This window comes from Meles meles, chromosome 10, assembly GCF_922984935.1.
Source record: "Meles meles chromosome 10, mMelMel3.1 paternal haplotype, whole genome shotgun sequence".
Lineage (NCBI taxonomy): Eukaryota > Metazoa > Chordata > Mammalia > Carnivora > Mustelidae > Meles > Meles meles.
The window spans coordinates 51,407,488-51,479,576 of NC_060075.1; the positions used below are offsets into that span (position 1 = coordinate 51,407,488).

Here is a 72,089-nt window from a genome sequence, read left to right on the forward strand (position 1 = left end):
ATGCTGGATCATATAGTAGTTCTATTTTTAATTTTCTGAGGAACTTCCTTACAGTTTTCCACAGTGGCTGCATCAGTTTACATTCCCATCAAAGTGCATGAGGGCTCCCTTTTCTCCATTTTCACCAACACATGTTATCTCTTGTCTCTTTGATAATAGCCATTCTAACGGGTATGACATCATTTCTCACTGTGGTTTTGATTTGCATTCCCCTGATGATTAATGACCTTAACCACTTTTTCAGGAACCTGTTGTCCATTTGAATGTGTCCTTTGGAAAAAATGTCTATTCAAGCCCTTTGCCCATTTTAATCAGATTGTTTGGGGGTTTTTTGTTTTTTTTGTTTTTTTTTCTATTGAGCAGTATGAGTTCCTTATATATGTAGAATATTAACCCCTTATCAGATATGTGGCTTGCAAATGTTTCCTGCCATTCCACTGGTTGCCTTTTCGTTTTCTTGATCATTCCTTTTGCTGTGCAGAAGCTTTTTTGTTTAATGCAGTTCCACTTACTTATTTTTGCTTTTGTTGCTTGTGCTTTTGATGTCATATCTACAAAACTGTTGCCAGAATCAATGTCAGGAAGTTTCTTCCATGTTTTCTTTAGGAGTTTTATGGTTTTAGGTCTTAAGTCATTAATCTATTTCAAGTTCATTTTTGTGAGTAGTAAAAGGGTCCAGTTTCATTCTTTGTGAATTTTCCCAGCACCATTTATTGAAGAGACTGTCTTTTCCCATTTGATTATTTTTGGCTCTTTTGTCAAATATTAGCTGACATATATGCATGGATTTAATTCTGAGCTTTCCATTCTGTTCTGTTGGTCAATGTGTCTGTTTTTATGCCTATACCATACTGTTTTGATCATATAGCTTTGTAATATAGTTAGAAATCAGAACATGTGAAGTCTCTAGCTTTCTTTTTCTCAGAATCACTGTGGCTACTCAGGTTCTTCTGAGCTTCCATAAAAATTTTAGGAATGCTTATTCTATTTCTTTTAAAAATGCCACTGGAATTTTGATAGAAACTGCATTGACTAAATAGATGGTTTTGGTATGGACATTTTAACAATATTAGTTCTTCTAATCCATGAATATGGGATATCTTTCCATTTATCTGTTTGTGTCTTCTTCAATTTTTCATCATTGTCTCATAATTTTCATTACAGATCTTTCACCTGGTTGGTTAAATTTATTCCTATGTATTTTATTGATTTTGATGCTATGGTAAATGTGATGGTTTTATTTCTTTTTAGATAATTTGTTAGTGTATAGAAATTCAAATAATTTTATATTTTGATTTTGCTTCCTGTAACTTTACTAAAGTCATTTATTCGTTCTAACAACTCTTCAGTGGAGTCTTTAACATTTTCTCCATATAATATCATGTCACCTACAAACAGAGATCATTTTACTTCTTCCTTTCTGGTTTGGATTCCTCTTACTTCTTTTTTGTGCCTGGTTGTTCTGACTAGGACTTCCAGTACTATGTTGAGTAGAAGTGGTGAGAGTAGGAATCTTGTCTTTTTCCTGATCTCAGAAAAAATGTTTTCAACCTTCCACTACTAAGTACGTTAGCTCTGGGATTGTCTTATGTGGCCTTTATTATATTGGGGTATACTTCTTCTAGTTCAATTTTTATTATGGATTAAATGTTGAATATAATCAAATGTTTTTTCTGCACCTATTGAGATTATCATAAGATTTTTATCTTTTATTCTGTTAATGTGACATATCACATTTGTTGATTAGTATCTGCTGAACCATTCTTGCATCCCAAGGATGAATCTCACTTGATAAGATAATTTTAATATGCTCCATACTTTTTTGTAGTATTTTGTTGAGAATTTTCGCAACTATATCTACCAGGGATATTGGCCTATAATTTTCTTTTCTTTTCATGTCCTTATCAAGCTTTGGTAGCAAGGTAATGCTGGCCTTGTAAAATAAGTTTGAGAGTGTTACCCCTCTTCTATTTTTCTTTTCAAAGAGTTTGAGAAGGACTGGTGTTATTCTTCTGTAAATTAGCTTCATAGATTTCACCAATGAAACTATCTGGTCCTGGGCTTTTCTGTGTTATGAGGTTTTTGATTACTGACTCAATCTCCTTACTATAGATCTGTTCAGATGTTCCATTTCTTTCTGACTCAGTCTTGGTAGTTGCATGTTTCTAGGAATTTATCCATTTCTTCTAGGTTATCCACCTTGCTGGTGTACAATTATTCATTGTATTTTCTTATGTTCCTTTGTATTTCTGTGGTATCAATTATAATGCCTCCTTTTTCATTTATAATTTTATTAACTTGGGTCCTCTTTTTTATTGGCTAGTCTAGCTAAAGATTTGTCAATTTTGTTCATCTTTTCAAAGGACCAACTCTTAGTTTTGTTAGTCTTTTGTATTGTTCTTCTATTCTCTATTTAGTTTATTTCCACTCTAATGTTTATTATTGCCATCCTCCTGATTACTTTGGGTCTAGTTTGCTCTTTTTCTAATTCTTGAGGAATTAGGTTGTTCATTTAAGGTTTTTCTTTTTTCTTGATGTATGCATCTATCATTATAAACTCTTAGAACTGTTTTTGCTGCATATCCTACATTTTGGTATGCTGTGTTTTCATTTTTATTTACCTCAAGATATTTTTTATTTCTTTTTTGTTTCTTTGACCCGTTCATTGCTCAGAAGTGTTCTGTTTAATTTTCAGTTGTGAATTTTCCAATTTTCTTTCTATTATTTATTTCTAGTTTCATACTATGGTGTTCAAAAAAAAGATAATGATTCAAATCTTTTTAAACACTTCTTTTGTGACCAAACATATGATCCATTCTAGAAAATGTTCCATGTGCATTTAAGAAAAATGTGTATTCTGCTGCTGTTGGATGAATGTTGTTCAAATCACTGTTTCTTTTTTGAGTCTCTGTCTAGATGATCTATTCATTGTTGAAAGAGAGGTATTAAAGTCCCCTGCTGTTATTGCATTGTTGTTTATTTCTCCTTTTAGTCCTGTTTGTACTTGTTCTGTGTATTTAGGGTCTCCAATGTTGGTTGCATAAATATTTACAATTGTTGTATCTTCTTGATGAATCGAAACCTTTATCATTTTTATAATGATCTTGTCTCTTTTGACCATTTTTAGCTTAAAGTCCTTTTGTCTAAGTAAAGCTATGCCTGCTGTCTTTTGATTATCATTTGCTTGAAGTATCACTTTCCAGCCCTTCACTCTCTGTCCACATGTGCCTTACATTTAAGTGAATCTCTACTGAGCAGCATATCATTGGATCTTTTTTTATCCATTCATTCTGTCTTTAGATTGAAGAATCCAATCCATTTACTTTAAAAGCAATTATTGATAAAAGGACTTACTATTGCCATTTTGTTCACTTTTTTCTGACTGCTTTGTAGATACTCTTTCCTGCTTCCTCTCTTGCTGTCTTCCTTTGTTATTTGATGACTTTTTGTGGTAGTATATTTGACTCTTTTATCATAATCTTTGTGTATCTAATCCAGATTTTCTTTCATGGTGCCATGAGATGTACACAAAATACCTTAAAATATCTTCTTTTAAGCTAATAGCAACTTTGGTAGCATTACAGAAAACTTACACTTTTATTTCTCCCCCAATCTTACATTTTAGGTTATTGATGATATAATGTACGTCTTTTCATGTCATGTATCCAGTAACATATTATTGTAGATATGGCTATTTTTAATACAGGTTATTGAACTTTTAAACAAGAGTTGTAAGTAAATTATGCACCACCATTACAATATTAGAAAATCTGACTTTGACTATCTGTTTACCATTACCAGTGACTTTTATAAATCACTTGTTTTTATTATGTTAATTAGCATCCTTTTAATTCAGTGGGAAGAATGCCCTTTGGCATTTCTTATAAGTCATATCTAGTGGTGATAAACTCCCTCAGCTTTTGTTTCTCAGGGGAAGTCTTTCTCTTCCCTTTATAAAGCACAGCTTTGCCAGTTATAGTATTCTTGGTTGACAGTCTTTTTTCTTTCAATATTTTAAATCTATCATACCTCTCTCTTCTAGACTGCAAAGTTTCTGTTCAGAAATCTGCTTATAGTCTTATGGCGGTTCCTATGTATGTGACAAGTCATTTTTCCTGCTTTCAACATTCTTTGTTCCAAATTTTGACAATTTAATTATAATATCTTAATGTAGCCCTTTATGGGTTCAACCTATTTGGGGTTGTTTAAACCTCATGAATCTGGATGCCAATTTCTCTCCCCAAATTTGGGAAGTTTTTGGCCATTATTGCTTTAAAAGGACTTTCTGGGGGTGCCTGGGTGGCTCAGTCAGTTAACCATGTGACTCTTAATTTCAGCTCAGGTCATGATCTCAGGGTTGTCACATCAAGCCCTGCACTGGGCTCCACACTCAGCAGAGTCTGCTTGTCCCTCTCTCTCTTCTCCTCCTCCAACTCACTCTCTTAAATACAATCTTAAAAAAAAGAGAGAGAGAGAGATTTTCTGTCCCTTTCTCTGTCCATTCTTCCTTCTGGGCTTTCCATTTTACTGTTTCTCTTGATGGTATCTCATAAGTCCCATGGGCTTTCTTCACTCTTTTTCATTCTTTTTTCTTTTTGCTCCTCTGACTGGATAATTTCAAATACCCACCTTTAGTTCACGGATTCTTTCTTCTGCTTAGTCTGCATAGTCAAGTGTGTTGTTGAAGCTTTTTATTAAGTTCTTCAGTTCAGTCATTGCATTCTAGTTCTAGGACTTCTGTTTGGGGTTTCTATGGTTTCTGTTTCTTTATTGAACTTCTTATTTTGTTCATGCATTATTCTCCTAATTTTGTTTGATCTTTAGTCTGTGTGTTCTTATAGTTCCCTGAATTTCTTCAAAGGATTATTCTGAATTCTTTACCAGATAGTTCATAGATCTCCATTTTTTAAGGGTCAGTTATGGAACCTTTATTAGTTTCCCTTGGTCATGTTTCCCTGATTCTTCATGATCCTTGATTCCCTGCATTAGTATCTATGCATTTGAATAGCAGTCTCTTCTTCAATACTTTACAGGTTCACTTCAGCAGAGAAAGACCTTTGCTAGTCAGCTCAGGTAGACTGGATGGGTCAGTTGGCACAATCTTTGAGCAAGTGGGTTTGCTATCAGAGTCTCTAGTTGAACGAGGCCACTGCTTATGCTCTGAGGTTAGCAGGGGGTAGGGTGCCACTGGCTGAGCTCCAGGGTAGACCTCCTGGCTGAGCTACATGTCAAGCAGGGTTGTTGGGTGGGCTCTCTCATGGAGTGGGGCTGTTGGCTGTGCTTCATAGTCAGATGTGGCCACTAGCTGGGCTCTGCAATTATCTCTGGTCAGGCAAGGTCACAGACAATGTTCCATGGTGGGTAATGCCACTGGTTGAACTCCATAGTTGGACAGGGCTATGGGCTGAGCTCTGCAATTGTTCCTGGTTAGATTGGATCTCAGAATGTGCTTTCCAACTGGATGCTTTGCTGACTGGCCTCTCAGTTCAGGTGGGACTGAGGCAGAGCTTCAGGGTTGGACAGACCTCAGGTTGGTTCCTATGAATAGGCAAGGCCAAAGGCCCTGAAATTGGGCAAGACTACAAGCTATGCTTCATGATTAGGTAGGCTGCTGGCAATGCTCTATGGTTAGAAGGGGCCTCCAGCTCTATTCTGCACTTTGGTGGGCGTAGATAGTGTACACTAAGGTCTGACAGGGTCACCAGCTGGGCTCCCTGTTAGGCAATGCCATGGACTGGGTCCAGCAATTGAGTTGGGCTGTAGGCTGGGCTCCATGCTGGGCAATAATGTAGGCTTGACTCCCTAAAGTCACTTTTCACACTCCCTGTTTATATGGGTTGGGGCTAGAGCTATACGTAATAGTTGGGCAAAACTGCTGACTTAGTTCCCTGCCTGTGCATGGCTGTAGGATGAACTCTGTGGTTGCCTGGACTTCCTGATCAGGTGGGATTGGAAGCTATATTCAAGAATTGGGTGGGGATGGAAATTTGCTTCCCCACCTGGGGTGAGGAGGCATAGAACAGACTCAACAGCTGGTAAAGCCTGTTAGCTAGGGACCCAAATCAAGCAAAATTGCCAACCAAGTTCCCTTCCAGAAAGGGCCACTGGCTAGGATCTCTGCTCAAGCACCACTGCAAGCAGGGATGTGGTTTGCCAAGTTCGGAGCTTTGGTTCCTATAAGCCTTACCCTCTTCATCTCTATCCTATCCCCAGTGGTTGAGCCCCACAGATTCTCCCAGCCATCTCTGTGAGGCAAGACCCAAGTGAAGCAGGGGAAGCATCCCACAATGCTCAGAGAATCCCACATCCCCTGGGAAGCATCCCACAATGCTCAGAGGCTGGACGTTCACCTGGGACTCTGTATTTTTCCCCACTGGTAAAACCACAGGCCCTGGTGGGACCTCAGTGCCTCCAGGAATGGAGGGGTAAGACAATCAGAGTGCAGTCACTCCTCCTACTCTCCTAATGATGTTCTTCTCAATCTCTTTGTGACATGGATGTGCTTCAGCCTCATGCCAGGATTCTGTGATTTTTCACAATGTCTTCGCTATGGATAGTTGCTAGTTGGTCTTCTTAAATATAGGGGGACTGAAGTGAAGAGTGGCCTATGTCACTGTATTGATTATGTCACTTTTTCAGTTGTGTTTAATTTAAATAAATGTTATGGTGCTTTAGATCTCATCATTTATTTTTTATTCAACAGTTTTTCTTTCCTATGTGTGATACAATATGTATAGTTAGAAAAACAGAAATCAAACTAGGCATTTCAGCAGAGGGAATTTAATATAGAAAAGTGATGACAGAGATGTACTGAAAGAACAAAACAAGAATAGAAAAAATCCAAAACAAATAATAATGACAATAGGCTAGGGAAGCAGAGGATAAATTAGGGGTTATCTGGCCCTAGAAGCTCATGAATCTTAGACTCTGACCTGTGAGGGAGGCTCTCAAACACACAGCAAAATCCAGGCCTAGAATAGCTTCTGGAAGCACAAAAGCTGAACAAAGATTCTGGACACTGAAGAGTGCTAGGGACACAATGGAATTCAGGCCTACGGAGACTGAAGGGACTTTGGTGAACATTCTGGCCATTCAGCTAAGGCCCTTTTATAAAGGGACAAACAGGGGCAAAGTTGAAATAGACCCCTTAATAAGCCCTAAAACCAAGTCTCATACACGCTGGTAATTTAACTGCCTGCCAGAACAAAACTCAATACTCATTCAATACCAATAACATAATCCAAAGGATGATTCCAAAGTACCTCACTTGAAAAAGTGACAGGTAAAACCTGGACCTAAAGGAAATTTAATGGAATGACCAATATCAAACCTACCAATGAATGTGAACTAAAACTGTACCATTTTACATGAGCCAAGTGTTTTCTAGGAATCAAAGATTTCCTAGGCACAAAAATATATCAAAGAGATTTTTTTTTAAGATTTTATTTTTATTTATTTATTTGACACAGAGAGAGAGAGAGAGAACACAAGCAGGGGGAATGGGAGAGGGAGAAGCAGGCTTCCCACCGAGCAGGGAGCCCAATGCCGGGCTCTATCCCAGGACCCTGGGATCATGACCTGAGCTGAAGGCAGACACTTAATGACTAAGCCACCCAGGCACCCCTCAAAGAGATTTTAAATAGTTTCCCACCACAGTGTAGTATTAATAAATAAACCAAGCTATAAAATATAATAATAAAAAAGGCTTTTCCTATTTTCAAGACTCAACAAGACACAACTAGCTTAATCCAATGGCAAATATTCAACCCAATTCAACAGATTTACTCAAAACTTACCTAGGTGTTTCCAGAATTATTTAGCCCACTGGCATTTGTTCCAAGGAAGGAACACCCAAACAATTATTCTTTTCATGAGCATTTAAGTGCCTATTAGGTACTAAGTACTAAAGGTATGCACTGGGAACCAAAATGAATCAAAACACACTATTCCTGCTTTTCAGGAACTCCTATATTATGGAGAGACGTAGACATATAAACCAATAGGTACTGCAATATAAGTGTTGTAATACAAGAGGCAAGCACTAAAGGGGAAGACATGAGGGTGCATTTAATTTTCCACAGAGAAGGAAGGAAATATCAGGATAGCAAAGAAGAGCATAGCTTTGATGTCCAAACATGGATCATTTTTTGTATATGTCAAATGAGAATAGTATCTACTTCAGAGGGCTGCTGTGGGATTTAAAATTACATACACCTACACACACACACACACACACACACACACACACACACACAATTCTATCATAGCACCTGGCACATAGAATATGTTAAATAAATTACCATTGCTACAATGTGCAAATTATCAATTTATTGGTTCTCCATTCTATATTCACTCTTCTTTACCCTGTGTTTTGTGGTAATGGACTTGGATCCTGCAAAAGCTTCTCCTTTGTTAGGTGGCAGAATTTTAAGCTTCATCAATAGATGGCACTGGAATGACCCTGCAAGGCAAAGATAACAGTATAAGACACTTCTGTTTCAGGTAAGGATCCCCTATTATTATTATTCATCACCAGAGCCTGTAAGCCACATAGAAGAGTCCCAGCTGTGCCATTAGACCACTCCCTCTCTATCAGCAGCTATCTCCAGCCCATACCCTCCAGGCCACCTCTAAAGGCCAGTTCTGGCCAATTCATGTCCTCCAACAAGACTGGACCTCTCCTAGAGAGAACAGTGCCAATCTATACCTTGGCAAGTTTTTTCTCCATCTGAAGGCTGTGTATAGCTATGACATACACATTGTCTTCCAAGAAGTTTAAATCTCCCCTTTCAGTAGTGACCCAGCTTCCACTAGTTAATAACCCTTTATATTAAATTTGTCCTGCTCAAATAATGGGTATGGCTTCTGTCCCTCATGGAACCCTGACTCACAGATACGGTTTACCAAAAACAATGAAACTTGGTATGAGGAAATGGCAGGGGGAAAGGTATGGAGACCAGAAAAAGGGCTAAGTCAAGAAACTGCAAAAAGCTCAATAAAAGGGTAGGCTGACTATGATTAAGAGTTGAGAATGAAAAGATTATGAAAAAATTTCTCAGTTAGCCTTCATTCTGTGAGTAACAGGGATGTGTCATAGATTTCAAGCAAGAAACATGTCAGATTTGCATTTTACAAAAATCTCCCAGGTGGTAGTGTAGAGAATGATAGGATGAAGCTAAAACTTGGAAGGAGGCAAAGTACAGAACACTGTGACTGATGTCTCTAGAACTCACTAACATTTCCAGTTCCCCCTTTGTCTAGGTACATGGGAACAGGAAGTATCTCAGGCCACACACTATAATTTCCTGGGGCCACTGAAATGTTTAGAAACTGATGCAAATCACTTATGAGTTAGAAACAGTTAAGAGCTGGTGCTTAATTATCTACACTCCCTTCTTTTTTCTGTTTTCTAAGAATTTATTTACTTGACAGACAGAGATCACAATTAGGCAGAGAGGCAGGTAGAGGGGGTTGGGGGAAGCAGGCTCAGTCACCGGTCTACCTATCTGAATAATGTTCATTTCTTCTCCTAGTTTAGTTACAATGCCATCAAAATATTCTGCATCTTAAATACTACATTGTAAAGTGAACCACTAACAAACAACCTAATTAACATTAAAATATTAAAACACTCTAACATTTTAAAAGATAAGAGAAAAAAATCATGTAATATATACAAACATTCCATAACAAGTGCTTGGTTATCTATTACTGGACCTGGTGGTTTTAAAGAACAACTATTTTATTACCTTGTGCTTCTGTTGGTTGACTGAGATCATATGGGCAATTCTTCTGCTGGTCTCACCTAGGGCCTCTCATGTGGTTACAGTCAGATGACAGGTGGGATTGGAGTCATCTCTTCAGATAACAGGAACATCATAACAACAGAGTCTCTCCCACTTCAAGCAATCTTTCCACAGCGTCTCTCCAGTAAGGTAGTCAGACTTATTTCATGGTCGTTCAGAGCTCCCAAAAGCAAATGTTCCAAGAAGGAGAAAGTGAAAGTGGCCAGATCTCTTAAAGACCAGGTCTAGAATTGGTACAACACCACTTCTAGTGCATTTAAGTGGTTAACACGAGTCACAGACCAGCCCGTACAAATGAAGGTAGGAAGTACACATGAGCATTAATAGCAGGAGCTGTGGTTCACTGGGAGCCATCTTTGGAGCCTAGCCCACCTAGACTAGGAAGAAAATATACAGCATGACTACAGTGCTCATTTCCATAATTCTTGAGGCTAGAAGTGCAAGAGTGTTTGCCTCTCAATGCTGCACCTACACATTGGATTATAGCTGGTCCCTGGCTCCATATCCCCAGAGACCGCAGGTACTGGGACAATCCCTGACACATTCTAGGCAATTAGGGATTATTTACTAAATAAGGATATTTTATAAATATTTGCATCTATGTCATTTCAATGACTATGTAGTTCCTTAGCTACTCACGGCAAAAAACTCAATTTATTATTAATTAAAGTGTCATTAAACTCATTTGTAATCAGTTTAATTTTAAAGCCAGCAGAATATGTACTTTTAAATTGTCATCCTAGTAAAAAGGATATATATATTGGAATCAATGAGATTTTAGGTTTTGCAATTTTTTAAAATGCATATTTTAAAGTCACTGAAAGAGACTTCCCAACTCATCTTCTAGGCAAGGAATAAGGCTTAAACTTTTTCCATTTAAAAAAATACTCATGAGGGTGCCTGGGTGGCTCAGCCACTTAAGCATCTGCCTTCAGCTCAGGTCAAGATCCCAGAGTTCTGGGATCTAGCCCACTTCAGGCTCCCAGGGAGCCTGCTTCTCCCTCTCCCTCTGCCACTCCCCTTGCTTGTGCTCTCTTCCTCCCCCTGTCTTAAACAAGCAAAAAACAAACAAACAAATAAAAAAATAAATAAATCTTTATAAAATACTCATGAAATCACGATATCAAAAAGATAACTGTATACCCTATGTCCACTACAGCATTATTTATAATAGCCAAGACATGGAAACAACCTAAGCAACCATCAACAGGTGAATGGATAAAGAAAATGTGGCACACACACACACACACACACACGAGCTATTCAGCCATTAAAAGAAAGAAATCCTGCATTCATAGACGCATATGGATCTTGAGCATTATGCTAAGTAAAATAAGACAGAGAAAGATAAATACTATATGTATTTATATATATACTATATATATATATATATATATATATATATATATACTATACTCACTTATATGTGGAATCAAAAAACAAACAAACAGGGGCGCCTGGGTGGCTCAGTTGGTTAAAGCCTCTGCCTTTCACTCGGGTCATGATCCCAGGGTCCTGGGATCGAGCCCCGCATCGGGCTCTCTGCTTGGCAGGGAGCCTGCTTCCTCCTCTCTCTCTCTGCCTGCCTCGCTCCCGACTTGTGATCTCTATCTGCCAAATATATAAATAAAAAAATCTTTAAAAAAAAAAAAAAAACAAAAAAACAAACAAACAAACAAACTCATAGAAAAGGAGATCAGATTTGTAGTTGCCAGAGGCAGGGGCTGAGAGGCTGAGAGGTGAAGGAATTAAGTGAAGGTGGTCAAAAAGTACAAATTTCCAGGTATGAGATAGATAAGTACTGGGATGTAATGCACAACAGATGACTAGAGTTAATGCTATATGGTATATTTGAAGTTGCTAAGAGAGCAAATCCTAAAAGATTTCATCACAAGAAAAAAAGTCCTTTTTATAACTAAACATGGCGATAGATGCTAATAACTAAAATTATTGTGATCATTATTTCATAATATAAACATATAGAAGTCATTATGCTGTACACCTTAAATTTATACAACATTATATGTCAATTATATCAAAACTGGGGGGTGGGGGGGGCGCCTGAGTGGCTCAGTTGGTTAAGTGTCTGCCTTTGGCTCACGTCATGATCCCAGCATCCTGGGAGCCATATCTGTCTCCCTAATCAGCAGGAAGCCTGCTTCTCCCTCTCCAGCTCCCTTGTGCTTGTGTTCCTTCTCTCTCTCTCACTGTCTCTCATAAATAAAATCTATGGGGGAAAAAAAAAACCGAGGGATGGGAATTTTTTTAAATACTCCTGTCAAGAAGTACCAGATATCTCAAAACCTTATTTGGTTCATTATCAAATACCACTCATTTAAAAGTCTCTATAACAGATTTAAAATAAAGGTTATAGAGTATAACTAATAATTTACTTTATTTACACTTCCTATATATTATTTCCTTGAAGGTTAAAGGTCTAACTTTAGTGGTTTGGAATTTTTGTCAACCCAGCCACAGTATTCTATGCATATATTTTTTCAATCCCAAATTTTATTTTCCCACTGGAAGGATTACTGGTGACTCAAAGAATATATTAAGGTAAATGAGGTGATGAAGGAGATCAACCTGTCAGGAGAAGCAGAAAAGTGACCTGAGGCTCTTGACTCCACTGGAGGTGGTGATACAGCGAAGAAGTCAGTTATTTTGAGCACCCCTCCATTAAGTGGCTACTTTGTGTTGTTGGGGTCACATATACAACACCTGATGGCTGCGGCTGTATGAGTGCAGTCAAAAAAAGCCTAGAACAAGGAGCACGGTCAAGTAGACCCAGTCTTAAAATCTTCAAGAACCTTTCAGATAGGGAAGGATTTCCAAAGAGAATACTTGTTTTATAAAGATCTGACAATGAATTTTTTTCTTGCCTATAAATTTTATTTGGAAATAGCAAAGTTAAAAATAAGTAAATATATTTTCTTGCCCTTTACTCCCATTTGACAGAAAATAAAATTTCAAACCCAGTAGAACCTATAGACTATCACCACATATCCTGGTCAATCAACCCACTGTTGCCCTAACTTCCTTGGTATCACAACCATTCACATACATGCGAACATGTGGCTAATGATGCAGCTTCAGGAGATATGCCTGATTAAATCTATTATGCTCAATTATTACCTCCCAGGAAGAATCAAGCCATAAGGAAACAGGACAAAGGTCAAGCACAACAGAAAGGTGGAATATGGAATTTACTGGAAGGCTGGGCACAGGAAAGAAGCTGTGCTGACAGTGAATTTAATGGGAAGGAATTTAAAGGGAAACCCTGAAAACCCCAGAGCAGCAAAAAAGACAATATAAATTTTTAAAAATAGTTAAGATGGACTTCCACAAGAAGGCTTTTTTGGGGGAAGGGGCTGTATAAAGGGGGTAAAGATATAAGCAAACCATCTAATTCACAATCTCCAGCAGTATTTACTCTTGCAAGCTTAGTGGAGTTGTGGGAGAGGTGTGGGAACTAAGTAGTTGACCAAGAATACAAAATGACTACCTTGCCTATTCCAATGTACCTTTCTTTCCCTCACATCAGCTAATGTTTACCTAGAAGGCACAGCATAAAAATGAATACCACTGGTCGGCTGATCTGATCAAAACATTTTAAAAGGGGGGGGGGGGGGTCGACAACGAGGACACTGTCTCACCTCTCCTCTCAGAGGTGGTGATCACTCTTAGCCCCCACATCCTTCTGTGTTCCTGCAGGCTCAGTTCTAGCCTCTCTCAAAACCTAAGCTTTCCACACCCCCATCCTTCTGGGGAGTCCAGTTCTCAGTCATCAGAGAAACTCGTGCCTCTTTAAGTACAGAAACGAGGTGCACATTTGTTGGGGGGCAAGGGGCAAGGGCCGGGTCGCTGTTGACTGAGGTCATTGAGGTGGGACTAGATCCTTGGGAACCGCATAGGGCATCCGTGCTGGTTCACCACGTCCGCACCCACCCAGGGGAGGAAGAGCTGAGGTTCTCAGAGGGCGCAATCCCGTGAGCAGTCCTGCGAAGCCACCTTGGATGTGGTGGCGTCACTCTTCCCCCTTTTCCAGCAAGGGGAGTGGAAGGGGAACAAGGGTTGGACGCTCTCCCCTCATCAGGGAGTCCCTCTGGCCCTCTCTCCTGGCCCTGTGCTTGTCTCTGCCCGGTCCACACAAGCGAACACCTCGGCCAGGAGAAAAGCCTAGAACACGTAGCCCACGAAGTAGAACATGAAGCCGCCACCCGAGGACGCCTGGGGACACAGCCGGGCGAGGCGTGGGGACGGAGCGGGGGCGGGGGTGGCTGGGGCTCCGGAAGAGTTCCTTTCACCTCTACCCTGGGCCTCTAGCCCTTCCTCCACGCTTCCAGTCCCACGTCGGATTCCTACAAGTTGCGATTCCTACAAGTTGAGAGTCGCGGAGCTCCTGGGCTCGCTTCCCGCGAAACCTCTAAGAGCCGCCCCCTGCCCCGCAAGAACGCATTACCTAGTGCCACGGTCACGGCTGCCGTCACAGGCACCCTCAACCCCACCCCTGGCCTGTCCGCGGTCCCTCTCTCTCTCTCTCTCCCACCCGCACCTGCCCCCAGCCTGCAAGCTCCCCGGGCCCCCGCAGGTGCGGACAACAGCGGGATTCCACCCCGCAGAGGCCCACCAGCTTTGGGGAGGAGAAGGGGAGACACAGTCCAGGGCCGCTCCCAGGCCGATGTCCCAGGTGTGTCAGAACCCTCGACTCACACTGCTTGGCGGGACACTGATGGCCCGGGAGACACGTGGCCCCAGCCAGGGTGCCTCCTTGGCTTCCCCATCTAAGTCTGGGGGAGAGGGTGGGATTCTAAACCCTTTGGGATCCTGCCTGCGCTATGCCCCTGCTTCTCCACCTCTCTGCAAAGGGCTTCTTCTCATTCCGGATCCCTGAAACCTTTAGAAGCACAGCTGCTGATTCTGTTGGATGATTCTGCCTGCTTTTTGGAAATATTATATGGTGGGAAGGGAGTGGGGGGGTCAGCTGAGCTTTCTTGAATAGTTATGGTAAATTTTGAGGCAAAAAAATATAATTTCGAAAAAAAAAATATATATATATATATAATTTCGGTCAATGTCCCTACAGTAGGATATGGACCTACATGTCATCGACAAAGTGTTTAGACTGTACTTAGGAACATCTTCCACTTGTGGATTTGTTTCCATTGAAATTCATTTCCATAGAATTTAAGCTGCTATTAATTACTGATGTGACAATCTGAGGGTCCACAGACAAACTCTTGGTGAAGAAGGAAGTGATTTTTATGCAGTGTTGAACACCAGCAGTATAAAGTATGTTCCCTGCCTTCCCTGAGGGAGAGTCACTGTGATAGTGACCAAGTCAAGCTGACTGCTGAAGTGTGCCCTCCTTTTCTCTTCCAGTCTGTGCCATCTTAGTCAAGAAACATGGAGGTAATTCACGGCAGGCCCTATTGTTGCAGAGAGCTTGAAGGAGCTGACATACTGTCCAATACCTTCTACTCTAATGAAGTTCACACTCCACTACAAACAACTGTTCGTCCAACTGCCTCAGAGGACAGGTAAAACAAAAACTAGAGAACATAAATAAGTAAAAAGGGCTTTAACACATTAGTTTACTTTTGTATGTGATATATGTGAGAAAAAAACATTCAGTTAGGGGGCTTTCTGTTTTCACATCATAGGAATGGCATAACATGACAATTAACTATGAAGTATCGACATCTGTTAGGAAACTGATCAAAAGTAAATTGGTATATTTTTGCAAGACAGACATCAATTTCATACACTATATTCTAGAACTCCAGAATGATCAGATCCAGAATGATCCTTCATTTGAAAATTAATCTGTTTTTTAAAAGATTTTATTTATTTGACAGACAGAGATCACAAGTAGGCAGAGAGGCAGGCAGAGAGAGAGGGGAAGCAGGCTCCCTGCTGAGCAGAGAGCCCAGTGCAGGGCTCAAACCCAGGACCCTGGGATCATGACCTGAGCTAAAGGCAGAGGCTTAACCCACTGAGCCACCCAGGTGACCCAAAATTAATCTGTTTTAATCAAACTTTTTATTTTATAAGGAGTAATGTAGTGGTTCCCTAACATCCCCTAACACCATTTGTTCAAAAACCGTCCCAGAATCTGTTATTCATAGTTGCTACCTAAATTTTTGCTTTATTGAATTTCCTGTAACACATGAACAACAAATTATTATTAAAATTGCCCCTAATGTATATTGAGTAATTACTGTGAGTGGGCACTGAACCAAAAGCTTTGAATGTAGCAGTCCTTTTAATCCTCACAGCAACCCTGTAAGTACTGTCTATTATCCTCATTTTACATATGAAGGTACAAACAAGTAATTTTCCAAGATCTTAGGGCCAGCTTTCTGTATTTACTTGAATCATTTTGAGGCTCTGCCTCCCCCCCAAAAAAATCTCAAAACACTTGGACAGTGATAAAAATAGCCTGCGTGGTTGTTTTGTTTATAATTTCAGTTGGTCAAATCTCTCATTTAAGAATTCCTTCTTTAAGAAATCACACAGAAAGCCACCCAGCCTCAGTTTACACTTCCAACATGGAATGTCACTACCACACAGGCAATCCATCTCAATTCTGAATGCTACTGATTGTTAGGTAATTTTCTTTCTACTGAGAACATTTTTTCCTCCCCCTAATTTCTATCTGCTGATCCTAGTTCTTCTTTCCAAAGCCACCAAAATAAGAATAATCTATCATCTCCATGACAGCAGCCCTTCAAGAGTTCGAAGATCCTTTGGCTCTGTAAGAATTCGTTTTGCCAGACTAAACACTGGTTCTCTATAGACTTTACTCTTTCTTCCATTGAGGCGTTTACTATCTTGATCAGATTTTCATGGATCTAGTCCAGTTTGTAAATATGCTCTTTATATGAAAAAAGAAGAAAGCTTTTCTTTTCTAATGATAAAACTAACACATGTTCCTTATAAATAATTTAGAAATCATGTATATCCATAAAGAAAACAAACCTCCCGTTTTCTAACAGAAGGAAAGCTATGAAATTAAAGCACGAGAGAAAACCTCCATATTTCCTTTATCCAGAATAACCACCATTAACATCTCAGTATGTGTCTTCTCCATTTCTTAAATTTAAAGATCGTATTTAACATATTTTTTGTAAACTGAATTTTTCACTTAATGAAAAGGAATATTTTCATATTTGTGAGAAAGAGGACCCAGCTCATGTCTACTGAGTCAGTCCTTGCTGCACGTGCTCTTCTGTTACCTGATTCCTGAAAGTGGCTGTCAAATTAGGATCAGATTAGGCAAGGTTTCCCTTGAGTCAAAGGGATCTCTTAGCAGATTGTGCATGATCTGGGAACAGGCAACTGTCCCTGGCTCAAAAGTACTGTAAAACTTTATATTTAGCCAAAAGGGATCAGAGCAGGAATTTAAGGCTATCCCATCTGAATAAACTCACTATCCCCTCAAAAGCACTTATGTAAGGCTTTTCACTGAAATGTTTGTCTCTTCTACCTACCAACCTATGATTGGTTAGTAATTAGTTCCAAACCTTTTAACTGGCAGGAAATTTAAGAGAAGCATCTTTGAGAAAATGCTGCTTTTTGTTAACTGATTATACAATTAAATATAACATATGTTCAGTTACCTATAAACTGCAATAAGGTATTACTTGAAGCAAAAGGTAGGTACAAAGCCATGTTCCTGATTCCTAATAACTAAAACTTCCTTTCCCTATAATCCATGTGAAATTTTTCCTATCATAGTCCCCAAATGGGAAAGCCAGGATGATCATACATTCTCACAAACCCTCCTATTAACTCCCTCTTAAAAAGCAGCTGGGCAGCTTACAGAAACAGAAGTTCTCTTTTTTTCTGAACTGCTCTGAAAAGTGGTCATTGGGGTAACACTGGTACCTCTACTCTCAATGCTGAGGCTTACTTCTTCAGAGCACAGTCTGGGTCTGTGGCTCCCAACTCAAGCCTCAAGGTATCTCAAGAACAAAGCAAGACAAGAAGCTCCTAGCCATCAGGGATTACCCTTCATAATGGTAAGGGTGAACATGAATCCCTGCAGATGTTAGCTCTCAACAGTTCACCTTTCCAAACTTGGATGTACTTAAGGCGATACTTTTTTTAAATATCATGTGTTCTGAACTCAGCCGTTTTAACAACAATGCAGAATGACTCCTCACATCAGCATACTTTTTTCTTTTCTGAATAGGCAGTCTAGCTGCACTGGTTGCCCAGCACCAGTGTGCAGACAGGACACATCAGAACCACATGAGCAGCTTTCTTTTTTTTTTTTTTTTTTTTTTTGCAGAGAGAGAGGAGGAAGCAGGCTCCCTGCAGAGCAGAGAGCCCGATGTGGGACTCGATCCCAGAACCCTGAGATCATGACCTGAGCCGAAGGCAGCGGCTTAATCCACTGAGCCACCCAGGCGCCCCTTTTTTTTTTTTTTTAAGATTTTATTTATTTATTTGACAGAGAGAGATCACAAGTAGGCAGAGAGGCAGGCAGAGAGAGAATGAGAGGGAAGCAGGCTCCCCATGGAGCAGAGAGCCTGATGCAGGATTCGATCACAGGACCCTGAGATCATGACCTGAGCTGAAGGCAGCGGCTTAAACCACTGAGCCACCCAGGCACCCCCACATGAGCAGCTTTCTAAAATAGAGATTCCCAGGCTCAGTCTGGAGATATTCTGGCTCACAAGGTCTGTGGTGGGTCGAGGAAATCTTCATTTTTAGAAGTTTCTCAGCTTATTTTGAGAAGCAGTGGGCTAGCAGAAAGCACTGAAAATGCTTTCTTACCCACAAAGTTCTGAAAATGCTTTCTTACCCACAAAGCGTAAGAAAACCAGGACTATGGTTCTGGCTTACTCTCTGGCTAAAGGGGAGTTACTCTTTATCCTTCAGTTACTTTCTTCACTGATGTTATTTTAGAGCAATTATAGTAGTCATTATTATATATACTCTGACTTGATCTCCTTTAAAGATATCAATAAGCAAGTGGTATTCTTTTGTATTCCTTCCAGTGAAAATTAAAGAATGGCTGGATCAGGGAGATTCAAATTAAAACCACATTGAGATACCACCTCACACCAGTTAGAATGGCCAAAATTAGCAAGACAGGAAACAACATGTGTTGGAGAGGATGTGGAGAAAGGGGAACCCTCTTACACTGTTGGTGGGAATGCAAGTTGGTGCAGCCACTTTGGAGAACAGTGTGGAGATTCCTCAAGAAATTAAAAATAGAGCTTCCCTAGGACCCTGCAATTGCACTACTGGGTATTTACCCCCAAAGATACAGATGTAGTGAGAAGAAGGGCCATCTGTACCCCAATGTTTATAGCAGCAATGGCCACGGTCACCAAACTGTGGAAAGAACCAAGATGCCCTTCAACAGATGAATGGATAAGGAAGATGTGGTCCATATACACTATGGAGTATTATGCCTCTATCAGAAAGGATGAATACCCAACTTTTGTAGCAAGATGGATGGGACTGGAAGACATTACGCTGAGTGAAATAAGTCAAGCAGAGAGAGTCAATTATCTTTTGGTTTCACTTATTTGTGGAGCATAACAAAGAACATGGAGGACATGGGGAGATGGAGAGGAGAAGGGAGTTGAGGGAAATTGGAAGGGGAGGTGAACCATGAGAGACTATGGACTCTGAAAAACAACCTGAGGGTCTAGAAGGGGTGGGGGTGGGAGGTTGGGGGAACAAGGTGGTGGGTATTAGTGAGGGCACGTATTGCATGGAACACTGGGTGTGGTGCAAAAACAATGAACACTGTTATGCTGAAAAGAAATAAAAAAAATAAAGAATGGCTGGTATAGCTATTCAGAATCATGACAGATGTCTATCTCTGTTTTCCATTCAGTTGACATCTCCTTACCTCTAGCAAGTTCTCTAGTTCAGTAAGCAAACAAACATCAATTAAGGAAGTGCCTTGAGAATCATTTAAGATTTCATCAAACATTCCCATTTGGTTTCTGGATTCATTCCATTGCTTTAGGATTCCTGAATTTTTATTTATTTATTTATTTATGTTTTGTTTGTTTGTTTGTTTTACCACAAATCCTCTGCCAACTAAAAATGAGAATATGTTTGTTCTGAGCTTTCCTTTAATCATTCCTTCCAATAATTACTGGCTAGATTCAGCCCCTATGTAGAATGTAATGCTCTGAACTCCCTAGTGATTCCAAAGCAAGATGCTGGTTCATCCACAGGAAACCTGTCCATCTCAAAAGCAAGTAAACAATTTTATGTGGCCAAAAATTGCAATGCTAACAATTTAATGTTATCTTCCTTGCTGTGGAGACATGTATTATTTAAGCTTTCAAATTATTTAATCTTAAAACTTCAATATTTATTTTAATTAGTTCCTTCTATAAGATGCTGTTAGTATTCAAGCTAAGCAGGGAGATATGTAAGACACTAAAATAAAGGAGAACTAGGACTTATTTTTGCTTTTGCCTTTTATTTTATTTTAATTTTTTTAGATTTTATTTATTTATTTATTTGACAGACAGAGATCACAAGTAGGCAGAGAGGCAGGCAGAGAGAGACGGGGGGTAGGGGAGCAGATTCCCCACCAAGCAGAGAGCCCAATGTGGGGCTCGATCCCAGGACCCTGAGATCATGACCTGAGATGAAGGCAGAGGCTTCAACCCACTGAGTCACCCAGGCGCCCCTTGCCTTTTATTTTAAATGGCTTTCTGCAACTTACTGTCTTTAGATGGATGCCCACCCAAATGACTAACATTTTCTCCTGGTTCGTCTTCCTAGGACAATATAATATATGGAGGTCAGATGTTGGGAAATTGACTCACCTAATTTAAATATAACTTTTTAATACAAATGTAGTAATCTGAAGGGTGACATGCACCTGAATGTTTATAGCAGCAATGTCCACAATAGCCAAACGATGGAAAGAACCTAGATGTCCACCAACAGATGAATGGATAAAGAAGATGTAATACACTAACACACACACACACACACACACACACACACACACACACACACACAGGAATACTATGCAGCCATCAAAAAAGCAAAATCTTGCCATTTGCAATTACGTGGATGGAGCTAGAGGGTATTAGCGAAGTGAAATAAGGCAGTCAGAGAAAGACAGTTATATATGATCTCTCTGATATGAGGAATTTGAGAGGCCAGGCAAGGGGTCATGGGGGATAGGGAGGGAAAAAGTGAAACAAGATGGGACCAGGGAGGGAGAAAAACCATAAGAGACTTTTAATCTCAGGAAACAAACTAAGGGTTGCTGTTGGGGGGGGGGGTAGGGGATAGGATATCTGGGTTAAGGACATTGGGGAGGGCATGTGCTATGGTGAGTGCTGTGAATTGTGTAAGACTGATGATTCACAGACCTGTACCCCTAGGGCCAATAACACATTATATGTTAATAAAAATAAATAAAATAAAATAAATAAATATAACTTTTTAAAGACTTAGATATTAAAGCTTTGGTTGCCATTAATCAAATGTGTTTAAATATTTTTCACTTGTCATGCCCTTCATACCATGTCTACTTATCACAGCCATAAAGCTGGTGAAGGCCTGAGAAGTCTGTGAGCTGAATACTGCCATGCCGTCTACAGTACCCTAAATCAGTGGTTCTCCTTGACTAGCAAGTACAGAGGCTGGCAAACTTCTGTAAAGGGTCAGACAGTAAATGCAATTGACCACTGAACAACATGGGTTTGAACTGCCTGGGTTCATGTATATGCAGATTTGTTCCCATAAATACAATATAGTGATATAAATGTATTTTCTTTTCCATATGATTTTCTTAACATTTTCTTTTCTCTAGCTCACTTTATTGTAAGAATACAGTATGTAAGACATATACAAAATATGTGTGCTCACATATGTGTATAATATTACAAAATAGTGTAATCAACTATTTATGTTATCTGTAAGTCTTCTGGTCAATAGTAGGCTATTAATAGTGAAGTTCTTGGGGAGTCAAAAGTTACCTGCTGATTTTCAACGGCATGAGGGGTCGGCACCCTTAACTCCCACATTGTTCAAGGGTCAACTGTATTTTAGGCTTTATGGTCTCTGTCAAACTACTCAACTCTGCTATTGCAGGGCAAAAAGCAGCCACAGATAATAGACAATACATAATGAATAGCTGTGGCTGCATTCCAATAGAATTTTACTAACAAAAACAGGTAGCAGGTTGGAGTTGGCCTGTAAGCCATAGTTTGCCAACCCCTATCTAGTAACTTCACGAGATAAAGTATTCCATTTATAAGACAGTGCTAATTCTTCATTCCATTCAGCAGACATTTACAGAGGGGTTACATTAAGCCAAGTGGTATACTGGTACAAAGAAGTTCCACATAGCCCTCTCTCTGAACTCCTCTCCTGTGTTTCTGATTGTCTCCCCACTACACAATTACAGTCCAAAGGGTCTATAAGGCCCACTGGCCATTGTTCTTGTTGTCCTCTCTTGCTTCACCTCTTACCATACCTCTTCTCTAATGTGCTCTAAATACCTGAATTCTGTATCATCTCTACTGATTTGGCCCAAAATTCAACTCCACTTCTCAGCCCTTAAAATCAAGATAAATTCCACACAGATCTTTATTCCATGTGTTCTGGAAGTCCAAAGCATTCCTCAAAACTTTCCACATTCCCAGGACAGGGGTGGGGGTGGTCACCAATGGACTTTCTGACTTTGTTTTCCTTTGATTCTACTTCTGCTGCTTTTGTTCAGTAACACTTTGACCCAGATGTGAAACACAGTCATTCTCCAGTTTCCTCCAAAGACCTCATCCACACAGAGCATTTGTGAGCCTGGTAAACTTCCCTGATCAGTTAGGGATCAAAAGGAAGAATCACATCTGATTCCTATGAAAGGTAACTGTTGAATGGGGCAACACTTTTAAAACTTTTGCATGTGTAACAATCATCTAGAGGGCTTTATTAAAACAGATAATGCCCCCCCCCACCAGATATTCTGATTCCTAGCCCTGAGGGAAATCCTGAGAATTTATATTTCTAGTAACCTTTTAAGAGATGCTGATGTTGGGTCTGGGTAGCTCAGTTGGTTAAGCAGCAAATACTTGGTTTTGGATCAGGTCCTGATCTCAGGGTTTTAGGATCAAGCCACGTGTCAGGCTCCATGCTCAAGTCTGCTTGAGGATTCTCTCTCTCTCTCTCTCTCTCTCTCCCCCTCCATCTCTGCCCCTCACTCCACCTGTGAGCTCAAATTCTCTCAAATAAATAAATAAATAAATCTTTTTTAAAAAGAGAAATGCTGTTGCTGCTGTTGGTCCACGGTCCACACTTTGAGAACCACTATTAAAGGAGCTCTAGATAAAACTTAGGAGCAAGGGCTTCTGCTCCTTTACATGACTTTCCATTTTTAAAAAAATATTTTATTTATTTATTTGACAGATCACAACTAGGCAGAGAGGCAGGCATAGACAGAGAGAGACGGGGAAGCAGGCTCCCTGCTGAGCAGAGAGCCTGATACGGAGCTTGATCCCAGGGCCCTGAGATCATGACCTGAGCTGAAGGCAGAGGCTTTAACCCACTGAGCCATCAGGCGCCCCATGACTTTCCATTTTTAAAAATCAAAAGACAATCTGCATGTCCGTCGACAGGTAAATGTGTAAAGAAGATGTGGACTGTGTGTGGGTGTGTGTGTGCGCGCATGCACGTGCATAATGGAGTATTACTCAACCATCAAAAAATGAAATCTTGCCATCTGCAACAATGTGGGTGGAACTAGAGAGTTATTATGACAAGCAAAATAAGTCAGAGAAAGAGAAATATCATATGATTTCACTTAAATGTGGAATTAAGGAAACAAAACAGAGGGTATATGGGTGGCTCGGTTGGTTAAGTGACTGCGTTCAGCTCAAGTCATGATCCTGGAGTACCCAGCTCCCTGCTCAGCAGAGAATCTCCTTCTCCCTCTGACCCTTCCCCCTCTTGCTTTCTCTCAAATAAATAAATAAAACCTTAAAAAAAGAAGGAAACAAAACAAATGAACATAGGGGAAGGGAAGGAAAAATAAGATGAAAGCAGAGAGGGAGACAAATTATATAAGACTCTTAACTATAGGAAACAAACTGAGGGTTGCTGGAGGGGAGGATGATGGAAGGATGGGGTAACTGGGTGATGGGTTTTAAGGAGGGCACCTGATGAAAGGAGCACTGGGTGTTACATGCAACTGATGAATCACTAAATTCTACCTCTGAAACTAGTAATATGCTCAAATGTTAATTAAACTGAATTTAAATTAAAAACAAAAACAAAAACAATCTCTAGCCAAGACCATTCAATGGAGAAAGACTATTCTTTTCTTTTTTTTTATTTAATTTTATTTTTTTTATTTGTTTATTTTCAGCATAACAGGGTTCATTGTTTTTGCACCACACCCAGTGCTCCATGCAGTACTATTCTTTTCAACAAAACGTACTGGGACAACTGGATATCCACATGCAAAAGAATGAAGCTATATCCTTATCTCACACCATGAATAGAAATTAACAACATATCAACATGGATCAAAGACCTAAATGTATAAGAGCTAAAACAATAAAAACTATTAAAAGAAAACATACGGGTAGATCTTCATGATCTTGGATTCAGCATTATATTCTTGACACTAAAAGCACAAGAAACAAGAGAAAACAGATAAACTGGACTTCATCAAAGTTAAAATAAAAAACTTTGTGCTTCAAAGGATACTACCAAGAAAATGAAAAGACAACACAGAGACAAAGTAGGAGAAAATATTTGCAAATCATGTATCTGAGAAGGGACTCCTCCTATCTAGTAATTTTACACCTCGGTAATAAAAAGAGAGCCCAATTTAAAAATGACAAAGGATCTGAATAAATCATTTCTCCAAAGAACATATACAAATGGCCAATAAGCATGTGAAAAGATGCTCAACATCATTAGTCATTAGGAAAATGCAAATCAGAACCACAAAGAGCTACTATTTCAAGGCACTAGGAGGGCTATATAAAAAGAGACACAGGAAGGAGATTAGTGGTTTCTTTGGCCCTGGGGAAATGATGGCTGAAGGGTACAAGGTTCATTTTGATGTGATAAAATGTTCTAAAATTATTGTGATGGTTATACATATTTGTGAACATACTAAAAACCATTTAATTGTACACTTTAAATGGATGACTTATATGGACTATAAACTATCTCAATAAAGATGTTTAAAAGAAATTAGCACACACAAAAAAAGAAATTAGCACATGAATGTTAGGTCCCCCAATAATGGGTCCGTGATTAAAGGAGCAAGACTGATACAAAGCAAAGGTCAAGCAAAGCTTTATTTCACGCCAAGCATCAAGAATCAGACCGAACGTTCCGGGCCGCACCTCTTACAAGAGAGGGCGACCTTTCTCTGCTTTACAGACTAGCTTTTAAGGGCAAAGGCCATGCATTGGGCCTAGCCACGCACAGGTGGCCAATGAAATTATAACACAGAGAGAAAGCTGCACAGTGACCAATTGAATTACAATTTACCCAAGTAGATATTTGAATCAGCCTATCACCTTGGTCAGAATTGGCACCCAAAAGATGCCCAGAGGGAGGGACCCATACTCCTTGGTAACTAGGGAGACAGTATGCATCCCCCAACTGATCGGGATGTCTCCATCTGGCCTGACCCACCCTTGTATCTGAGCTTTGTTACCTGGGGCTGGTTTCCGGGACTTGTGTTTAAGTCCCCTGGGGGAAGGGGAGCAGGGACAGTTTAAGGGTTAAACAACAAGGTTATTGTTTAACCTGATGGAAGCCTCAGGCTAAATAGGTCCTTACAATGAATAACTGTAAAAAAAATAATAATAGTAATAATCTGTAGGCCCTCAAGAATTTAACCTTGTTCCTTCAGCAATCTGATGATGTCTTTCATAGCTGTGTAATGTTGACTCCCCCTGTGTCCTACTGCCCCATTATTTAGGCATATCATTATTACTTTCATGTCACAGAGCTCTTGAGAGCAAAATACTATATATTAGGTGCATGATATAGTGCTTGGCATTTAAGTGATCTCCATCTTGCTTTCCCTTTCCTGTGTTACCATCAGCCAGTTTTGAACACAGGGACATGCTGGGGTCTTCTGGGTAGTTTGATTCCAATGGGACAGAGTTTCGGGCAGTGAATGGGGGCTGGGGGCAGGCCATGTCTCTGAAAAGGTGGGTGAGAAGGCATGGAAGATCTCCTAGAGCAACAGTGTATCTCATAATTTACCCAGCACGGAGAAGTCCATGTTTTAAAAATGCAATCCAAAAGTAATTTTGAAGCTACAGGAACTTTGTCTTAGTCTGTTCAGGCTGCTATAACAAAATAGCATAGACTGGGTTGCTTCTTACAAACAGCATTTCCTTCTCACAGTTCTGGAGGCTTCAAGTCCAGGATCATAATGCCAGCATGGTCACATTCTGGTGAAAGCCTTCCTCCTGGTTGAGACCTGCCATCTTTTTTCTTTTTTTTTTTTTAATTTTTAATTTTCTATTAACATATAATGTATTATTAGCCCCAGGGGTACAGGTCTGTGAATCATCAGTCTTATATAATTCACAGCACTCACCATAGCACATACCCTCCCCAATGTCCATAACCCAACCACCCTCTCCCTACCCCCCCTACCCCCAGCAACCCTCAGTTTGTTTTGTGAGATTAAGAGTTTCTTATGGTTTGTTTCCCTCCCAATCCCGTATTGTTTCATTTTTTCCTTCACTATCCCCCAAACTCCCCACACTTCCTCTCGCATTCTTCATATCAGGGAGATTGTATGATCATTAGCTTTCTCTGACTGACTTACTTCGCTCAGCATAATACCCTCTAGGTCCATCCACATCATTGCAAATGGCAAGATTTCATTTCTTTTGATGGTTGCATAGTATTCCATTGTGTATATATACCACATCTTCTTTATCTATTCATCTGTTGATGGACATCTAGGTTCTTTCCATAGTTTGGCGATTGTGGATATTGCTGCTGTAAACATTCAGGTGCACATGCCCCTTCCGATCACTATATTTGTATCTTTAGGGTAAATACCCAGTAGTGTGATTGCTGGGTCATAGGGTAACTCTATTCTCAACTTTTTGAGGAACCTCCATACTGTCTTCCAGAGTGGTTGCACCAGCTTGCATTCCCACCAACAGTGTAGGAGGGTTCCCCTTTCTCTGCATCCTCGCCAGCATCTGTCATTTCCTGACTTGTTAATTTTAGCCATTCTGACTGGTGTGAGGTGGTATCTCATTGTGGTTTTGATTTGTATTTCCGTGATGCCGAGTGATGTGGAGCACTTTTTCATGTGTCTGTTGGCCATCTGGATGTCTTCTTTGCAGAAATGTCTGTTCATGTCCTCTGCCCATTTCTTGATTGGATTATTTGTTCTTTGGGTGTTGAGTTTGATAAGTTCTTTATAGATTTTGGTTACTAGCCCTTTATCTGATATGTCATTTGCAAATATCTTCTCTCATTCTGTAAGTTGTCTTTTGGTTTTGTTGACTGTTTTCCTTTGCTGTGCAAAAGCTTTTGATCTTAATGATGTCCCAATAGTTCATTTTAGCCCTTGTTTCCCTTGTCATTAGTGATGTTTCTAGGAAGAAGTTACTGCAGCTGAGGTTGAAGAGGTTGCTGCCTGTGTTCTCCTCAAGGATTTTAATGGATTCCTTTCTCACACTGAGGTCCTTCATCCATTTGGAGTTTATTCTTGTGTGCGGTATAAGGAAATGGTCCAGTTTCATTTTTCTGCATATGGCTGTCCAATTTTCCCAACACCATTTGTTGAAGAGACTGTCTTTTTTCCATTGGGCATTCTTTCCTGCTTTGTCAAAGATTAGTTGACCATAGAGTTGGGAGTCTATTTCTGGGCTCTCTATCCATTGATCTATGTGTCTGTTTTTGGAGACCTGGCACCTTCTTGCTGTGTCCTCACATGGTGGAAGGGGCTAGTAAGCTCTCAGGGGTCTCTTTTACAAGAGCATTAGTCCCATTCATGATGACTCTCTTCCGACCTAGTCACTGAATAAAGGCCCCACTTTCTTCTACCATCACATTGGGCATTAGGATTTCAACATATGGACTTTGGGGACAAAAACATTCTGACCACCGCATTCCATGTTGAAATGATTTCAGAAGTCTCTCTTTTCTCATAGGTATCAGGAATTAAGGGAGTCACTCCAACAATGTAGACATCGATGGGGTGCTGATAGGGAATATGGTGGGATAATGCCCATTTCACTCCCTGAGGAACACAGGCGAAAATGTGAATCTCATGTCATGGGCAAAGGACATCAGCATTATGGATTTGGTGGAGAAACCTGGCCGAGGTAAGTAAACTTTCTGCCCTTCACACAGAGGTCTTTATTTTTCATTTTTCTTTATTTCTACTATGAATTAAATCTACCTCCAAACTTACTTCTTTTACTGTTTATGAAAAGACACAGATGGAAAAACTAATTATATAATTTCTAATTCTGAAATCAGTTTAAAAAAATCTGTGTTTATGGATGTTTCTACAATCCTTAAAGATGTTTAAGTATTGTGATCAGAAATTTTGATTAATTCCCTTGCTAATCACATTTTATCTAAAACTAGATGGGAGACATTAAATTAAATGTCCTGAGAGACATTAAATTAAAAATGTTTTTGCTTGAGCAAATAGCTGGCCTAATTTGTACAGATGTTGTTGATTTGGAGAACTTTTGATTTCTAATTTGTTCATCAGTCTGTACTCATCAGAATCTACTGGGCACCATTTTCAAGTATTAAAATACTGCAATAATCATTTATAACTTTTACAGTCACTTTCAACAATTTTATTCAAAACACATTAAAACTGAAGAGAATGCAAAAAAACTGAGCAAATTAAATGTCACATTAACTATTTACGAAAAATATGAAACTTTAAAAAAAACTATGAAATTTACTCAAAGCACAATCAAACTTTAACATGGTACCTACCTACTTGTTTTTATCTAACAATCCTGCTTATCTAGTTTACAACAAACTAGCTAAAGCCATTTAAAAAAAATAAATTAAGGAAGACAAGCTGCAAGTAGAGAAACAGCCACATTAATGACATGTGGCAGCCAACAACCTTAATGAAGCCTCAGTGAAGCAATAAAAAGCAGGCAAATGAAAAGGCCTGTCAGTCCTATTAGAAAGATGCAAATATCGACACATTATTAGATAGCAAGGACCTCAAGATCATTCATTCATCCAACACATTTTTTTAAGTCCCCACTCTCATGGAACTTACTTATAATATAATACAGATCTATAATATCTTTTCAAAGAGACTATTGTTCTCCTGGTTTTACAATACACAGCAGGACCTTTCCCTGGATCACACAACTATGAAGTTGTGGAAAGGGACTGGAGTCCATGTTTCTTTGAGTCCAAAGCCCAAGCAAATTCTTTCACGCGTTCATTCCACTCATGACTTACTCCAGCTATTCATTTATGCAGTAATTTGAGTACAGTAAGCATTGTGCTAGATACTAGAGGTACAGCTCCTTAAGGAGTTGACATGGGTTACCCTCAAAATTTATGTATTAAAAAAATGCACAGCCTTCTAAAAGGATCAGAATTGTACTCACAGAATCCTAGAGCAAAGAGAGACCCAAAGATGAGTTTCTTAAGGGAAATCTAGTTTGAAATGAGAGGTTTGTGTTTGCTGCCTCACTGAAGGCAGCCTTGGGTAGGCCACGGGGAGATGAAGTACTTGTTCCAATTAGAACGCCCACCATCCCCGACTCAGAAATGCAGGTTCCTGTGTTCTGTTCTCTTCACATCCTGTTAGGTCAAATGTAACCACTTTGCCATATTTATCTCTTAAAAATATATCTGGGACACAGTCCTGTTTTCAGATATAATGCACATCCCTTGACAAACAACTACAGCATAGTTTTTACTTGTTTCTTAAGAGGGAATAACTTGTGTCACAGTATTTTTCTTTCTCCCAAAAAAAGGGCCTTTTATACAAAATAACAGAGTATTCTCCAGCTCTCTGAGGTGTGAAGCCTCACATGGTCCACATAAGAGCTTGTGCTACCAATCATACTCTACCACCCTCCCTGCAGGGAATTTGCAGGGGGGTGCTGTGGTGACACACAGGTGTCACTTATCGGGAACAGGTCACTCCTTTGCCTCACCAGCCCTCCTGCCATCTGACTTGGTAAACTGAAAGTACCTACTGCTTAGAAAAGTATCTAGTGAAATGTCCTACGGTATGTCATCTGAGGTTAGGAAAGTAAAAGAACATGGCTTACTAATGGAATTACGATCACATGCATTTACATATGCATTTTCCAGTGCAGCATCCCCCTTCCCAATGTCACTCTTCCTCCCAGCGCTTCGTGACATAACTATATCTAAGTAAAACTCTTGTAAAGGAACTTTCAGAGTATCTACTTAACCAGAGGGGCAAGTTTCAGAAACTCCAAGCAAAGCTGTCATCACCTAATTCGGCACACATTCACTTATAAGAAGACGTTACAAAGTAATAAAAATTTGTAACCTCATTTTCACTTCCATAAACACTTCTCTTTTTTTAAGATTTTATGTATTTATTGAGAATGTGCACGTGTGTGTGTGTGTGTGAAAGCAGAGACAGGGCAGAAAGGGAGAGGCCAACACTGCACTGAGCCTGGAGCCCATGTGGGGCTCGACCTCACCCCCCCGCCGAGATCATGACCTGAGCTGAAATCAAGAGTCGGATGCTTAACCAACTGAGCCACTCAGGCACCCCCATAAGCACTTCTTTTTATAAGTTAGTAAAGTAGCGATTTTTTTACTTTATTTCAGAAAAAGGAAGTGGATCTTCCTCTAAGGTTAACATTTGCCAGTGCAAATGTTAAGAAGCTGTTAAATAGACATCCAGAGCTCTGTGAACTAAAGACTACTCTGAAATTCCTGCTAACTATATATATATATAGAGAGAGAGTTTTATTATATATATATAATAAAACTCTATAATAATGATAAGTTGTAGGGGCAGTGGCAGTGGTGGTCGTGGTAATGATGCTTGAAGGTTAATGTTTATGAAGCAAAATCATAGAATATCCCTCTCCTGTTAGCTAAATAAGTGAAATAAATAGGAAATTTACCAGCAGCCCCCTAAATAATACAAAGAGAACACCTTATGCCATTAATTTCAATGTGCTAAGGAAAGAAAATTCTATGTAGTTTATTCCAGTTCTAACTAAATGTTTCTCAAGAGGGCATTTGGAGAGGGACAATTCTTTGTCCCATATACCGTTAGATATTTAAGATCTCTGGCCCTTAACCTAATACCAGTTTCATTCATTGTGACAACCAAAATAATACCAGCAGCCTGCATTTCCAGACTCTCCCGGGAAGTGCTCGAGGTGCAGTGGGAAGCCACATTATTGGCTGAGAGGCATTATACCCATTCCCATCCCTGCATTCCAAATGCATATGGAGACTAGGTGAGTCAACAAAATCCTGATAATTCTCCAATTTGAAGAGAAGATTGAAAGACTGAGCAGGTAATCCTATTAGAATAGAAAAAATGCCTCAAGAATAGAAGCCTCTATCTTAAAACTGCAAAATCTCAAGAGAGATGAAGTCGTACAGAATGTGTACTCTTTCAGAATACTGTGATGACTTGAGGGAATAAACAGAAGCCCAAAGGTATGGCTACTTCCCTAACTGAAAGGAATGAGCCTTATAGAGGACATTTAACAGGATCTTAGACTGTCGTACCCCAGATGCTTGTATTCTATCTGACACAACCTCAGCACTTACTCTCTGCCACCTTCATCCCATCAGGGTAAAGAAATACGGAGACAATAATATTCCGTCGTCAAGCCTGTAGCACAGACAGAAAGGCAAACTGATTTCAGATGACAGAATCAAGAATTGACTCACACTGTATCACAACAAATAGCTGGGTTTAGACAGAGCTGTTCAATTAAATACATGCAACATGAGAACATATGGTAAGGCAATTTTGTAAAACAGGAAAAGAAAAGATATGATATATATGTTAATATATATATTACATATTTTTTAAATATATAAAACACATGAAGAAACTAGTCTGAGAAAAAACAGCCCAGGAAACAAAAGTAGATTCTCTAAAGGACAAAATAAGTATGTGAATCTAATTAAAAAAAAAAAAACAAGATGATTAAATGATAGAACATTATAAAAGGGGAGATCACAGGGCTAAGGGGAAAAAATAAGAAAAACAACTACACAAAAGCACGCACAAATTTAGTACAAAAAGCAGCAGCAAGAAACAGAATAGATGTGACTGAAAATCAATAAGGCAGAGGGGAAAGATAAGGATATTAAAGCAATAAAAATAAAAAGATATGCTAAATTAAAAAGATAAGCATAATTACTTATCATAAGGAACTCTAAAGTCCCAAATGTAGATCATCTAACAAGTAAAACAACAAATAATAAGTACATCTAACAGAAATAAGTACTCAGAGATACACAAGAAAGTTCCCTTGAAATTAAGAACTGAATCTGAAAATCAAAAAGACTTACCGTACGATGGAAAAAAACTGAAGTGGAACTACTGACACTGAGATACAACCTGGTTATATTACTCTATTCACAAAGAAGCCTGTGTTCTCAGGCCACTCACATTCAAATCAAAGTCTAGGGCAGATATGGATGACTGGCAGAACAGAAGGTACACATTTGCACCCTGGTTGCTCAAGAGGCTGGAAATGGATTTTCTGGATTCTTCCTGGGCAAATGGGATATTCAAAATGTGGAAAACTAACAAAATGTAGAGAGGGTGTTATAAAGAGGTTAGCCATCTGTGCCAGCCAGCCGACTGCCACGCTAAATAATAGCAGCAACGACAATAATATACTTTTCTATTCATCGTGGGGTCCATGGACCGGCAGCATCAAGGAAACGGTGAAAGCAAAATCTTGAACCCCACCCCAGATTGACTGAGACAGAATCCGCATTTTAAGGAAACCCCTCAGGTAATTCTATCATGTAACAAAGTTGGAGAACTGCTGCCAGAGTAAGAGAACGCAAGACTTTTTCATACAAATGAAAATGCACTCACCACCCCAAAAGGGGAAATTCGGAGTCTTATCAGTTCCTGCGTGCAGCTCCAAGTCCAAGAGCTCTGGGTGATGTTCTCCTCTCCAGTTCAGTCATAACCTTGTCCTGATATCCACAGCTATGCACTTACTGAAGTAAACCATCATCAACACCCTATAAAGAGTAATAAAGAAATAAGGGGAAAAGGTGAATGAAAAAAATAAAACTAGTTAATATTTAGAAATATAATAAATGTTATACTATTTCCACGTTATAATTATATATTACTGTCTATAAAAACATACTATGTATAATATCATTATCTATATATTAATATAATTACATACCTACCTCCAAGTTCCCTTTCCCTCAGCCAGCACATGAGCTGGTAGGAATTCATGACCTGGTGCAGTGCCTGCAGTTTTCTTCCTGAGAGATCTAGCAATTAGTGGTTCTGCCTGTGTGAAGCTATTCCAGTATTCCATTAAACTTATGCCACTAGAAGCAATACCAGGAGGTATCCAAAAGATTCTTTAGATTCTAGAGACACTCCTTTCCCCCATCATGGCATAACAGCAGTCCTCTTACTCTTGACATTCAGGATCAATCATCCCAATCTACTTGGTATAATCCCTTCTTGCCTGCTTCCCCCAATCATAAGGAACCCCAATTACCGCATCATCAGTTCAGCTTCCAATTCAATGGGACCATTGTGTTTCCTGATGAAGCATTTCTCCCTTGACCTCAAAACCAGCAAAACTCAAGGTGGCGGGGAAGGAAGTAAAATTTTTCTCTAGTGTAATAGTAAGTGTAACAGTGAGAGGTACCAGTCCCACGTCCACCCTTCATTTTTTTACACCATCCATTCTGGCTAGAGAAACCATTTATTGGTCACTGGTTCAGAGCATGTGCCACACTCCTGAGGACGAGCTTCAGCCACAAATGAATCTTCATTAGGCTCGTCTACGTTCTGTAAATAAGATAAGACCAGTGTGTCCTCTAAATTCAATCAGTGCTTTCTTTCTTTGGTGGTAAATTGGGTTCTTAGTCAAAAGTAGTATTTTGTAAGATGGCATGCAGCGAAGAAGGTATTCAGTAAGGCCACTGGTGATGTAACTGGCAGACGTATAGTAAGAAGGAAAGGCAAATCTATCTTTGTAAGTATATACTCATGCGGGGATAAATCATCTCTTTCCTGATGGAAGGAGTCCAATGTAATCAACCTGCCCCCAGAGGGCTGACTAGCACACCTAAGTAGTTTTTTCTCTATGAGATACTTAGAGTTAGTAACTTCTGCTGGCAAACTCAGATGTGGCCAGGTCAGTATGAAGAGAAGTTCATGTTGCTGAATCTACCCATGACTTCTGTCCTGCCTCCATGGTAACTCAGTGTATGAAGCCACGGAGCAAGCCCTGGGGTGACTGGAGAAGGCCTGACTGATACTCACGGTGTTGGTCACTTTATCTACCTAATTATGAAGCACCTCAACTGTAGTGCTCTCTTGGTTAGCATTCTTGTGTGGTAAAAATAACCCTCACACTCTAGGACCATTCTCAGAGGCTGAGAACACAAGTTTTTTAGAACCTATCTTGGGTAGATGAGATAAAAGATGAGTATTTAAAAGATACTGGGAGCCACAAGTGACAGTTGAGCACCACAATATATCCTAAAACATTACAGGCACCAAGAGTGAAGGCTAATGGAAGTTATGAACTTTAGGTGGTAACGATGTAGGTTCATCAGCTGTAACAAATGTACCACTCCGGTGGAACGTGTTAATCATGAGGGAGGCTTAGTATGTGTGAGGACGAAGGGTGTACAGGAAATCTATCTTCTCTCAACTTTGCTATGAACCTAAAACTGCTCTAAAAAAATAAGTCTTTCTAAAAAAAAATCAAAGACAAGGTCCAGTTTCCTTTGACCACTGCCTCACTAAACCCAGTTTCCTTCCTAGAGGGAACCACTGTTACCACTTTGGTATGTCTCCTTCACACTTTTTGTTCACAATTACATAATCATACATGTACCCACTGAAAATATATGCATTATATTGTTTATGCGTGGAATCACTGGATATATAGTAGTAAGCAACTTGGTTCTTTTTTTCTCTTTACAATCTAGAGACTGTAAACACAGATCTATTAAATTATTTTTAATTTCTCTTTGTGTTCCACAATATAGATGCATCATGGACTATTTAGCCATCTTCATATTGTTTTCCTCTTTTTTTGGCATTAACTATATGTAATGAATATTCTTCTTGTACAGGCCTTCTTGAGCTCAGGCACAAATGTTCCTCTAGGGAAAATCCTTAGTGAAAGTTATGGCTCACAATATATGAATATTTTCCATTTTAGTAATATAGCCCAAATGCTTTATATTCTTATGGTAGTATATAAAAATATCTACATCCCCATACCCTTGGACAACTGTGTTATATTATCAAACTATAATTTTTGCCCATCTATTAAGTATAAAGGTTATCTTGGTTACCAGAGTACATTTCTCTGATCGAGAACTTATGTTTATATTTTCTTATATATGGTCATTTACATTCCCTTTTCAGATCTTATTCTTTGCCCATTTTTATGGTCTTTTAGTTACAGATTCTTATGTTCTAGATATTAATCCTTTACATATCTTTTTGCAAAAATTTCTTCCAAACTTTTAGTTTTTTTATTCCAATCTGTCTTCAAAAATTTTTCTGCTGATGTTACCAAATTTCCTTTTAGATTTCCAGTTTAAAAGAAAAATATAATTTAAAATATTTTCCCCACCTGGGACACCTGGGTGGCTCAGTAACTTAAGCACTGGACTCTTGATTTCAGCTCAGGACATGATCTCAGGGTTCTGAGATTGAGCCTGCACTGGGCTCTGCCTGGGGCACAAGCCTGGCTTAACTTTCTCTCTCTCCCTCTCCCCCTCACCTCCCCCTCTCTCCCTTTAAAAAAAAAAAAAGTTTTCCCCACCACAAAGAAAAAACCATATTCTTATATATCTTAATATTTGTATTTTTTCCCAATTCTTTAGATTTTTAATCCATCTGAAATTATCTTTACGCACAGTATGAAATACAAATCTATTCTTTTTCAAATGGCTAGTGAACTTTTCCTGCATTGTTTACTGAAAAGTAAATCCTTTTCCACTGACTTAAAATGCCACTTTTCATATACTGAATTTCCATATAAATATGGTTATATTAGTCTATTTGTCTTTTATATCTGACATCACAACTTAATCATTTCTTTTCAGAAAACTTCCTATTGAACAATTCTATTATTTGACGCAGAATAAAAAAAGTGACATCTATGGAAATGATTCTTTGTAAGTTTGGGGTTTCTTTTCCTTATATCGGACCAAATAACTTTTTTAAGTAAAAATGAGTTATATGAGAAATAAAAAAGCCCCAAAATGGGAACTTTTAGAAAAAGTTTTCCTTTTTTTTCTTAAACAGATATCATTAATAATAGAAACCAAGACCAAAGAAACAGAAATAAAACAAATAATCCAAAACCCACTAAGAGTTTGTGGCATTTAACAAGAAAAAAAACACAAAATATGGAATAGTAATGTTTGAAAGAATTCACACAAGTCATCTGGGTCCCTTTCCCTGCGTTTGACCTAGTTAATCTAGTAAGAATCAGTTAAATTTCTTAAAAGGTTCACAGAAAATGCCCCAGTGCCCTCAACAATAGTTTTCATCAGGATCTTATGAGGCTAGAGGTTAATTATGACAACTAACAAATAATTTCTAATAAAATTACTCCTTTAGTCTCCTTTTTGGATAAGGAATATTTTTAATTTATCCTTTGCTTAGAGGAATGATTTTCCAGTATATTATGTTTTCCTCTTTGAAGTAGTTTGGTGTACATTATTACAAAAGCATACTTTTTAATTTTCAGATAAAAATAAAACACTGACAACACTGAACTAACAATGAAAATACCATTTCTTTAACTATTAGAACTGTTGGGACTATTTACAGGAAGAAAGTTAATACAGAGTTCAGCCACAAGAGGGAGCCAAAAAGACATGAATTTTGTGGTTGCTAGGCTCTGGTTATCCCTTTGGGATCAGTAAACTTTGAAAAGCAAACGTAGTAAAATAATGGACTGGTTCAAGTCAAGGAACTGCTGTCTCTGAGCATTTTTAATTTTTATTCAAACTTTCAAACTTGTAATTTTTTGAAAAGCTTTCCTTTATTTTTTCCATTTTAAAGTAAATGCATTTTAGGTATATACTTGTCAATAGCATAGCTAAATTTGTCACTTGAGAAAAATTTTAGATGCTGATTTAATGTTTCATAGCCACCCTAGTAACTCAATACCCCTGGGAGTCTTCATATTCACTGCCCCCTCAATCCCAACTCAACCACAAATATAACTGGAAGATATATTTCAGGTTTTTTTTTTTAACTAGTTCCAAGCCTATAAACCTGAAGTCCAAATAAAGAAAGATATAAATCTCTTAAAATTAATGTGAACTATGTGTTTATAATGCACTGTGGACTCAAAAAATTATATAGCTTATGTACCACTTTCTAAATAAACTTACAAAAATGGAATAGTATACTCCATTTTATGGATCTTTGCTATCAACAGATAACATTATATTCATTTTTCATGCCTGAAATATTTCAGAAATATCTGCATAGGCTGAAACTAAGTGTTGAGTCCAATAAAAGCGGGTAACAGTCCGTCTCTAGTGTGGACTTTGCTCCTGAGCTTCAGTATTATTTCTTGGCACGCAGGGCTCAGAGTAATTAGTAAATACACAACTGTGGCTCTTTTTTTGTAATTTAACATGATTTTGTCCTCAAATGAATTGATTCAGAAAAGACATGCCTCCAGGAACTTATTCAGTTTTGTTCTAGCCCTTCTGTCAACTGGGCAATATTTACTATCAAGAGAGATCAGCAATCCTGGGCAAAGGGACAAAGCACACACAGTACTTACACATCTTGTCCCACCAGGCCCGACTCAGGTCACTTTAGGTCATGTAATTGCACCACATGCATGGTGTCAGGCTGCCTCTGAGCACTTTGGCTATTGCCTGATTATGAGGGTGAATGTCAATAAGAACCAAAACCATATTATCATTAGAAGCAGTAAGTCCTGCACCTGCACTACAAATAGGAAATGCAAAATGGGTGGTGAGTGGGACTAAAGTTGGATGGATCGACAGAACTGAGATATGAGGACATCGTATCTGTCTGGCCAATATCCAGTGTTCCAGAAAGCCAATCAAGAATATTATCGTAAAGACACTGTAGTTTGAAAGTGGGATACATCATTATTCTTAAGCAAATTTCTAAAAGGAGTGCATGCTTTTAAAAAGTCCTTAATATTAAAAAATGGGATTTATTTCCTGTTTTTATTCCAGGATACCCAAACCACCTAATTCAACAGTACGGTAAGTATATACTTATATTTTCCTTCCCTGTTACAATAAAGAAAGAAATATTGGCAATCCTCAGACAGTGTGAGGATAAATACACCTTTTCATGAAAGATTTTTTTTTTTTTTTAGATTTTATTTATTTGACAGAGAGAGACACAGTGAGAGAGGGATCACTAGCAGGGGAAGTAGGAGAGGGAGAAGCAGGCTCCCCGCTGAGCACGGAGCCCAATGTGGGGCTCAATCCCAGGACTCTGGGATCATGATCTGAGCTGAAGGCAAAGGCTTAACGACTGAGCCACCCAGGCACCCCTCATGAAAGATTTTTTTAATAAATGGGAGAAGAGGCTGGTATTATATACTGCTAAAATTTTTTAAATAAACTTTTTAATTTAGTACAGTTTGAATTTACAGAATTACTTGAAAAATAGTACAGAACTCCTATATACCTCATACCCAATTTCCCTATTAACAACATCCTATATTAGTATGGTATATTTGTCTTAATTCATGAGCCATTATTGATGCATTGCTATTACTAAAATCCATACTTTACTCAGATTTTTTAACAAACAAAAATAACCTTTATAGTATATACAAGATACTGAATAAAATATTGTATTATACATAGCCTCAAGACACACAGAGTCCATAGCTTGCAGGTCTTAGAGTAAAATATGTTTTGCTAAATCATTACCAGAAATAACTCAATACTATTAACTAGGAAACAGTTTCTAGAATCTGAGGGGAAAAAATTTCTGCCTTCATCCCAAATGATCATAATTAATCAGGATCTCTCCATGCCTTCCTAACTTCCTAACCTTTTATCCCTTCCTCACAAAGCCAAAATCCTAGCCACAGACAAAACCAAAAGGACCCAATAACTATGTATACACATTTTGCAAGCTTTCTATCAAGGGAACCAATCCCCAGGGGACAAAAATGGCTTACGAAATTTTTGTGGTTCTTTTTTTGTAATTTAACATGATCTTGGCCTCAATCTCTACTTTCCGTTCATGTCTTTGTGATGAGAACAAGATACAATGAAAACCAATGTAATGGCCTTTGTCAGGAAGTCCTAACCAACATCAGATTAGTTGAAAATGGGGCCACCCTGCCCTGACCTCTGGGAACATGCTAGCATTTATTTAGTTTGTTGAATGATCCTCTGATAAAGGTTAGAATAAAGCAGTTAGCACAAGGTCCAGCATATAAATGCTTTACTGTTGTTGCTGTTGTTGTAGTTATTGTTGGGATTAATATGTCAAGGCAATGTCCTCTGAGTATAATTCCTATTCATACAGTAGATACAATGTCTCAGGACCTTCCACATTACCCACTGAGATATTTTTGTACAAATGTGACCATTTTATGAAACAGTCATACCACATTTCCTTAAATTTCATCAAGTCTGTGGGAAATAGCATTGGAAGTTTAAGAACTTAATCCCTCATTGATTCCCCATTCCCACTAATTCATCCATCTTTGCTCAAACTGACACATACTAGGAAAAAATCCAAGAGAATCAGGACAAATCTTTTTCCCAGATATGTAAGTTAATTAGCACATATTGAGACAATCATTACACTCTATTAACTCAGCCATTCTTTCCAATATGTTTTGTGACTAAATGTCTTTGACTGTTGGACAGTATTTGAACCCCAGCCTTTCTCATTTCATTCTCCACTGTCCCCAGGGTCTCTATCTTTCTTGCCCAGGTCCCCTGCTTCCTGACCACTTCACCTGCAGTCCACCCAAGGCTCTAAATGTCCAAGAACTTCCCCTAGAACATGGGCTTTTTACTAGACCTCAATAAACTCCAACCTTTTCCTAACTTAGACTGGACATCCTCTCCATGAGCAAAAATGTGTTCATTCCTGTTTTATTCACACAAATAGTTCGCTCAAACTATAAATGATCACTTATTTTCAAGCCAATTTGTAAGGGGAAGTGAATTCAAGAGGGATAGTTAACTACAGAAGCCACCAAATTAGACAATGGAAATATTTATTTTGAATAAATGGAAATTATTGTGTCTTCTATAAAATGAAGTACAGCCAGTATTGCTTCACTCAAAGCAGTTACTAGGCTAGTGGTTTTATGATTACGAGGGACATCAGTCAGTTAGAATTGAGGAATGAAAGTCTTGATTCTGTGTTCTCATGTCATCACAGAGTTGATGAGCTTGTGCCTCATACCAAACATGTAGTAGTTGATGTGGTGCTTTTTAAGCAAAGTAAATAAGTCAGAAAAGTGTTTAGTGATTCACAATAAAATGATGCTACACCCAAGGCAAAAATGTGTCACCTGAGAAGAGTTTGTGACAAGGGCAAGAAAACCAATCACTTCACACAAAAACAAAAAACTAGCGGCCTTGTAAATGACTTTTGCTTGGAGTCAACTTTTTCTCTTACAAATCAACCTTAACTTCTTGTCGTATCTAGGAGAGACCAGGAACTTGTTAAGAATCTTATACTGCTAGGTATTTCAGAGAGCCCACCAAGATGCCACGGCTGCTGAATTCAGTACAGATTTGCATCAGTGAGCCAAGGAAGCAGTAGGGGCCCAAATCTGGGCCAGCTCTCACAAATTTTTTAACGCTCTGCTAGTTCTTTTAAGAACTCTGCTAGGGGCGCCTAGGTGGCTCAGTGGGTTAAAGCCTCTGCCTTCAGCTCAGGTCATGATCCCAGGGTCCTGGGATCGAGTCCCACATCGGGCTCTCTGCTTGGCAGGGAGCCTGCTTCCCCCTCTCTCTCTACCTGCCTCTCTGCCTACTTGTGATCTCTCTCTCTCTCTGTCAAATAAATAAAGAAAGAAAAAAAAAAAACTCTGCTAGTTTTTCAAATCATAGGAAAATTATATCCCTGTGGGTTTTTTAACTTGTTTTTTTTTTTTTTTTCCATCAGCACACTGGCAATTTTCAGCTTTTTGATTTCTAAACAGTACTGCATACATAAAGAGGCAGGATAGTTTGTTGATTGACTGCTTGAAAGAAACAGATGGCCTAGATTGAAAGTTCAATGCAAAATGATAAGAGATCACTCTGAATACTGAATGCCCAAAATGATCCCATAAAATAAAGTACTGGGATCCTCTTAAAACAAGCAGCAGGAATTGAAAAGCAACTGGAAATACTTCCTGTAGCATTCTAAAAACTACAAATTTCATATATCTTCTGCAATAGTCGTGAGAGTTATAAACCAATAAATAATTCAGTATGATTTACTTTAAAAATTAATTTATCTAGCAAAATTAAGAAAATCTCATGTTTAGTGGAATATACTCCACCAGAAAGCTAACTCCATGAGTCCAGGGACTTTGGCTCACTGTCATATCCTCAGGGATTAGAACAGTACCTGCCAGAAGAATCCCAATAAATACTTGATGGTTAATTTTTTTCAATTGCACTTCTGTTTTGTTTGCTCAACTAAATCTCAGAGAAATCTGTTCCTCATATCCGATTGAACACCCATACCACACACACATCTCCCGCGGTGCCATGTTCCCGACGTTTACATCACCTAAGGATCTCTACACAGGCATTAAAGCCCGAAGCCAACAGCCATTTCCTCCCACTGTGCCAACGAAGGCTTATGAAACAAGGATTCTGAAAACAAGAGGTAAATGTGATTTGAACAGTATAGAGTCTTCTCATATTTGAATTGTATTCAATAATAAAATTAACTAAGTAGGGCAAAGGACTCAAGTCACAAAAGTGTGACCTACCAGTAGATTATGAAAGTTGTTCTTAACGGTGGCTGCACTTTAGAATTATCTGGGACCCTACCACAGACCAAGGACATCAGATTCTCCGCAGGTGCTCTTAACTTTTCTTCTTTATACAGAGCCTTCCATGGTAGAATCAGAAACCAAACACTGTAGCATTGTTTTTATTCTACCTGTATTTTCTTTTTTCATTTCCTTCCTGCCCTCTCTCATGGTTTACCTCTTCAAGATTTCACCCTAGTTCAGGCGATCAGCACAAGGATGATATTTGGATCAGATCATCAGGGTCTAGACATGAATATAGCAGTTGTGATGAAACTGAAAGGCTGTCACTGAAATAACACTCGGAAGGAAATGGGAACAGTTTGCTTAGGTCCTCTTAACACCTTGGGGCATCTTCTTCAGATGCAAACCTTGGGGTCTTTCCAGATGTGTATTGGGATAGTAAGCCCATATACTAGTCATCAAGATTCCCCTATACTAGACACCTTAACACAAAGGAAAAAAAACCTATGGAGAAAGACTGAATATACTAGAGAAGAGGTAATTGAAGGTGACAGAAAAGGTGCATGGTTGGCAGAGAAAGACATTTGTTGAATAAATTTAGGCTGTGAGGAAGGGAAAACCCAAGACCTGTCTGATAATGCAGTTCCTCTGTACATAAATATTGAGGTCCAAATGTTTACCATCATCAATATCGACTTCAGTACCTCATTAGGACATAGTAACATTTTGAGAGACATAATAGTGGAGTGTTTAAGAGCCATGGAGTCAGACTGCATGGATAGAATTCTAGCTCTGCCATGTACCATGGACCATAGCAAAGTTCCTCTTGGAGGACTTTAAAAAGATGAGTATTAAAAAAAAAAGAATATATTGTATGACCTTATAAATGACCTTTTCAAAAATTACTATTGCATTAGGTTTCGTACTCTTTTTTTTACACTTGCTTTAACTTTTCTCTAACAGAAATCAATAGTACATGGGTTAAGAGTACAGGCCCTAGTACCACATTGCCTGAGTTTGAATTATTCAACTTACCAGCTGTGTGATCTTGGGCAAGCTGCTTATGTTCTTTGTGCCTCAGTTTCATTTGTTAAAGTGGAAATAACAATACATTCCTCATGCTAATGTGATGATAGATATAAAACACTTAGTACAGCGCTGGTACATGGTAAATGTTCACTAAATGCCTACCGTCACTCTTATTACCCCTGAGGATGGATGTTAGAGCATTCTTTAATGGGGAACTTATTACAGGACCAGTGGAGGCCATGCTGTGTTTGATAAAGTTTATCAAACCACCACTAATACCTAAGAAGCTAGAGTCTTTAAAATGTTCTCTTGCAATAACTTTTTGGTAAGCAAGTCCTAATTCTATGTCTTGATATTTGGTCAGGGAAAGCCCAAATCAGGTGGTATAGAAATGTATTTGCCAAGCCTTTAGGGTATTTACCCTAAAGATACAAATGTAGTGATCCAAAGGGGCATGTGCACCCGAATGCTTACAGCAACAATGTCCACAATAGCCAAACTATGGAAAGAACCTAGATGTCCATCAGCAGATGAATGGATAAAGAAGATAAGGTAGAGATGCACAATGGAATACTATGCAGCCATCAAAAGAAATGAAATCTTGACATTTGCAACGACATGGATGGAACCAGAGGGTATTATGCTAAGCGAAATAAGTCAATCAGAGAAAGGCAATTATCATATGATCTCCCTGATATGAGGAATTTGAGAAGCAACGTTGGGGGTTTGTGGGGTCAGGAAGGGAAAAATGAAACAAGGTGGGATCAGAAGGGAGACAAACCATAAGAGACTCTTAATCTCAGGAAACAAACTGAGGGTTGCTGGGTGGTGGGGGTAGGGATAGGGTGGCTGGGTTATGGACATTGGGGAGGGTATGTGCTATGGGGAGTGCCGTGAATTGTATAAGACTGATGATGCACAGACCTGTACCCGAGGCTAATAATACATTACATGTTAATTAAAAAAAAAAAGTTAACAATTTACCTGGGAATCCCTTTCATTAATCAGAGAGGTGCAGTACAGGGCTCTGTTGTGCTGCTGGCCACACCTCAGGTTAGAGACTCAGTCTCACTGTGTGTGGCCCATGTGCTTCTCATTAAGAGGAGGAAGAATTCAAACAAAGCTATAGCAGTAGCTAAAACGTGCACCTGCATTGTTCTCTACCCCATCATCTCGTTTCTATTTACTGGACCCCAAAACCCCATTCACAGGAAACTGTTCTTATATATTCAATATATAACTGTGATCTTCCTGAAAATTTCAGGTAATCCTTACAGATATGAACTGCTTGATCTTCCAGTGGATTCAAAGAAGAAAGGCTTGACTTGGCCAGGCCAGGGTGTATACTATGATGTAAGTACCTTTTAAAATGTGTGTTTAAAACAAAGTAAAAAATGTTTTTACTGTATACATTTATAAAAACCCAAAAGATGGATTCTTCTATTTTCTATCTGGTTTAAAAACTTGAGATTTTGACCATGATACATATTCTTTATTTTCTTAGCTGATTTCATATACTTTGGGCAGTTATGTAATATTTCCATGATTACAAAAAAAGGTTCCCCACTGAAAGAAGGTGAAGGGCTGCGTTTCACTCACTGTGTACCCCCCCAACTCTATGCTTATAATTCACCGTATATTAAGTAACTCCAAATATACAGAGTAAATGAAAATTTTTCAGGAAGACTTATAATTTATTGTTCGAAGCACTGTATTTGTGTAGAATCAAAAATAAAACAATGGCCACTGTGCATTGAGAAATTGCTACACACTAAGCACTTTGGATACAATATATCACTTAGCCCTTACATGAACTCCAAAACCTCATCATTCCCATTTCTGTGGCTCAGAGAGTTTGTGACTATCTTATAATCATAGAACTCAAGCTTGTCAGACTCCAGTCTCTGCTCTTAACCTCTATACCAGGACTCCACGTAGATAGCAAGAAAAAATTTTAAATCATGAAGGAAAAGATCTACACATTTGAAAATTACAAGAGCTGACACTAACCAGTTAGTTTGTGAGAGGCAGTGCTAAGCATTCTCCATATATCATCCTCTTGCATCTAAGAATCCATGAGGTGGGCAAGAAAAAATTATACAAGGCTAGAACACTTGAGTTTTTTTTTTTTTTTTTAAAGATTTTATTTATTTGACAGATAGAGATCGTAAGTAGGGAGAGAGGCAGGCAGAGAGAGAGAGAGGAGGAAGCAGGCTCCCTGCCAAGCAGAGAGCCTGACGCGGGGCTCGATCCCAGGACCCTGGGATCATGACCTGAGCGAAAGGCAGAGGCTTTGACGCACTGAGCCACCCAGGCGCCCCTAGAACACTTGAGTTTTATTTGAGGCGATGACTGTGGCAGGCTGGAGTGTGGTCCCTGCAGTGTCACACGGTCGCCTCTGAAGGAAGCAATTTCTTGTCTGTTCTTTGTAAAGTTGTACATCAAGAAAAATCCTTAAAGAACCATCTATCTTACTGGACCTCTTTCATTCTTCCATGCAAACTGTATATCAAAGCAACCTAGAAATAGAAGTTATTCTTGAGACTATTCTGTCATCACACGTTATAGCCCAAGTCTCCAGCTCTGTGGCTCAGTTCTTTCTTTCAATCTCCCTCCCTTCATCCTGCTCAGGAAAACGCTGCTGTCCCTGTGTCTTGCCCCTTTGCAACAATCTTGACTAGCTCCACTTTACTTAAGTGTAAATCCCAAGGTTTTAACTGAGCTCCAATGATCCTTCAGAGTCTGGCCTTCCTTACTTCCTACAGCCTGGCTCAGCTCCCGGTCCCTGAACAGGTGGATGGCCATGTCCCATTCCTGGAGTGCTCTCCTTTCACGGCCTCTTGGCCTATCTCAAACTTGCTCATTCCTTAGGGCTCAGCGCAACTCTCATTGTTTCTGATGCACATCAAAAAGTGAACCAAATCAGCAGACATGTGTTCTAGTTATTCCTATTTCTGCCATTTGTTCTCTTGGTGATATGAGAAATATTGTTTCTCTTCTCTGAGCTTTCACTAGTAAAATATACCTATATGATTTCAGTAAAATCTGTCCTATAAACTTCACAGGATATGAGGATATGAATGATATAAAAGCACTTTGAAAAACAGGAAGTGCTATAATTTATAAGCATTATTACTCCAATAGAAGTGATTTCTCCTCTTTTGATTTTCTATAACACTTTTTTATTAAATTTGTTATTTATTTGACAGACACAGATCACAATTAGGCAGAGAGGCAAGCAGAGAGGGGGGGGGGAAGCAGGCTCCCTGCTGAGCAGAGAACCCAATATGGATTCTGAGGAATCCCAGGACCCTGAGACCATGACCTGAGCCAAAGGCAGAGGCTCACCCATTGAACCACCCAGGCACCCCTCTGTAACACTTATTATAACCAGTAATTTTTCACACGTATTTTGTATTTCAACTAATTACAAGCTCTTTAAAAATGGAATATTTTATAATATGTATATTTCCCATAGCACTTTGTATGTAAATATTTTTAACTGATTTATCTGACTCTTCTTCCAATGATTAATCTTTTTTTTAATCTATTCTAATCTCGTCAACTTCTCAATTATTTTTCTGGTTTATCCCTAATTCTAATCAAGTTTTGCACTTTGCTGGACAAAAAAAAGAAAAATAAAATTGATACTGAGCTTGATGGGAATATTTCATGACTCATCTTTCCCCCTTTAGGATAATGCCTAAACTCGTCCTCCCCTGCGTTTCACCACTTCACTGGGGGAAGTGGTCAGCTTTATCTACAATGTTCTATTTTTGTTAAAGGAGAATATTTTTATAGTATTTACCTTTCCTATTGCTCGAACAGTGGTTCTCAACCTTGGCTTCACATTAGAATCACCTGGGGTGCTTTTAGAAATCCCAATTCTCAGGCTATACTCTACTCACATCATAACTGATGACATAATTATAATCGCCATTCTCTGAGGGTGGGAGGAGGGGTAACGACATGAGTAACTTAAGTCGTTCCATAATATATCTCCTGGCTATAGAACAGAAAACCCCAGAAACCATATTTTAGTGTTTCTATCCAAGCCAATAAGACAACATGTGTAACATTTAGTAAAGAGTATACATTTTAAAGAGATGCAGCTCCTGGCTCTAAAATTGATCAGTTGTATGGCCCTGAATAATACATTTAACCCTTTACTACCTCAGTTTTCTCATAGATAAAATAGCAATTGTAATGCACTCTACCTTGTAGGGTTGTCTTGAGAATGAAATGCATGTAAGAGCACTCAGCGCTATTAGTAGACAGAAAGCTTAGGGTTAAACGTTACTTTCTGCTCCAGATTCAGCTCAGAGCCCAACACAGGGGCTCAAGCTCATGACCCTGAGATCATGACCTGAGCCAAAATCAAGAGTCAGATACTTAACCAACTGAGCCACCCAGTTGCCCCTTGTAATGATCTTTTCAGTAAGATGAGATTATAATAACCACAGAGGTCAAGTGCCATAAACCTCTCTAACCAACAAACCGTTTTCAAAGCCTAACTGAGCCTACTATCCAATTTTCCTTAACTGTAAATATTTGGAGACCTTTGGCTTCTCTTGGAAAGAGCATCCACTCCTATCACCCCTATAGAGGATTGTGGTTTCCTGCTTGAACCACCTGCTATTTTTCTAATCTGAAGTTCCCATTCCCCTCCTAGAGATACATTCCTCATTCCTAGGACAGTTCTGTCTCTCCACAAGAACACCCATAATCCACACTCATCCTCAACTAACCACAATAGATTTGGCAAGGACACAGGTTCCTCCTTTAGAGATGTGTCATCAAATAACTGGCTGCCCACAGTTCCCCGTCCCATCACCACCAGCACCCTGGGCCCCACCCTCCCACCTGCTCATCTCCAGCAACAGCTAACACACCCAGAATGGGAAATAAACTGACAGGCTCTCTCTTCTCTACCCTGAAGGCTTCCCCATTTATGGTCTTCCCCCCCACTCTTCCTCCTCCATCACAGGCAGACTTTCCTCCCATTGTGCAACCTTTTCTCCCTTCAACTCTCTCTTCCCAAGTCCTAGCTAGATACCAAAGGACAGGATCTCTACCAGTCTCTCATCTCTTATTTACACACACACTCTCTTTTGTGTTCTCTATTCATTTCATATATAAATGAAAAAATTTCTAATCACAACTTAATGTAAAATGGTGCTGACATAAAAGAATTAAAGTGAAACAAGATCCACTAAGGAGCCAGGATACCCAGTACTAAGCTCTCCAAAGGGCAGAGTGGTCTCCAAAATGAACCTGTTCCTATTCCCCCTATTAAACCTGATTAAGTGCCATCATTCAAGACTAAGAACAAAAAACGATATTTAATTTCTTGGGTTTTTTAATGTGTTATAATAGTATTAATTTCTGTTATTCTGTGGCAACTTATGGAGTTTTGGTCCTTACCACAGACCCTTAGATGCCTATATATAGTTGTGCATGTACCAGGTATTCAGTAAATGTTTATTAGGCGACTTATGAGTTACACAGATTTTATGGGCTACCGGGGAATGTAACTACAATTTATATGGCACTACTCCTCTGAAAATGTATTTCACAGTTAAAACAATTGACACCACTCCTTTGTAGACTGGAGTATCTGCCTAGCTACATAATATCTCAGGAACCGGAATTCCTTCCTGCTTTTGTACTTGTCTTGCATATCAAACACAAATGTCACCCTGTGAATAGTATATGGGATCAATGAATTCCTATTGAGCGGATGGATGATCACCAGCAGCCCCTCTCTCACCATCCTTTCAGAATACCAGTGCCTTAACATACTGAAAATCGGCCAGCTCTCCACTCTCAAATATTCCTGACTCTTTTTTCTTTAAGGTTTTATTTATTTATTTGATAGAGATCACAAGTAGGCAGAGAGGCAGGCAGAGCGAGAGGAGGAAGCAGGCTCCCTGCTAAGCAGAGAGCCCGATGTGGGGCTCGATCCCAGGACCCTGGGTTCATGACCTGAGCTGAAGGCAGAGGCTTTAACCCACTGAGCCACCCAGGTGCCCTTCTTTTTTTTTTTTTTTAAAGATTTTATTTGTCAGAGAGAGAGAGAGAGTACAAGCAGGGGTAGTGGTAGACAGAGGGAAAAGCAAGCTCCCCACTGACCAAGGAGCTGGACGTGGGACTTGAACTGAGACCTGAGCCAAAGGCAGACACTTAACTGACTAAGCCATCTAGGTGTCCCTATTCCTGATTTTTTAAACTCTTTCCAAGATACCACAGGTTCCAATAAAATCTCACATCCCCTTCTTTCTTCCTCTGTACCCTTGCCTGCATTTCAGTGGATCATTACAGTTATTTAAACTAGATTAAGACACAGGATTAATCCAGTCCCTTGGAACAATATTTTTTAAGAAGTCCTTATTTCTAAGTTGCCTTTGCAAATCATGATAAAGACAACAAAGAATGGGGCACCTGGGTGGCTCAGTCGTTAAGTGTCTGCCTTCGGCTCAGGTCATGATCCCAATGTCCTAGGATGGAGCCCCATGTCAGATTCCCGCTCGGTGGGGGTCTGCTTCTCCTTCTTCCTCTGCTTGCTGCTCCCATGCTGTGCTCTCTCTCTCTGTCAAATAAATAAATAAAATATTTTAAAAGAGAGAGAGAGGACAAAGAACAAGCCACATATTTATTAAAGGTTTATAGAGGTGATTACTTAATACTTGAAACAGTCTTCTGTCAAGTGCCTTTTACCATGACTATTCCATATATGGAAAATGGGAATCATTCCAACTTCAAAGGGTTGCTATAATCAGCATCACCCTTAGATCTAGAACTTTAGAAGGCCCCATGCCTTTTGGTCCAGTTCTAGCCTTCCTCTGGCTGTACCCCTCCCTATGGCACAGAATGTTTACAGGTACAAGGGGATATATCTATCAAGAGCCCATGTTCCCCAGTCTCCCACCCCAGCCTGATGTTGGACTGAAGAAATCCTTGACAAAATGGCACTGACCCCAGTACTAGGGCCTTCGTGGGAGTCTCTTCCTCAGGTCCATCCTCCCAGGGGTTGACACTGCTTCTAAGCTAGTATATACCTCTAGCTCAAAGGGGTGGCCAAGTGGTGGCTGTTTACTGGAAGCAGAGGTAAAAGGCATAATGGAGCTTGAACCTAGGGCCAGGGTCCCCTTACATCCAAGACACTTCGTAATTTGGGATGGAATTGGGGGCAGGAAGAAAGCCGTAAGAGATGCTGAGGCCAAGGGCCACCGACTAGCTCTTTCTGAACTACCATATCCCAGGGGTGCCTGGGTGGCTCAGTGGGTTAAAGCCTCTGCCTTCGGCTCAGGTCATGATCTCAGGGTCCTGGGATCAAGCCCCACATCGGGCTCTCTGCTCAGCAGGGAGCCTGCTTCCACCTCTCTCTCTCTCTGCCTGCCTCTCTGACTACTTGTGATCTCTGTCAGTCAAATAAATTAAAAAAAAAAAAAACTTTGAACTACCATATCCCAATACAGAATTAGGATAGTCGAAGAAGTCTAAATTTGAACGTGGTCTTCCAAGTTGTCATGAAGGTATTTTGTTAAGGTAGAAGAATAAAACACATTTTATTTCTTTAGCAGCTTATTTGCTTAGACTGATGGAATGTGGGCTCTCACTATACTCTAGCCCTAAGACCTGCAAATGTAAGGGTGGGCCTGACTGTCAGGCAAATGCATAGTTTTTAAGAAAGTTAATTCAATACTTCCACCACCATCCATACCTTTGCTCTTACTATTCCTTGGGCCTCCCCATCTCTGCATGTCCTTAAAGGCTTATTTCTGTAATGTAACATAACATGGTCTCTTGTCTCCCTTCTTCTCTGCTCCCAGCCCTACTTCCCTGTTCAGCTGGAATCAATCTCTTCCTCCTCTGAATTACAAATAATTCTTACTTTTTTTTTTAACAAATAATTCTTTCTTAACCTCTTTTATAACAAAGAGTTACTTTTCATCTTATAGTCATTTATGTCCATGCCTTATCTCCCCTATAGTCAATATTCCTGGATGACTTGTTTCTGATCCATCCTTGTTCCCTGCAACTACCTTGCACATATAGATAATCAGTAAATATTTATTGAGTGTCATCAATCTGAGAAAAAGTGAATTTCTAAAGACCCAAAAAGACTACGATGAAACTCCCTCATTCATTTACTTTTATACCTCCTTTTGAAAATACAAGATAAAATCCATAGTAAACAGTTATGTCAACAGAATAAAAATTTTTATTTGAATTTGAGTGACTTAAACTTCATCAGAAATCAATAAAATGGGGCACTGGATGGCTCAGTTGGTTAAGCATCAGACTCTTGATTTAGGCTCAGGTTAAATGAGCAGTGTCGAGCTCTGCCCTGGGCGTGGAGTCTGCTTAAGATTCTCTCTTTCCTCATCCCTGCCTCCCGTTCTCTTTAAAAAAAAAAAAAAAAAAAAAAAAAATAGTATATCAAATGGTGCCATTTCAGGCAAGGAAAGAGAAGTGGGAGGCACACAACTTTGGCTGTACTTAGCCAAAGGAGTACCTCAGAGCCTTTATATCTCTAACAAAAGGTTACTGGAGGTAGAGTATTCCCAGGGACATTTCTCCAATGTACATTATCAGACAGAGTCCCTGCTAAAGCAAAAAAACTTTCAGAAAAGACCTCACCATTCTGTTGATAAAATATTGTGTTTAACTCTAAATATGATTAAGTTGAAGAATGTTAGTAATTAATGAAGGAAAAAAACAGTATCTGATTTCAGCTTGGAATTTCCTTTACCCTCCTTCCTGTTGACATGGTCAATCAGCCCTTATTCTACTAGATAACATTAATGACGATAAACTCTTATGTTCATGTTCTAGTTTCCTAAATGCGTTGAGAAAAACAAGCCTATATTCTACCCAAAACCTCCTAAAACCTTCGCTCCTAACACTTCTTTAAATTCGTGGGACCCTATTAGCTCTCTAAAAGAAGCCAACATACAAAGAAATCTTGAGAGGTCCCATTGGATCACTTCGTACACTCATGATTTTACAGGTATGGGTTTACTTTAATCCAAGTAAAAAGAACAAAATTAGAATATTTGAGAAATGCTGTTTATCTTATATAGCTTATATCTTCTTATATTTATATAGCTTATATCTTCTAGTGTTTTTCCCTGTTTCTTAATCTAAGTACTAAAAGAAATTAGGGTGGGTGGTAAGCTTCTCTTAGTGAGAAACTAGGAGGTAAAATTCATTTTTAATTTATTTGTTTTAATTATATTACAAAGGGAAATGGATAAGTTTTTCTATAAAAGGTCATTTAAGTGTCATCCTTCATTTACTCTAACAATGTAATAAGATGTGATGTTTCCATTAAGGTCTGGGGCCCATGAATCCCCTTGAACTGGATGATTACCATGAAAAGGAGGTCGCAGAGTTAACTGGACAGATAGGATTTGACCCAGAGCCTGTAAGTAATTGCAGTCAACTCTCAGTTATTTAGGGTGAAAGTATCCAGGTGTTAGGCTCCTACCACTTTTTCTTTGCTTCATGAATCCTGGTGACCAAGTTAGCAAAGGGAAAATTTAACTCATCTTAGAAGTTAATTGTGAATTGAGTTGAACCAGTTTGAATACCCTTGTCCACTATTTCAAAAACAGGCAAGGTTTCTTTTCCTATTCACAGCGCTGGTGTTTTATGTTTTCTTTTTTTAAACAGATTTTCTTCTATACTACTCTTCTAAAATTTACAAAGGAATTGGTTTATAAATGCTTACCCTTTAATGCGATTCTTAATAAATTCCATGCATCTTTATATATTTGTGTATCTTGTACACTGCTTTTGAAGAGATAGGACCTCTTCCTAATACCCACAATAATTGAGTTTGTTGAATTAAAATTGAAAGCAATAAATTCTCTGCAAATATTAATACAGATTTTTTAATCAGTTATGTGAAATGACCTGAGAGAAATGATCAAGCCCTTAGTAACAGAAATTATCATCTGTTGGTTTACTTGTATACATGAAATATAATGATGTAATAGTATACATATATGTTGTTTTATTTAGGGTCTAGATTTTATCCTATAAAACTACAAAGTTTTTAAAACAAAATTAGTATTTTCAAAGATATAAACTGTGGAAAGATCCATAAAAGGTAACTATAAGATATTTTAGTATGAACTCTTTTTAGACTGAACGCATTTATTTTACATTAGCTTCAATTATTTCCCAAGGTGATAAAACCGAAACACCTGAAGTAGTTACACAGACTGTGCTTTATCATTCACTGAAGGGTTTTTTCCTTTATGTTTCACTTGCAGCAAATATTCTCTAATACTAAAAAACACTATATGACATTGTCAAGCATGTTTAGCAGCTGTCCAGATTTCCACAGATTTGACCCTGTAGGAAAGCAGCTTTATCATGTTTACAAAAAAATACACATATAATTATACAAAGGATGGTTGTCGAGTATATTATATGTAAAATGATTCTGCAAGTAAATCATCAACTAAATTTTTATTAATAACAAGATAAAATATGCCTAAAATAGTTAGTTTAAAAGTAAGTTTTGGTGAGTCTTGCTGGTTTCTAAAAGACAAATAACGGACTCTGGGAAGGCATGTTGTAGTGGTAGAAAGTGTTGAAATATTTTTTTGTAGTAGAATGAAATACAGATACTTAAAACTGCTTCTTGCATAAAAGGACACTGTAAAGTAGGATATGATACAACCTAGACTTTTTCCTTATCAAAATTTAACACAGTATTTCAAAGAGCTGGGGTTTCTTTTTTTCTTCATAGTATCTACTCAAACCTGATTGGCTAACGGTTATAATAGATCTGTTAATAACAGATGGAAATTCCTCCAACTCCAAGCAAATTAGGATCCAAGAAGACACTCCTAAGTCCATTTTGTTTTCTAAATCCAAAATACAGTTTGTTACCATTCTCATTTGTATTATCTCTGCTATCAATTCCATCCTCACCATCCATCCATTCTTTTTTAATTTTTCTTCAATATACTGTCATTAAAATTTTCAAACATATGGAAAGTTGAAATAATTTTGCAGTTAACATTGATATACCCACCATCTAGATTCTACCATTAGCAATTTACTATACTTCTTTTAATCACATAATCTATCCATCTTTCTATCCCTCCAACTATCCATCAATACACTTTATTATGTTTTACACATTTCAGAGTAAATTGCAGACAACAGGATACTTCAGCTTTAAATATTCAGATGCATATCATTAAACAGAGCTCAATTTGTTGCAGTTTTTCTTTTAAGGCAAATACACATTCAATGAAATTGCACAAATTTTAATTATACATTCAGTGAGTTTTGGCAAATGCACATATTTTTGTAACCCAACCACTTACGGATATAATGAACATTACTATCATCCCAGGAAGTTTCCACATGCCCCTTCTTCATAAGCTCCTCCCTCTTCCTCCGGTCCCCCAACCACAGACATCTATGAATAACTTTTTAAATACCCACACTACTTTTGCAGTTACCAGAAATACTTCACAGTATTTGTAAAACATCTCAAAAAGCACAGACATGACAGGCTCCCCACAGATGAGTGTTTCTCTAAGCACAGCACATCACTGGCCTCAGCATTCACCCAAGATGCTTGTTAAAAAAGCAGATTCCTGAGCCCTACTGCAGAACCTCTGAATCACAATCTCAGAGGATCAAGCTTAGGAATCTCATTTTTCTCCCAGCTCCAAAGCTGATTCTGATTCAACCAAGGTTTAAGAACGCCTGGGCTGGCCAAATAAAGAAAGCTTTCACTGAGATTTAAATAACTGCACATAACTGTTACCATCATCCGTTCGGGATGGCAGAAGTCTTGCTCCTGATATCCCTTCAATATCTCTGAAGGTTTGAAAGCAAAGACTTCCTACATAGAGGAGTTTTTCTATAGCCAGGTAAAAATATCTATCCCCTTTCCATATTAGTACAAGAGAAAAACATGTGTTTATTAGGGCATAAATGTCAATGTCTATAAATAAATAAGCAAACAAACATTGCAATATGCACTCCTACACCCACCCCGTGTTTACTCAGTGAAAATGGGTATGAATTTGACCTGCCACTTGTAGTGATAAACTTACAATGCCAGATTTATTAACTGATTTCCTCCTTTTTATCCCACCACTACAGCAAGAAAAATTCCATCCTGTTTTAAAACCTCCAAGGCCCTTGGAAGGACGAATTGCTCGACTGATTCAGAACCGACGTCCTCTGGAAGCTACTGTCCAACAAAAACCACCTTCCTGTCCAGATTGTACCCCTAGAGTTTTGTGTACTTTTCATACCTTTGTACCCAGTTCTACAGAAATGATGGCACTTCGGGATAACACACTGGCGGGAGCCACCCATAAAAAACAGGAAATTGAAGACAAGATTAAACAAGAACAACACCTGCTATCTGCCTGTGCATCCCCACCTAGTTACCCAACAAAAGATCTGGCTAACATTTGTGACATAAAAACATTTCCAAAAATCACAGATACTAAAAAGATAGAAGATTTGTACTGGAGACAGCTGGCATTAAAACCCCAACATATACCTTACTGTAACCCAAACCATTATATTCCATATGAGCGGTTTAAATCTGTCATACGTGACCAGTGTAGTATGTGTCAAAACTCTGTTAGCCTTAATAAGCCTAGTATTTTAGAAAGTAAACCAGACTTGGAAGCTTTTGATTTAGAACATTTTTTAAGTAAGCAAGAACAGTTGTCCTTGGACGTAGAAAACGATGAGGAAACAAGACCTATTCTGGGTTGGATTCCTAGAGCTGGAGTGGCCAAGCCTCACACTGACCTGCTGGAGCTTAAGAACAATTTTTCAAAAACTGATGCACAAAAACGTTTCCATAAATCAATTCTACAAGACCATAAAGACCTCAGGGATAAGGAGCATTCAGGGATGAAACACCAATTCTATGGCCATAATTCCTATTATTTCTACAATTGAGATATTCATCCCTTCCTTCGAAACCCAGCTTCTTGCAAGGAAAGTAAAAATATAACAGTTCTTCATGTTGTTGGATTCTGTTTTCTAGAAAATAATGATCTTGCTAATGAAGTTTATGTTTTCAGGAACTTAAGTTAGGATCTGGTCAGAGGAACCCAGAAAAGGAGATGTTCTTACTTCTTGAAAAGTTTAACAATTTCAATAAAATATTAGAACCAGAAAAATTTAAAGTCTTTAATCTCATTTTCAAATTATACCAAGGAAAATTTCCAAAATCTTGAAAAACAATGTGTATGACAAATTTTACCTCACTGTTTTATAAAAATGAGTATTTGAAATTTCTATGCCCAGTAACTGACAGACGTCTATACAACTATAGGACCTTAATAAATGTGAACACTATCCCCTTCTGTAAAAATTTGTAAAAATAACACCAAATACAAAAGACAAAACTCAAATGCCCAGTTAATTGTGAGACAGCTCTATAAGTTACATTAACTTAATAAGTTAAACATATGGGCCCTGTTTTTTTTTTAATGTAAACATGTGGACAAAATAAGTTGGTAGAAAAAATGAACCGAAAATGCTTTGCATGCACACATTCAAAACTAGATGTTTCTTTTCCTTTAGCTCCCTGACAGAGAAACATAATTATTTCTTTTATGCAGGGAAAAAAAATTATTTTATTATGAAGATCTAACAATGGCTTTAATTAGTAACTGCTAAGTTCTAATTGTGGCAAGAAAGGATGGTGTCTTAGTCTGTTTGGGCTGCTAAAATTCCATAAACTAGGCATCTTACCAAAACACTTACTTCTCAAGGTTCTAGAGGATGGGAAGTCCAAGGTCATAGCACTGGCAGATTTGGTGTCTGCTTCCTCACTGATGGCCATCTTCTCCCTGTAACCTCACAAGGTGGAAGTGGCAAGGGATCTCTCCAGGGCCTCTTTTATAAGGGCACGAACCCTATTCATGAGGGATCCACCTTCATGAAATAATCACCTCCCAAAGGTCCTACCTCCTAATAAACTTTAGGAGTTAGGATTTTAACATATGAATTTTAGGGGGACATAAACATACACATCATAGCAGATGGCTTGATAGCAATTACTCTAAAGCCATATATTTTTGGAACGGGTCTACCAAGAGTTTGGCTAACCCTCAAATGCAAGTCAACTCCTTTAATGTGCCAAACAGGCATATTTTAGACATAATTTATCAAGAAAAATTCATAAGGAATTTCTAAGGAGTGTTTTGTTGAGATTTCATTTATTTTTTATGTTTCCTGACCATGTCATTTAATTACACCTCCTTTAAAACTATTCTGGACCAAAATTATGGAATATTTTTCCAATCTCAATTTTAGAGCACTTGTTACATTAGGTATTATGGGATGCAAAAAGTTACATGATAAAAATAATATTGGAGAAAACTGAGGGCAACAAAACCATCACATTACTAATCACAGAGTTCTCCATAGGCTTTAATATGAAACATATCTGGGAATGTGAGGGGAAGGGAGGGATATACACATTTCTCAAATTAATTTGATCTTTTTATCATACAGGTTATTATCAGACTACAATTCTGAAAAACTCTGGAAGATGGGACTCTGCAGTATAGGAATTGGGGATTTTAATTGCACATTTTCCCCTGGATTGCAGGCACACAGAACTGCATTAGGACTATGGGCATTCACTCTACCCACCTCTATGCAGGAGTGACACAGCCTTCTCTCTTCACACATCGGTCTTAGTCACTCTCCTCAATACTCCTAAGATTATGTCAGACCTACTCCTAACTCTTTGGTTGTTTTTTTTTTTTTTAAGATTTTATTTATTTATTTGACAGACAGAGATCACAAGTAGGCAGAGAGGCAGGCAGAGAGACAGAAGAGGAAGCAGGCTCCCTGCTGAGCAGAGAGCCCGATGAGGGGCTCGATCCCAGGATATGCGGGGCTCAATCCCAGGACCCTGGGATCACGACCTGAGCCAAAGGCAGAGGCTTTAACCCACTGAGCCACCCAGGCGCCCCAACTCTCTGGTTGTTAAGGCCTTACTAGGTGACAGCGAATACCTATCCTCTAAGTATGCTCATCATAAACTCAACTTTGATAAATATTTATGGAGACTTCCAGATTAAGATATATTGAATCCATGCATCTATTCTTTCTTACTCTAAAAAGCATATTAAAACTATGGTAAATTATTTTGGTTTTTTACTGTATTGTTTTGTTTGTTTTATCCTACACAAAAAAAGTATAAACCAGCCTGGTCAGTAGAAGGAATAGAGCCAAGACATTAGGAACATTCTGGAAAGGAGATAAATGAAAGATAGATCCTAACTGGCTGAAGACACTAAGAACTATGAACTGGCATTGGGGAAAACAGCCTGACTTACACAGCAGACTCCTCAAAAGGTTTAGGAAATCAGTACCTAGAGCTTCTGGGTCTGGGAGTAAAGGTAGGAGGTGGGGTTGGAGTGAGAGGTTGCTGAATAAAGAAGACAATGAAAGCGAAGACATGGCTGGTTTCCTAGACCCTCTACCTGCCCTGTCCCACTTCATAGTGCTAGGCAACTGCCTTCCCTCACCCTGGCAGAAGTCCAGAGGATAACTGTCTGAAGAAAGGTAAAACAGGATTTCTGGCATGGAGAACATTAGGCATAGCTGAGAACTAGATGCTGTTCTGAAACCAGGAGGAATAAGTACTTGGATCGGTCAGGTCTCAGCAGGAAACCGACCCTCAAAGGATTCCACTGAGAGGAGTTTAGAGAAGGAACAATTTACAAAGATGTGGGCAAGGTTAAGGGAACCTGGGGTAGCCAGGAACCAGGAACAGCAAGAAGCCTTACCACTCCCAACCCTTTAGGAGAGGTCAAGTCCAGTGTTACAGTGCCTCCTGCTGATAAACCCAACCAGAAGCCAGAGAGTAAGGACGTGTATGTGATGTAGTCCTTAGATTCCAATGCACTAAGGCAAAGAATGGTGGAAAATGGATGTAGACAGGTAAGAAGAAAATAACCAGCACAATGTTCTTGTAAATACCAACTCCTCAGTGCTGACAGATACAGCCTCCTTCCACACCAGGCTACCAGAAAACTGACATACATCAACTCTCCAAGACAGAATTCACAGCTGAGGTTAAACAAGGCTATACACTGCCCTCTTATGCTCTTTATTTTAGTTCTCATATTTAAAATGTCCTTTTCACGGTCTACTTTGTGCCACGTTTTTCACATTTTTGTATTTTTTGTTGGTAATTTTGCTGTTTAAGACGGTCCCCAAGTTTAGTGCTGAAGTGCTGTCTAATATCCCTAAGTTCAAGAAGTCTGGGATGTGCCTTACAGAGAAAATGTTTGTTAGATGTGCTCCATTCAGACATAAATTCTTAGACTTGACACCAAAAACGTGATACATAAAAGAAAGAACTGATGAAGGGGACTTCATCAAAACTCAAAAATTGTGCTGTATTGAAAGAGCCTGTTAAGAGGATGAAAAGCTATGCTACAAATTGTGAGAAAATATTTTGTACGCCACATATCTAACAAAGGACAAACATCCAGAATATAAGATTAAGAACAAAGCTTGCTATCTACCTATGCATCCCCACCTTGTTACCCAACAAAAGATCAAACCTTTATGACATAAAAACGTTTCCAAAAATCACAGATACTAAAAAGAAGGTTTGTACTGGAGAGAGTTGACATTAAAATCCCAACATAGAATACCTCACTGAAACCCAAACCATTACATTCCCTACAAGTGGTTTAAATCTGTCATACATGACCAATGTACTATGTTTCTTTCAGATTTATATGCTGTAGTTGTTATGTATACAGGCATTTTTTAATATTAATGTATACTTTTATTATATTAAAACGGTCTGACAATAAAAAGGCTGCTTATGGAAGATTGCTATGTTAAACTTTACTTAGAGGATGTTAAATCTTTAGAATTAAGGTTTCCCCCAGGGGAAGCCTCCATAGCTCAGGGGTTAGAGCACTGGTCTTATAAAATTAAGGTTTCCCCCAGAAAAAAATTAATGGAAACATCAATTGCTTTTCAGACTTGAAAGCTGCTGCCTCAAAAAGTAGTTTATACAAACACTAAGTTTAAAAAAAAAAAAAAAACCTTAGAACACAAAGAATGTTTTTATTTTGGTATGCATCTATATCTCAGCATTTAGTGATCCTGAACAGAAAAGTGGAAAAATGCAGCAATTTGCCAGGAAGTCAAGCCCACCAATTTCATGGATCTGCTGTGCAAACTGAGTTCTTTCTTTCTTTCTTTCTTTCTTTCTTTCTTTCTTTCTTTCTTTTTTAAGATTTTATTTATTTATTTGACAGACAGAGATCACAAGGAGGCAGAGAGACTTGGATTCTTCAGTCCCATTTGACACCTCAGATAGCTGTATCTCTGTTCAACAGTTCGACTGCAAACAAAACTCAGCTAAGCTGCTTCTACAGGAACTGTAAGATAATAAATGCTTGCTTATCATACTACATGCAGTTTAATTCAATGACCATAATTTTTATTTCTACAAGTTAGCTTTGGCTTTTTTAAAAATCTGCCTGGTTGGGGTGCCTGGGTGGCTCAGTGGGTTAAAGGTCTGCCTTCTGCTCAGGTCATGATCCCAGGGTCCTGGGTTGGAGCCCCGCATCAAGCTCTCTGCTCAGGGGAGCCTGCTTCTCCCTCTCCCTACTGCTCCGCCTGCTTGTGCTCTTTCTCTGTCAAATAAAATCCTTTAAAAAAAAAAAAAAATCTGCCTGGTTGTTTTCGATAGTCTCTTGTTCACTGCAAACGCTTCTGTTTTCTACTTTCTCTAAATGTTTTAAATGTCATTTCATATTATACATTCAAAAGGTAAATAAAAATTATTTTCTTTGTTTATAAAGGAAAATGACACCATTTCTCTTGCTTCCTCCTTCTAGGAGTTTTCCTGTGAAAATCAAAATGGCCGAAGTCCTCACTCTAGCCTTTAAGAATGTAAGACTCTCTGAGAGGTCTAGGCTTGATCCCTTGCAGTATGTAAACACCTAGGAAGAGAGAGCTTCTTCACCTTTAGGACCTTAATGTAGGTAAAACTACTTGTTCTTTCAGAAAATAAATTTTATTATTCTTTTGGATGAGGATAACTAATTAAACAAATGGCCAATTCCTGAGTGAACTTAGGGTGAAAGACTGAAAAAAAAAACAAAACTCAACCAAGAAGGATCTGGCCACAAACTGTGATGACAAGTCCTCCTACAGAAAACTGGTTACCATTAATCCAAATAACAAGCAGTAATTTGTGCTGCCAAAAGCAAATAGGCTACTATTGATCCTAAAGCCTCATGTTTGTTACATGCTAGCTAAAAATAGCATGGCATAAAGGCATCATAATTAATTTAGCTGTATAAATTGTGAGATTTTATTCTGATTGGGTAGTTTCTTGTGGACTACCTATATACAACCACTTCATTGTGCTCACTCAATAATGAACAAGTTTATTTTCGTAATATAGTGAGGCGAGGAGACATCTCTTTCTTGGTCATATTTTTACTTCTGCAATGATATCTAGGAATTCCAACTCCTACCGCCCTTTGTGGGTGTAATTTTGCTCTTTGTTGTTTTTAATAATGATCTTATGCTTGGCATTTCTTTTTTTTTTTTTAATATTTATTTATTTGACAGAGAGAAATCACAACTAGGCAGAGAGGCAGGCAGAGAGAGAGGAGGAAGCAGGCTCCCTGCGGAGCAGAGAGCCCGATGTGGGGCTCGATCCCAGGACCCTGGGATCATGACCTGAGCCAAAAGCAGAGGCTTTAACCCACTGAGCCACCCAGGCGCCCCATGCTTGGCATTTCTTAAGCATAAGAACCCAGGCTCTCAGGATTCCCACTGAGAATGGGAATTTGTAGGTAATCTCAGGATTCTCAGGATTCCCACTGAGAATGGGAATCCTGAGAGCCTGGGTTAAAATACTCCTTTGCAGGCTAGTGTCCAAAATCTATAAAGAACTTAGCAAACTCAACACCCAAAGAACAAATAATCCGGGGCGCCTGGGTGGCTCAGTGGATTAAGCCGCTGCCTTCGGCTCAGGTCATGATCTCAGGGTCCTGGGATCGAGCCCCGCATCGGGCTCTCTGCTCCGCAGGGAGCCTGCTTCCTCCTCTCTCTGTCTGCCTCTCTGCCTACTTGTGATCTCTCTCTGTCAAATAAATAAATAAAATCTAAAAAAAAAAAAAAAAAAAAAAAAGAACAAATAATCCAATCAAGAAATGGGCAGAAGACATGAACAGACATTTCTGCAAAGAAGACATCCAAATGGCCAACAGACACATGAAAATTGCTCCGCATCACTCGGCATCAGGGAAATACAAATCAAAACCACAATGAGATATCACCTCACACCAGTCAGAATGGCTAAAATTAACAAGTCAGGAAACGACAGATGATGGCGAGGATGCGGAAAAAGGGGAACCCTCCTACACTGTTGGTGGGAATGCAAGCTGGTGCAACCACTCTGGAAAACAGCATGGAGGTTCCTCAAAAAGTTGAAAATAGAACTACCCTATCACCCAGCAATAGCACTACTGGGTATTTACCCCAAAGATACAAACGTAGTGATCCGAAGGGGAACGTGCACCCGAATGTTTATAGCAGCAATGTCTACAATAGCCAAACTATGGAAAGAACCTAGATGTCCGTCAACAGATGAATGGATAAAGAAGATGTGGTATATATACACAATGGAATACTATGCAGCCCTCAAAAGAAATGAAATCTTGCCATTTGCGATGATGTGGATGGAACTAGAGGGTATCATGCTTAGTGAAATAAGTCAATCCGAGAAAGACAACTATCATATGATCTCCCTGATATGAGGAAGTGGAGATGCAACATGGGGGGTTAGGGGAGGTAGGAGAAGAATAAATGAAACAAGATGGGATCGGGAGGGAGATAAACCATACATGACTCTTAATCTCACAAAACAAACTGAGGGTTGCTGGGGGGAGGGGGGTTGGAAGAGGGGGGAGGGGTTATGGACATTGGGGAGGGTATGTGCTATGGTGAGTGCTGTGAAGTGTGTAAACCTGGTGATTCACAGACCTGTACCCCTGGGGATATAAATACATTATATGTTTATAAAAAATTTTAAAAAAATATTCCTTTGCAGACTTATGTTTGCTTCTGCCAGACACCAGAACACACTGCTTATCCAGAACTACATGTGTTAATCTGTGTTAATGTGCAAATTAACTGTGTTTTCAGCTAGAGATTTCCCAGACCGTGTGGGTAGAGTAAAATTAAACCCTAAAACTGCATGAGGGCTGACCTGCAGTTATGAATTCTCAGGGAATACTTTTTCCTTCCACTCAGTACCTAATGATGTGGGAAACAAAGACAGAAGAAAAGCCTATTGACAAGTCCTTGAAACGGGCAGAGTGACAGTCTTCTAGGGACTCAACTGCCTCGATATTAATACTTTGCTAAGGGCAAAAGACATCCTAGTCCGACCCCCCCACCAGCCATCTGTTAAGTCTACTTAACATATAAAAAATCCTTTAGAAATTTCCTTTATCTCTGGGCGCCTGGGTGGCTCAGGTCAAGGTCCTAGGGTCCTGGGATCAAGCCTTGCATCACATCATCACATCAGGCTCCCTGTTAGGCAGGAAGCCAGCTTCTCCCTCTCCCTCTCCCACTCCCTGTGCTTGTGTTCCCTCTCACGGTGTCTCTCACTCTGTCAAAGAAATAAAATCTTGAAAGAAAGAAAAGAAAAGAAAAGAAAAATTTACTTATTCTCTAAACTCCCCAAGATGTGTGTTGGCAAGCACCCCTGCCCCAAGCATAGGCCCACTGATATACATCTGAAGGGCCTCATGACTAAGGTTTTATTAACAGTAATAAAGGACCTTTTCCCAACAACAGCTAGCACCCTCAAGGTCCCGGACACCTTGCTTCCAAATTCCTTAGAGACTTAGGCTATTCCCTAACCGCCTCCCAACTTTAAAGTATATAATGGACCACTCCTCATGACCCCAGTGCAACTCTTCCTGCCCACAGGTTCTACCCCCGTGCTTTACTAAAACCACCTTTTTGCACCAAAGACGTCTCAAGAACTCTATTCTTGAGACGTTGGCCATTGGCTTCGAACCCTAACGTTGGACATTGGATTCGAACCCTAACATTCTTTCTTACATCATCTAGGGCGAAGCCAAACAAGACTAACCTGGTTCTTCCCTTCGCTGGTTAACAGACTGTAATTTATCCTTTGGATTCAAGTGTTTCAGCATTATGCTGGGGTCTCAGCCAAACCTACCTCCTCACCCCCTTACTCTTACCTTTTACGAGGTTTACTTTCATTCTGCTGAGCTGCTGTTAAAGCCTAAAGTTCTTTTACTTCAGCAAAAGTCCCCAGGATGGCCCTAAAGTCAGCTTAAACTTGCCACGTTCATTTTCAGTTCTTGTTCCCCACATCACCCCTGCCTCCAAACTGATTTCTCTTACTTTCATGTGACTTTGTTAAATGTTTTGATCTGGGGGAAGGGTATCTTATTAGATCTTTTTCATCAGAAGGGTGTTTAAAAATATGGCATCCAGTATGTTGGTGGGAGGAAATATCAAAGACATTTGTTTTATGATAGCTATACTCCTTACCAGCCACTATCAAACATATCGGATAAAATGGAGGTAAGTGGAAAAGATATGACATAGAATAAAAAACAGAATATTATTATTCTCAACTAATTTTCTCAGGTATCTTGAGTAAACTATAAGTACTATCTGTCTCTTCCAACTTGAATACACAGATATTATAAAACATAATTTATGGTATCTGCTTTAGTAAGGGAATGTGCCAATTATTTACTTTTGCTATTCTCTCTTTCCTCATTGTCCCATTACTCTCAATAACAAGACTCTATCCACAGTGTTCTTAATTAAAAGTATTAAGAACTTCTGTTTTCTATTCTCCCCTTCATAGGAATAAATATTAAATGATGTCAATCAATTCACTTGGTCAAGTGACTTAATATTACATCTATATGATCTGCAGTATCAGCACAATGATACTCCCCATGAGTCAACTCCTCTATGAAAAAAGACTAGTAACTTCTGATATAACTAACACAACAAATTGTGATAGAACTATACCTATTTAAAGACCACATATTTCTCGGAAGGAAATGGGTGAGAATACCAGTACTTGGTTTCCAAAGTACAGGCTAAATTTTCAAGGTGTTGCTAAGCTTGGTCTTTTAAATACTTGGTTAGTCAAATAAGCCTACTTCAGCAGTACACCTAGATGCTCACTATCTTGGTCGCTTCCAAAAGCCACAGGTCTTGAGTAAGTGTGATTTCTGCTGTTTCACAGCCCGCTTTTGTAGCAGTAGTGTGTCCAGTTAGAGAGGAGGTAACTGGAAGTCAGGACACAGAAAACAAAAAGAAAAATCCAGTTATATAGAGAGATGGGTGGTCTGGAGCAGATATCATAGTACCCGTAATTTGGAAAGGCTGCAAGGCAATCTAGTATCTATCGTTTAAATTGGGGGCAGGAGAAAGATTACTAGAATGTTAGCTCCACCAGAGAAAGAGTCCTCAATGATTTACTCCAGGTACATAATATGTATTCAGTAAACCTCTGCCTGAATGCAGGCAGTGCTAGAATGTAAGAGGAAAAATTCATTCACGATTTGGGGTCTGAATCAGAGGGAAAAGTGAGTCAAGAAGAAACTTGCCAGTGGAACTGACCATGTCTGGAAGGGGAGCTAGTTCTGAGGAAAAGTGTAACTGGAAGCTGTAGTGTCAACCCTGCATTTCTCATATGACACCAACCGCATTCTCTTACTTGAACATCATTCAACCTAGGCTGGATGAGAGGCAAATCCTCTCCAGATTTCCAACAATTCTCTAATCACGTAAAATGTTTCTTCCTAATGTTGCCTACACATTCTCCTTGTTTCGCACAGCAACGCGAGGAAGAGACGGGTGTCGGCACAAAAGGAGCCGGCAGGTGTCGGGCCAGACCTACAGTCCAGTTTCTGCCGCAGCCGCAGAACCTTCCCCATGCCCCAATCTTGGGGCGTCCATCAAGGGGAGATTTGAAACATGACTTCAAGTATCAGAATGAAGGCGAAACAAGAACACGTCAGGAGCTTTGGTCCAACTCTTACAATTCGTAGATCCAGCCTACCCCTTTTGGGTGCGGCTGGCACCATTTGTGGAAACGCGATAGAGATTGAGTAAAGGTCGTCAGCTGACTGCACCGTAGCCCGAAGACCTTTAGGTGCACGAGAGACAAGGCGTTCCCCTCGGGGCAGGCAAAACTCCTCCCCTCTAAGCACATTACGTCAGCGAGCACAAGAGCAGTTACCTTGGCAGGATAACGCCCTCGATCCAGCACGCAACTCCGCTCCACCCTCCCCTTGGGTACACGCATGCACACACGGCAGAACGGTGATGTCAGCCCTTCCGGCACCACCTCGTTGTCGTACATCCAATGGCCTGTCGTAAGTGCCGGCAAGAGAGCAGAAGGGCACCCGCGCGGCACACCCTACCCTGCTAGCCGGCATACGCGCGGGTCATGGACGTAGGCCCTGGAGACTGGAGCCAATGAGGCGCGATGACGTCACCGCGTACCAGGCGGCGCAGCCGCACGTCTTGCCGCTAGGGGACGGAGAGAGCTCGGTTGCACCAACACCGGTACTTAGGTGCAGACCGGCGTGTCCTTGGGTTTAGAGAGCGGGACGTCCGGCTTGCGAGCGGATAACTTCGTTTTGCGCGCGACGAAAGAGCGGTGAGCGCGCGGCGTGGAGGCCGCAGCGGTCTGGAAGCCGAGCGCGGGGGCGCGCGACTACGTTGAAGGGTGCGCGGGCGGGCTGAGGTCAGCGCCCGGGTTTTGCGGGTGAGGCCCACGTGAGGCTGGCAGGATGACCCCCGCCTGTGGCCAGCCAGCACCGGATGGGTTACGGTTTGAGATGGGGCGGAACCCCAACTAAGTGGGAATATGGACTCGATCAGGGCCCTGAAAGCCTGGAGGAGACTTGGGTACAATACGACTGAGACCCAGGCCCTCGTAGTCCGGGCTGAGGGGCTGTGGAAGTGACAGACAAGACTAACCGAGATGAGGGCGGGAATGTGAGGGACGCGTGTAGCACCTCACATTCTCCTTCACAGGGGACAAAAACTGTTGCTTCTCCGAAAAGATGTCATTTTTCTTCTGGGTCACCTGTCGCTTTCCCCCTCAACCTGCTTAGGCATCTCGGGAAGGCAGGTTTTATCAGTCTCCTTGAAACCGGCCTGATTGGGTGACCTCGTGGTTGCCTCCTGAGATTCCAGAGCTGGAGGATGGGGGTCCCCGGGAGACCTCGCAGCCAGCCACTGCTCTCCCACCTACACAGTAAGGCAGTAAGTGACCCTGAGCAGCCTGAATCAAACACGACTTACGTTTTTTAAATGTATTCTAACTTAATCAGCGAAGTGGCTTCGATTTGTAGTATGAATAAATAGACTTATTTAAAAGTTGAAATTTTTGTGGTTTGGCTTAACCTAATCATGGTTTTCAACTTACTCAGATTTGTGACTTTTTGTGACCTTGACCCCAACTTTTGAGACCATTTTGACCTAGGCTCCCACTTTGCTTACTTGGTGTTTAATTCCGTCCAAACACTCATGGATGTGTATTTAAGGAAGTTCTCCTTCCAACTAGTGGTTTCTGTGCTACAAAGTCTGTTGCAAGTGTACTAAGTAAAATGAGATTCAGAGATTCACCCTGGTACTTATATCCTAGATTGGCAGTCAATAGTAATTGTCAGTAGAGTAACCACTGATTGCTTTCCATTGGATTTTTACATGGAGGGAAAAGGTAATAAATTGAGTGTTTTATTTTTAGATTTAAAAATGGGTGATGTTGAGAAGGGCAAGAAGATTTTTGTTCAGAAGTGTGCCCAGTGCCATACCGTGGAAAAGGGAGGCAAGCACAAGACTGGGCCAAATCTCCATGGTTTATTTGGCCGAAAGACAGGTCAGGCCCCTGGATTTTCTTACACGGATGCCAACAAGAATAAAGGTAAGGGGCTGGGGGCAGGGGCCAGTTTGTAAATAACAGAAGCACAAATTGCATGAATATAACCAATGGTAAATCCTTTATCAGGAGTGTAAAATATTTAACAATACATTCCTCCTTGTTTAGGCATCACCTGGGGAGAGGAGACACTGATGGAGTATTTGGAGAATCCCAAGAAGTACATCCCTGGGACAAAAATGATCTTCGCTGGCATTAAGAAGACAGGGGAAAGAGCAGACTTGATAGCTTATCTCAAAAAAGCTACTAAGGAGTAATAGTTGGCCATTGCCTTATTTATTGCAAAACAAAAATGTTTCATGACTTTTTAATGTGTTCAATTGATCTTATACACCAGAATTCAGATCATGAATGGCCGATAGAATATTTCTTTTGGACAGTCCTGATTTAAATAAGGTTGGCTTGTGGTTAAATGAATATGATCAGCTTTTTGAACTTTGATAGTAATTCTGGTTCAGCAAGTGCTGTCAGTTTTCCCCTTTTAAAAATATGATCGGAATTGATTAGTAATGTTCAGCTTTTCACAGAGGTGGTAAATGTCATCTCTAAACTTATAGGAGATTGGTTTTATATTTAGATTTATATAACTGGTTATATTAATATATTTAAATACTGAGGAAATCCCTTCACTGTCTCAGAACCAGCAAGACTGAGCTGTGTTTCCGGTTGTGTTCATTAGCCTGTTAAAGGCAAGGGTTGAAGATAAACTGGCATTGTCCACTTTTCTTTTTTTCTTAACTATGCCAATTTAATTAAAATTCCCTGCATCTAAAATGTTGCCTTTTGCTTAATGAAAGGCATTTTAATGTGGTTTATGTGTAATATTAAATAAAGAGTATTTAACACTTCTCATTTTATAGATCTAAGGTCAGATGCTTTTAAAATTCAGTGTGACAGGATATAGCAGCAGACATGGCTTGTGAATTATCTACTAAGTCAGACTAAGTTATAATTCAGGATTGTCTTCTAAACAGCTATTCAGAGACACAACTGTGGAAATACCATATATGTATGATTGGTAATGGTCCTTTTGCAACTCGTTAAAAGGGTTAAAATAGAGGAGATATATCATCAGCACAAATTTGTAAATTATGTGATAAGGCTTAAGATAATTAAAAACAAAATCACAGATCATTTTTCTAATGTGCTTGATTTAATGACTGATGCCAAAATTTTGAGTAAAACAGTTCCAAGTACTTGCGGAACAGTGTTTCTAGTTACAGTACTTGTATTTTCTTAGTCCCCTAGGACACCCTGAACTAGAACAACACTTCAGTAATTCATCTTTATAGAGTTTTCTCAGCCAGAATGAGCACTAGAGTGTTTATGCCAAATGTGGATAGACTGACATGCTTCTAGTCATCGTTTTGGGGCATATAACTATAATTTGTGTACCAGGTTATTGCATACATAGTCCATGCCATAAGATTGAGAATAGGCCCTAGAAGTTTTATGGAGGTGTTGAAATTCTCAGTGAAGGAAGTCTGGTGGTGAGAAGGCCCTCTCTCGGACAAAGAGACTGGGAAGAGGCTTTGTCAGTTGTTTCAAAGGTGATGAAGGTTATATTAAGCCCTGACAAAGCAATCTGTAACTTGGTGAATCTTATTTTAAATCATCAGAGAAATGTTAGTAAGCAAAGAAGTCAGGAAACATGCAGAAACAATTTGGGAAAGCAAAAGAAAGCCTGCTATAATTCAGAGGAAAAGCCTTCGTAATAGAGAACTTCAACTGTAGAAGTTAGTGGTATTCATAGACAGTACAGAAATTTAGCTTATAAGAATTCTAGATCATTATGGGAAGACATGGAGGCCGGGAGTTGATACACTTCTGTGCCTTCTACATCAACTAAAGCCTGTGTTGGCAGACATAATTACTAAGTACCTGCTGTGTTCTAGGACAGTTGTACTCATTAAGTGTCCCTCGTGATTTATATATAACATTTGGTGATCCTATAGTTAATTTAGAAGTGAGATTCCCAGCTGTGAGGTATATATGTTGTCTTAGAAATAAAGAAGACAGATTCCTGGGTGGCTCAGTCAGTTAAGCATCTGTCGTCAGCTCAAGTCATGATCCCAAGGTCCTGGGATCCAGCCCCTGTTCAGCTGGGAGCCTGCTTCTCCATCTCCCTTTGTCCCTCCCCTCTGCTCATGTGTGCTCCTGTGCATGTACTCTCTGACAAAATCTTAAGAATTTTAAAAAGCAGTGTCTAACCCATGTCTTCATGCCTATTGCTCCATTATAGGTAGCTTGCTGCTACCACAAGTGAATCAGGTTTTTAAGGAGCGTCTCTTCCAAGTGCCCCCTACACTCTGAATTTTGCCTAGAACAGCACTGTCTGATGGAATTTTCTGTGATGATGGATTGTACTTGGGCTGGCCAATGCAGTAGCCACTAGTCACATTTGGTGATTAAGCCCTTGAATTATTGCTAAATTTACATAGCCATACATGGCTACATTATAAGATTGCTGTTGAGCATTGACATCTGTGAAAACACTTAACTGGTGAGCACTGGAATACTTTTCACTTTATAACCATGCCAAATTCCTTGAAAATCACAGTGAAAAATTAACCTCTTCCAAGGTTAACAGTGATTGAATTGTCATAGCTAGTGTTCTTTTGTATTCTAAATTAGCTCCGATGATCTCTAGAACTTTTGATACCCTTGACTGTTTTGGTTTTTTTTTAAAGATTTTTTTTATTTGCGAGAAAGAGATAGTGGGAGAGGGAGAAGCAGGCTTCCCGCAGAGCAGGGAGCCCCATGCAGGGCTCAATCCCAGGACCCTAGAATCATGACCTCAGCCAAAGGCAGATGCTTAACAACTGAGCCACCCAGGCACCCCAGTAACGGCTCCTCTTTTAATCTCCCTTGGTTTAAGTAGCTTCACACTCCATATGGCATAAAACACAGGCTTTGTAGAATCTTTACACGTAGCTGTAATCTGTTGCTAAGCCAAATAATTTTTTCACATGACATTTTGGCTAAATTCTACCCCTATAACTCAGATCGCTTTATAAAGTTCATTGATTTCTCAGTTTATCTTCATTACCGCATAAGGTGTATGGATAAGTATCATTCCTATTTTATATCTAAACAGGCTCAGAGATTTTGTTGCTGTCAAAGGTCACACAGGCATTACCTTGGAGTAGTATCGCATGAACTAACCTTGCCTTTCTAAACTGTCTTCTAAAACTCCATATCCATATAAACCGGGTCATCTATTAGCCTCTTGACAGAACTCAAACTTCCCTTTTCTTACTGAAGACTGCCTTCTCCAGGGGTGCATGGGTGGCTCAAGTCCGTTGAGCTGCTGCCCTCAGCTTGGGTCGCAATCCCAGAGTCCTGGGATTGAGCCCCACTTGGGGCTCCTTGCTCGGCAGGGAGTCTGCTTCTCCTGGCCCACTGCCCACTCATGCTTAGTCACTCTCATTCTTTCTCTGTCTCAAAATCTGACAAAAATAATAAAAACTGTTCTCTGGGCCTCTAAACCTTTGCAGCCTTGCAGGTGGGGCCAGCTTGTCCTCTCACACTGTCCACAGCAGAGGCCATTGTGGTTTTGGCATCTTCCAGATGACTACTCTTCCTCTCACAGCAGAACTACCCGAGTAAGATTCGTGATCTTTGTCAACCCTTTGCTGTTTTCTGTACTTCTGAAACTTCACTATGTTTAACTGAGAATTTACGAACTCTGTTCCTACTCTTAAAAAAAAAATTATACTGGTAATAACTGCATAAAAATGAATGAATAACCTGTCCTTAGTGCCACTATAACCTCAACATTTTTTACTTGATTTTAATTCAGTACTGCTTTCTCTTGGCTGCAACTTAAAACTTGTCATTGCTCCAGAACTCCACTTCGAAAATCTGAAATTCCATTATACAGCCTCATACTACTCCATGTCTCTTGTAGTCTCTATTCCATTTGCTTGAATTCCTCAAAATCCCAGTCCCTGATCATTCCCTTGTGGCTTTCCTTCCTTGGTCAATTTCAATGTATCTTTTTTTTAAGATTTTATTTATTTGACAGGGAACACAAGCAGAGAGGGAGAAGCAGGCTTCCTAGAG

At 39.4% G+C, this 72,089-nt stretch overlaps 2 protein-coding genes across 4 annotated transcripts; both read left to right on the top strand.

Moving 5' to 3' along the window:
* The first annotated feature begins 14,871 nt into the window (after nt 1–14,871).
* C10H7orf31 (chromosome 10 C7orf31 homolog) lies at nt 14,872–55,960 on the top strand. The gene is made up of 9 exons (XM_046021281.1): nt 14,872–15,346; nt 27,959–28,132; nt 36,096–36,167; nt 38,226–38,255; nt 41,678–41,859; nt 44,265–44,353; nt 51,839–52,013; nt 52,339–52,430; nt 55,142–55,960. Exons 1-9 carry the CDS (start codon nt 15,213–15,215, stop codon nt 55,958–55,960), a joined length of 1,767 nt encoding a protein of 588 aa, XP_045877237.1. The 5' UTR covers nt 14,872–15,212.
* Nucleotides 55,961–66,581: 10,621 nt separating this feature from the next.
* LOC123952056 (cytochrome c) lies at nt 66,582–69,158 on the top strand. Of its 3 annotated transcripts, none has more exons than XM_046021283.1 (3): nt 66,582–66,737; nt 67,833–68,009; nt 68,133–69,158. In XM_046021283.1, exons 2-3 carry the CDS (start codon nt 67,841–67,843, stop codon nt 68,279–68,281), a joined length of 318 nt encoding a protein of 105 aa, XP_045877239.1. In that variant the 5' UTR covers nt 66,582–66,737; nt 67,833–67,840; the 3' UTR covers nt 68,282–69,158. The 3 variants fall into 3 exon arrangements, with proteins under 3 accessions (XP_045877239.1, XP_045877241.1, XP_045877240.1); XM_046021285.1 differs by having other exon boundaries at nt 66,651–66,806; XM_046021284.1 differs by having other exon boundaries at nt 66,655–66,845.
* The last annotated feature ends 2,931 nt before the right edge of the window (nt 69,159–72,089 follow it).

Excerpts from the sequence above, each read along its gene's own strand:
- C10H7orf31 (XM_046021281.1), top strand. The coding sequence starts at position 15,213 with ATGGAGGTAATTCACGGCAGGCCCTATTGTTGCAGAGAGCTTGAAGGA. Across the intron at positions 15,347-27,958 it reads CCAACTGCCTCAGAGGACAG|GTATCAGGAATTAAGGGAGT; the intron begins GTAAAACAAAAA and ends CTTTTCTCATAG. Across the intron at positions 36,168-38,225 it reads ATCTATGGAAATGATTCTTT|GATACCCAAACCACCTAATT; the intron begins GTAAGTTTGGGG and ends TTTTTATTCCAG.
- LOC123952056 (XM_046021283.1), top strand. The coding sequence starts at position 67,841 with ATGGGTGATGTTGAGAAGGGCAAGAAGATTTTTGTTCAGAAGTGTGCC. Across the intron at positions 68,010-68,132 it reads GGATGCCAACAAGAATAAAG|GCATCACCTGGGGAGAGGAG; the intron begins GTAAGGGGCTGG and ends CTCCTTGTTTAG.